Source organism: Amborella trichopoda, chromosome 2 (genome assembly GCF_054954075.1).
Source record: "Amborella trichopoda isolate Santa Cruz 75 chromosome 2, AtrichopodaSantaCruz75HAP2 v2.0, whole genome shotgun sequence".
Lineage (NCBI taxonomy): Eukaryota > Viridiplantae > Streptophyta > Magnoliopsida > Amborellales > Amborellaceae > Amborella > Amborella trichopoda.
The window spans coordinates 64393767-64465855 of record NC_142337.1 but is presented as its reverse complement, the minus strand read 5'-3'; the positions used below and the strand labels follow the sequence as shown (position 1 = coordinate 64465855).

The following is a 72089-nucleotide window of genomic DNA, read 5'->3' as shown; positions in this document are numbered from 1 at the left end:
AGATGGAAAAGGTCCAGAAGGAAGTGTTTGGTCATAATCATGTGGTAGTGGTACCCAGAACTGTATGGAGGCGCACTTCAAGGCAAATTAAAGTAGTACCCTCAGAGGAAGAGCCCCCAGACCAAGAGAGAACTGACTTAGATCAAGAAGGGCAAACTAAGAACTACAAATCAATCTAAAAATCTAAAAACCAGTTTTTTTACAGAACTACCATTGTTGTAATAAAAAATACCACACACCCAGTAACTATGTATCCTGGGCTATAGTGATCCATTCAACAACAAAAAAACAGAAATAACAAAAAGAGAAGAACACCATTACAGTTCTGCTGCTGTGATATTAAAATATACTTCCATTTTTCAAAACAGACTCCAACAACTCTAGCAATCACCAGGATGGTATCATGATTCTCATTCCACCAACAGCGACAGCCTAAATGTTGACATTGATTCCTATTAGCTCACCATCCTTCAAACTTCTGTATTTGCTCAAAGTCTTGAACCCCAACCAGAACATTGCACATAGCACATCCCCAACATTCTATTCCTTTCTGGCATTAGCCTTCTAAAACCATGCAGCTTTGAAGATGGTCCTCCCACGCCCCTCAAACCCCACCCCCATTCTCGAGCCCATTCTCAAGGCTTTCCCACACCATCAAGCTTAGCATTAATTTGAACTAGGGTTTTTTCAAAAACAGATCGGTGATCCGGATTGTCAATTCGAAAAACCAGGTCGATCGGTGATTTAGATCGAAGAATCGGACAGAACGGTCAGATTCAGCATTAAAAAAATTCAAAAAATACTAAAAATCCCTAGAACTAGTGCTTTTTATGTTCCCACAAAATGGGGGCTGGTGCATTATGTACCTCCATTATTTTGCAAAAATACGTGAATATTGAAATGGCATTTCCTTGTCTGGATGTTTGTTGACCATTACATTCACATCAAAGGAAAAAGAGAGCTTACAATCATCATGGATATGAATATATGGTCCACAATGGAGCAGGCAATTATTGAAATACAAACTAATACCAAAATGAAAGACGGGGTTGTTCTTCCTCTTTATTGCACTTAAGACATTAGAATGTGACTTTGGGCCTCTTTGTTATCAGCCATATTACCAACAAAATTTAGGAAAGAAATAAATCCATTGATCACCTTGCCAAACAATGATGAATATAAGTACTTTGTAAGGGAGAAACATGAACATGCATAATCAATTCAACTCAATGAGTAACTGACATGTAGGTCGGAAAATTGATTCCATAGAGCAAGGAATCGCAATACATCTACGTAGAGATCTCGATTCCATTTTGGTCAAATCTGAATTCCTATGAAATATGAATCTCGTTTCCCACTATTCGTCTTGTACGGTGTCAATTCTCAAAACGAGAATTTTCTAGTTGGCCGTGATTCCACGATTCCGATTCCTAAAACGATTCGGATTCGGAATTGTTTTCAACAACTATAGTATAATATAGCAGTGTGGTATAGTATGGTAGTATAGTAAAGCAATATAATGTAATCTAGCAATGTGGTATAGTATAGTAGTGTATGCTATAAATATTATGTCATTGTACATAAAAAAAATTTCAAAACAATAGCATATAGTATGGTAAAAATAGTATATAGCATAGTACTGCAATATAGTAAAGCATTATATTAATGTATAGCAATGTGGTATGATATAGTAGTATATACCACGCTACTATATAATTAAGTGCTCTCTGAGCCTCAATTTTTAAACAGATAGAGCATGGTCCTGTATAATGTATCACCCACTCCCAATTAAGTTGGGATCGAGCACCCCCACATATTGGGATAGAAATCCCCAAATTCAGGGTGTATGGACCTCGATCCCTACCAATGGGAGATTCCTACCTGTTATGATCCCACCCTTCCTGATCCAGGATCTAATTCGAACCTGATCCTGGTGCTATGGTTTGACCCTCAAGTAGCCCAACCATCAACAGCATAATCAACCAAGTTTAAAGTTTAAACATGACACACCTTAAACCTAGGCACCCCATTAATCAGGATAAACCACCAAAACCTCAATCATGTCATATAACAGAAGAACCCCAGAACTGCAATGTATGGAGAACAACAAGAAGCCATTTATAAATTAATCATGGAACAGGTTTCGCATTCCATAAAGCAAATACCTTGTGTCACTAACGATGGGAACATGGTCAAGTTAGACCAACCTCATGGCTGTGCCTATACAGCCTGTTAGGTATGGGATTACCGAATGCTGCAAAGGTAGTGCCAATGCCATTCATCGGAGTTGTGTGTCTAATGAACGATTCAGCCCCGGTCTGATGCAGGACTCTCACTCTAAAGTCTAATCCATCATGAAAACAATGGGTTACCACACTCTGAACCTACCACCATTACCAAGGTGTCTTGTATTTGTTGAGCATCATTCTTTTGCATGCGATATCAAACATGATGACTTAATGGAACTCAACAGGCGCAACAAAATATCAGCCTCATAGACATGATCCTCGTCAGATACTCAAGAATCTACAAACAACACTCCCCAAGTAATTTAAGGATACACGCATCCAAGTTATACATATATATATATATATATATAGAGAGAGAGAGAGAGAGAGAGAGAGAATATGGATGAAAAATTCATATAAGGTTGACACCTTAAAATGTAGAATTAAAGTACACCTCTAAAATACTTTGAAAACGGTTGTTTTGGTGTAGGAAAAACATCTAATTGATCATCTTAACATCAATATGAATATATATAGAGAAGAAAAAACATTTCAAGTCCTAAAAATAGTACATCTTGCAACACATTATGCAGACCGTCTATTTTCATGCATTTATAGATCTGCTTGATTTCAACCATTTCTAAAGTTTAACATTTTATAATTAGAGATAATAGATTCTCGCACCATCCTAAGAATTTTTTACATCAAAATTGCATCTCATGACAAAGTTTGGAGGTGCACCTTACTTTGATTGTTTAAGGTTGCAACCTTAAGCAAACCATACACTATATATATATATATATATATATATATATATATATATATAGAGAGAGAGAGAGAGAGAGAGACACACACACACACACACACAATTGTGTCATAATGCATTAAGTCATTTCCTCTAAGATTTTCATATGCGTCAGCGTTGCCCAAAATCCCTGGAATTTTACATGCCTACAACAATATCAGCCAAAAAATAGTACGACATAAAATCCAACAATAAATTAACATAATGTACAGCAGAAAGAATACTGACCTCCTTTCACTGAGAAGATCATAGAGTTTACCACCATAAATCTCAAAGAAGCTGAGCCATAGCCGAAACTTCTGGTTACGGTATACTGGCTGATGCAACAACCTAACAATATCCTCAGCAGCTTTAAGTGGCAAAGGTTGCATAGTGTATGTCTTTCCACTGCCTGAAAAAGAAAACACATCCAAAGCTCAAAAATGGCCCAAAGCAGTGACATCAATACCAGCTCACTTCTGGAACCATATATCATCATCTGATATTTGAAATAGAAATAGAATATACATACCGCCACCATCAAAAAACCAATAAATTCATAAAGAGGAATTCTATGGTTCTACCACAAGTTTGCACATGCTATATGAGGCAACTGCATAAAACTCAAAATATTTAAGACATCATAAAAATCAACAGGCCATTTGGAGTTTCACCCATCAAAAGAATTCACCGCAAGTATTATTCACTGTAAAGGATTTATGTGTTCAAATCAACAATAATACTGATACCTCTCTTAAAAGCCGATATAGAAAACTCATTCCCTTCAATGCTTAAACATGAAACTTATATTAACCCTCCTCGGATAGAAAAAACACGCATATACTTAACAATAAGTAAAATAGCTGTGTTCAATTGATACTGCATCGTTGCTCAAAACCAGATGATTGATCAGAAGATATTATGTAGTTGTCTTGTAGATAGTACTGACTGAGTAATAGAAAGAAAACAACGCAGACATATCTAAATCCATATCCTTCTAGCAAGGAAATAAATTCTGCACCCATTTTCAGTATGTTTTATATTGAAATAAACAGAAGGCCAAACCTCCAGAGTGCATATGAGGCCTTCCCCAGTTCAACATGAATAAAAATATTGTTTAATTCGCCACGCACCAGTTTGACCATATGCGAAGCAGGTTGCCTTAGTTCGCTGAAAAATAGTAGGGATGATGGGCTCCACAGTAACACGATAAACCTGTTCAAATTTATGAGATGTAAAACATTATATGGCTATTGATGCAAGGAAAAACGAAGGCTAGTATAATAAAATCCAGAGGTCACTATTAAAAAGCACAAGATCAATAAACACTAAACTAGCAAAACTCTTCTAAAAAACTGGGAAAAAACAATAAAACTAAATTGCAGAAGTGGGAAGAATAATAACGATATCATGATAAAGACCTCAAAGAAAGGCAAACAAAGGACAATATTAACCCTAACTGTTCACCATGCCCACAAGAATCCTGTTGCAAAATAAACCATACCTCGTCATTTGTTACATGCTCATCCAAAACAGCATCAAAACAAAACTCATGCTTCTCCACATATGCAGTCAGATCCACCTTCCAAAATGAAAAGCCACAATCAGTGATTCCAGACAAGTCCCCAAAGGAAAAAGAAAAAGACAAGTTACATGAATAGAAAAAGAGATAAACAGGAGTTCTGTACCCCAAGGCAGAAGCAGCATGGGCAATGCATTTAAACTAAATGAAATTTTTATACTTTCATTTGTCAGTCTAATGATGAAAAAGTAAGACACCAATAATTAGTCCTAAATTAAACAAAGGACAGAAATTCAAAGTATAGGGAGGATAGGAACAAAAGGAAACATATGATCTGGAACACACATAAACCCAATATGGAACTTATCTGATCATGAAGCTCAAGATTATGAGTTTAAATTCAATATGTGTGTCTTCCTCTGGGAATAGAACTTCAATGACAGAAATCGTATCCTATATAATTTTTTGTCCCACAAATATTAAAGATATGAAGTTGGTGTGCATGCAGCAATGCTTGAATGACAATCTATACATTGTATATATTCCATAAGAACCAAAGAAACCACTTCCACATTGTCTTGGTTTATAGTCATCCAACAAAAAAAAAATGTGTAAATACTGCGTAGGAAGCAAACCCCGAAAACTACATTCAGATGACAAAAATAATATTCAGATTTCAGGGAGTTTTATCAGTTGCCTTCTAGAACCATCCGTCTCTACCAGCTAGACTAGTTATTAACCAATAGAAGGCAAATCAGAAGCAGAGACCAAGTTGACCATCATATACTCATATGGGGGCTATAGCAAGCATTTGTGCTCCATCCAAATATACTGTTGAGCCTTATATATTAAGATCCATCAGTGAATTGAGGTCTCACTCAGATGTTGACAAGTGGATAGTCAACCCAAAAATGAACAGTACAGGCCACTTAGCTCCCCCATGTAAGACTGACACACTCAAAGGTCCACAAATACCACCAAGGAAGTGTGTAATGAGATATACCCAATTAACTTCACAAATCTGGTACATACCCGATTAACTTCACAAATCTGGTACATACCCGATAACTTCACAAATCTGGTACATACCCGATTAACTTCACAAGTCTGGTACATGCCTTTTACGCTATACAAACCCAATCGACATGAGATCCTCTTTAGAACTTTCAAACGAGGCACTAAGGAACTACTTGAGCATGTCTTCCTTCAATCTACAAAACCACGCCACTTTCTATCATTTACTAGGAACACCAATACTAACCAATTCTTTGAAAGTAACAATAAGTTTAACACATCCCTTTCAGATAAAAGCACACTTTGGTTCTCAATAACACTAAGACAGCCGGGATTAGTAACTTGGCACATTTCTGACCCCAGAGCTACCTTGGATTGTTGATCCTATCATGCTGACAGGGTCAAGGAACAGAATGATATTCAAGTTTAGACCCCATGTTGTATTAAGATAGCCTAGATGACCTTAAGCAAGTCTACTACTACACTTTTCCAGGATGACTTGCAATTGCTAACATTGATACCTCGAAAGACCTCCAAGCATAACATTCTCCACATTGATCATTAAATGTCTCATGTCATGATAGGAGAAAACCACTGCACCCGAAGGCCAAGATCACAGTGACTACATATATGTTTGATCATATAGAAAACTCTTAAGGCGCCATTTGGACAGCAGAACAACTCCAACAAATAAGGGAGCTATTTCTAAATGTGGGAAAAACAGGTTTTTTTTTCCAGGCTAATTGAAACTTTCGTGGCGCTTTGTTAAATTGCAGGGTGACAAAAGTTCATCAACTGAGAGTTTTTGATTGGACCAAGGTGCACTATTTTTCACCGCTAAGTTGGTGGAGGGAAAAAAATGGCCTGTTCCCAATTTTTGGTCCTTACTTTAGTCCTAAGTTATCCATATTCTCCGAAACACTCACCAAATGGTGATCAAATCGTGAATGCAGTGAGTGTATTTCTGTCACATCATAACCCAACATTATTAGCAACAGGAGGGACCCACAGGCACCAAAAGTTAAATAAACTTCAAGAATGTCAAACAAGAGTGAGATAAAAAAAACCCACCAGACAAGTCACAACATTAAAGTATTTCCTTTTCAGAAACTATCACAACATCAAAGGGTGTGTTCGTGCAAAACAGCAAGTCTGCTACATGCACTATTTTACTTTACGAATAGGTAAAAGAGGGTTTCACATTTAACATTAGCACTAGTAACAGAAGATGCCTGTACAAATGAGCCGAGGAAAAGGCCTCACTCAAAACCAATGTTCAAGAAGACAGGGATGGCTCCCGACAGAGCGGCCAGGCAGCCACCCAGTGACAAGGTGCCATTGTGTAAAAGGCTGGGAGAAATATATTATAAATTTTCAATTTTGCATTAAATTAAAAAATATGCAAACATAGCCAAAAATATATTATAATTATTCTAATTTGTATTGTAAATTAAAAACATAGCCAAAATATTTTATAATCACAAAGATAGAAAACCCTAGAAAAACGTAACACTCATGAAGTTTCATCATAAATGTAAAGCCAAACTTAAGAAATAAACACAAGAAAATGCTAAAACAACATAACACAATATTCACAAAATTATAAAATATAGTTTTGGAGGCACAAATAAAGTTCTCTAGGGTTTTGAGAGGGCCAAAATGTTATTAAAAGGGGAAAGTTACATTTTTTTCCCTTTGAGGGCAATTTCCGCCTTCGCAAAAGGGCTCTAGACAGGCACGTGTTGGGTGCCCACCTAGGCAGGGCCCTGGGCGATTAGTTGGCTGCCAAGGGTCACCGCCCTGCACATAGGGGCAGTGCAGTGCTGTGAGGACTCCTAGCCGCCTGGGCAGGCGACTTTTTAATTATGCTCCAAAATAGTGAAAGCATACCAAAAGCCTTGCATTTTTCGCTTCCGAATGAAATAACCAACTACGGGACTTACTTGGAGTAAGTAGTCCACGCAAGCAGGCACTAAAACGGTAACATTATATGAAAAAAACTGGAAAAGATAAAGAAAGGACGAAAGTGACATCCTGGACCAACATAGCATGTAAATTATGTACAATGAATTTCCATACAAACACATATTCAGCATTCACACACGTTGCTCAGATCAACACTGACTACAATCAGAACATATTAGAATTGACCTCCATATTTCCATAGCTAAGCAAAACAACACATCGCAACCAAAAAGAGGACCTTTAGCTTGGGCTCATGGACAGCTAAGTAGGAATTGTCAAACACTGTTACAATGTCATCTTCTTTACGGGACACCTCCTTCCTGTTTAATGGTCTCTTGCGAACCTGTCATCCAGAGTTTGAATAAAATCAACTAAGGTGACCCAGTATATTAAAGAAGACATCATGAAGATAAACAAATCCAAACACCCACTTCATTTGCATGAAGAAATAACATTCAACTTTTAAAAAGCTGATTCAAAAGAAAACACAGAACCAATTTACTGAAGTCCCATTGATCAGCAACGCCATTTCAAGCTCTCCAATTTGGACATCTAATCTAAGTGATCAAAATGACAAAGGAAAAAACATACCACAACTTTAATCTTGGCAAGGTTGCTCTCCTTCCCAGTTGTCTCTTTTTCATTTGTTGATGATTTGAAGGAAGCATCAGCTTGTGACCTTTGCTGTCTGCTAGTCACTGTATCAAAATCATTTTCAAATCCCCGGGTAACAGAGGGCATGAAAGGGGATGCATCAAAAGGTTCTGAAATAGCATGCTGCCAGGAGAAAAAAGAGTTGTATCATCATAAACAAAAGCAGCAATATGAACAACGTTATGGTATACATTAACACCACTGACATATAAACAGAAAAAAAATTGTATCATGCAAAACACATAATTAGGAGGGGAAAAACCACTGAGACAACTGAGCACAAGTGGGCATTATACCAGGCCATCTGATCTCAATACATAAGCATTGAACAATTTCGAAAGGATTTCTTTTGCAACAAAACAATGCTTTATTAGGCGAAGATATAAGTCTATCCAGGTCCCTATGCCTATTTGTGCAATGTGAAACTTACATGTTTCAGCTCCTTAAGTTCTTTCCTGCAGGAATTCATAATACAAAAGTCTTGTAATGAATATGCATATTGCATATCACACAAGAAGTCGTCCAGGTGTGGTGTGATTAGATTCACTGAGTTTTCCGACAGCAAAATGAGCATAGGACAATTTTTGGGAGATCTATCCAAAACAATGCTTAATCGGGTGAAGGTAATATGCGTATCCATTATTTAACTATGACTAATTGTGATTTTGTGCAATTTAAATCCTAAATATTTCAGCTCCTCAGGTCCCAGGTCTGAGTAGATAAGGGCATCCATTCTTTATAGACCCATGCTACCCAGGATTAGTTATGCTTTCCCCTTGCTGAGCTTATGGGAAAAGAGATAAGACTTACACCTCTTGCCTCCATCAGTCCAGGAGAACCTAATGTTGCCGTATTAACCACATCATCATGACTTCTCCTATTTGTGTTTCTCTCAAGGCCACCACAAACACCTGTGTAAGGAGACATGTTGAATGCTCCTTATAGCTAGGTACTAGCACTAGATATGTGTTTGGACACAATACACATGCTTCTTATGTGAAGAGGAAGAAGAATGCCACTCGAGTCCAACAATACTAATGCGCACTGTGATTCCAACCATTGTTAGACATCACTTCCATTGTGGATATACATGCATGGGTATGGTGTTTGGGAAGTAAAAGAGAAGTTCGATTATGTGTTCAAATTTAAAAGCAATATCAAAATTTTCATTTGCAACAGCTCAAATCAAATGTTGGAGCATTAAATGAACCTCAAATCAGCAATAAGAAAAAGTAAGATCCTACAATGCCTTATTAGGAACCAATGGTTTATGTATTCCATGTGGAATACAAGTAGCTTCCTTAGTTTTTCTAACAAATTACTTTGCATTGATCCCGATTCCTGTGTGATTCTTTATATTCCACGTTTTTCAACAGTTTGTTTCCTCAAATTTGAACCATATAATAATGCTCAAACAACTGCATGCCATTTTAACAAGAATTATAGCCCAAAAATAGTTGCCAAGGGCATACCTCTGAAAGAAGCTCTGTGTCATCCATGGCATGCAGATCCAAAAGCCCTGCTCCAAAGTCCCCTCGTAGTTCAGTAGAGTAAAAGCTGTCGGCAGCAGCAGCTCCTCCAGAGCTTTGGGCAAGCGGGGTGTAGGGTTCAGACTCCCCGCTCAGATTCAAGTTCCTAAGAAATCTATGGAGTTTCTGTTTCTCCTCAGCTGACTGGGCTCCATAACCCTGAAGATTCAAAAATTCTGCTAAGGCAAACTAATTCTCATCCACAACCCAGTCACACATTTTCAATAATCAAAAGAGGTGGGTTGCAAAAGAAAACAATCAAAGCAGAATAAATCTTACCTAAGCATAGGAAAAAGGGGTTAAAAAATAAAAAATACAGGGGAATAATAAAGTGGCTTCAATTCAAGAAGAAGCTCTCATGTCATAAAACAGTGGGGCCAATTTATATAAAAATTTACATTGCGCGTTTGACAATTTAAGTACAAGAACATCCAAATTAAGGGAGTAGCATGTTTTTATCATGTATTTGTACGCATGCATTAGATGCAGCTTCGCAAAAACAAAATAAAATTAATGCAATACATAATTCAAACACTGCAAAGTTGCTGAAAATTAATAATTAAGTTTAAGCCTTCTTTTTCCTTGGATGATGTGCGTTTGGGCTTTCATTACAGTGACAATCCAGAAGGCCTCAAACATATGTCAAGAACATAATTAAAGAGAAAAATGAAAAGAAAAGAAATAAATTGTAGTCATAGGATTTCCCTCACAGTTCCTTAACCAAAATTCATCATGCAATCATGAGACAGACACTTCGAAGTGGGCGACTGTAAAACAAATCATATCAGGTGGGTGACTGTAGAACAAATCGAAGAATGTTTACCTGCATGAGGAGGTTCGGGAGGAGGCGGTGATCAATGCCCGTAGACGCCAATGGGGAGGCCAGATGCTGCAAGCCTGCGGACTGGAGCCAGCGCGCCATAACAGCATCGCCGGCATCACTTGCAGGGCCGCTGTGGTCATAGAGAGCCGCTGCCGCAGCATTGCTCTGCTGCATCTGCCCGCCCATGTGGCGCTGGGCCCGGCGTTGTGGCGCCAATGTCGTAAAGTATGAAGCCCACTACCAAGGATGGAAAAGATACAACACTATTAGTTGTAAGACAACAAGAGAGAGAGAGGCAAAAAGGAAAGATATCTGTTTGTATACTCTTATTGATTTTCATAACTACATATCAGAGGAAAAGGAAAGAAATCTGAATTGCTATCAAAACCTACAAAACCCATGTAAAATTTTAATTTTCAAAATTTAATCACTTCTCAGAGAACACCTAGCACAAAATATTGCCCAAAGGCCAAACCAAAGGAAATAACATGAAATTTTTATTTTTCTTGGTATATACATGAATATCTTCAAGCTAGCTTCACGTGAGGTTCATCTATGACTGTTTAAGATCACCAAAATACTTGATTCTCAACTACAATTGCCTTTAAAAGGTAATTAGTACTGAAGCTCCAAAAGACTTTAATTCCTCTTCAATAGGAATTATGTGGCACATAAAAACAAGGCAGGACTCCAAGGAAAACAAGAGGAGACTTGTCTCTGGTAACAAATCACTCAACAAGCAACTTCCCCCTTTTAACTGTTTTCAGGCCACTGAAAATGCCGGAAAAGGTACAACAGACAACCTACCAAATAATGCATAGATAGTACAGTAACAAGAAATAACCAATCATTGTCATCTGAACAGTGATGGAGAAACTAAATTTTCAATAATGTAATCATTACAGTATCACACATATTTACTTAAAGAATCAACAATTTCCAAACATAAACTGCAAATGAAAGCAAAAAATGTTCTATGGATCAAAATAAATCTGAAGGGCACAAAAAGGATCAAAAGTTTGTTGTGCTAACCCAGAGTCCATAAAAACAATAGTAAATAATAATAAACGTTAATAGAAGACAGAAAAAAAAAAGTGCCTTGAATATAATTCAGGAAAAAGTAGGAAAGCATATTGAAAGACTTTGAATCCAAGGCTGACTCGATATTGTATAAAAAGAGACTAAGTACATTAAAGGTTTTGGACAATTTCACTGAACTAATGGACAAAAAGTTTGCTCATGGGCGTAAAAAGCAGTTCCTTTCAAACCAAATAAACATCAGAAAGTTAGATCTCCATGAAAGGAAGCAAAACATCCACACAACTTGAAGAAATCCAGGGGCTATCAGTAAACTCTGAGGGAGCAGGTAACATAAACTAGGATATGCACATGAACTAAGAAAATATAAAAATCCCACCGAAAGTCACACCCAGGAAAAATACCATTCCCCCAAGTCGTGATGAAGATTACCTCAAAACAAGACACGTCAAAAACATGTGTTTTGAAAATCAAAATCCATGGCAAATGTGGGGAGAATATCACAATGTGTTTTGAATCGAGACAAAAATAAACAATAGATTTTCGAAATTTATTATCCAAACAAACATAGATTAATAATGCACCACATCGCTACCTGAAAATTCAGGGAAAGACCAATACCCGGTACTATGATCCAAAATCAGGCCAAAAAGAGTCTGAAATTCGAAAGTACTGAAATCATAAGATAAAATCCCTGATATTACAATTCAACAGATTCCTCAACAGAGAGAAATCAAGATGTAGATTCATGAAACAATCCCTACTCATTTTTCAAAAAACTGCGTTTTAACCAACAAATCTAAACGGAATTACAAAGACAACATAAAACATCAAGAACAAATGCTAATTGTCTAAATATAGCACAGATGCAGCAGATTACGCCATTGTCAAGATTTCAACCCCATGTACTTTAATTTCAAGAAAAAGCGCCAAAATACCTGAAAATCCGTTCAAATCCAGGCCCCTCTGAGCATCAGGAAGAGAAACACGGGAAAAACCTAAATTTAATCAAATCCATTCAACTTATGGCAAAACCTATACCGATTTGAGCCAGATTTGGCTCAAATCGAAGCTAATCAGGACAAGAAATAACAAATTACAGTGCGACTCCTCGACTATGGATCTTATGCAATAGATCGAGGCAAACAGTTGCAGGTTTGATTAGGGTTTCAAAAAGAATTTAGGGCTTGAGAAGACCCTTTTCGTCGTCTGTGTAAAATGCTTTCTTTCGATAATGGCAGAGCCAGCACGCGGGAGTACATGACCGATACTTTGATATATGCAAATATTAAATAAACAATTCTTACGGAAAAACAAAAACATTCACACTGAAAAAAGACATAAAAAATATAATGACAAATTCAAACGATGACACCAACCTCATCTTTGGTAGGAATCACAAATACCCCCTTGTTTGGAAAAAATGACGAAAATGCCATGAATTTGGGTGAAACCTATATATCGCCCTTTTCACAAAAATAAAATAATGTGTTGCCCTTTTTGTCCCCACACATTTAGCTTTTCAATGTTATGGGTTCCCTTTTTTATTTTCAAAAGGACTCTTTCTTTCCTCCCATGGGCAATTTGACACAAAGAGAGACTAATAGTGTTTGAAAAAACGCCTATCGAAATTGAAATTTGCCGATCTAGATCAAGTTCAATGGGTGATCTAAGTTCCCCTTTGAAATTAGTGATATCATTTTTTGAGAAATTTATCAAAATATGAATGAAATATCAACTATTTAATATTTCATCTAATGGCAACTATTATGGGTCATGTGTATTTTGATGAGTATTCTATAATTAAATCCAAAAACATTGGTAAAATATCAAGTAGTTCATCCCTCATAATTATTTAAATATTTTTTTATTATTTTTAACTATTAATTTGATACAGATCATCGATTCAGCCGATTACTGTTATAGTGGGATTGACACGGTCGGCCCAATCCACATTTTAAAACATGAAAAGTGGGATGGGGACTTTTTTGATATTTTCAATCCTTTAGCTCAGTTTTGGTCATTTTAAATGCAATTATTATTAAAAATATATAATCAGCGTTTATTCAAATATGTGGCAACTTTTATAAGGAGCCGAACGTGCGAGATCTTCCTTGCTTTCGAAGTTCAATGATTTAATGTTTGTAATTTTCCTAAAATTGGGATTAATAATGGTAAAAATTTCAAACGCAACGGTAAAGACAATTATAGCCGTATAACCTCACTTTCCCAATCTAAAAATGACATGAGAACCCAAAATTAAAAAAAACACAACAAAACAATGGGCTGACCAAATCCCACTTTTAATTTGAAATTGTTTGATCCACTTTAGCATTAAATATATTTTCAAAAAATAAAAAATTGATTTTAAATTTGTTTAACACTAATATATGATCTCCGGAAAAACGGGAGAGTTATCACTATCAATGAATTTATCAAAATACCCATGAAAGATGCACCATTTAACAATGTACATATTTGTTACATTATCTTCTTTATGGATATTTATTTTGATAAATTTCCCATAAAGATATCATTTATTTCAAGCGAAAAATTTATATAAGGATGCAACCTTATAATGTAGAACTACGGATGCACCTCAAAAATCCATTTGAAAATGTTTGATTGATCATCTCAACATCGACATGTATGACCTTGAAATATAAAAAGATTTTAAGTCTCATAAATAGTGCATTTTACAACATATTATCTATACCATCCATTTTCAAGTTTTTCATATGTTTATAGATCTACTTGATTTTAAATATTTTTAAAATTTAAAATTTTATAATTAGATATAAAATTAGATTTTGAAATAATCGTAAGAACATTTTACATCAAAATTATATACCATGATAAAATTTGAAGGTGCACCTTACCTCTACCGCAAAATTTGTGGGATCTTAAAAATACTCCAGAGTAGAGCTTTACCCATGGGAGTAAACATGGGAATCTTTGGCCTTTATAGAAAGGAAAAAATGATATCAACCACCTTAAAATGTATAATTAAGGTGTAATTAAAAATTCCATTGCAAGTTTGTCAAAAAAAAAAAATCATTGTAAAATACTACTTTGAAGTTGGAAAATCATCTGATTAGTCATCTCAACACCAAGATGTATGAATATGAGAAAAATAAAAATAAAAATTGAGTCTAAAAAATATTGCATCTTGCAATACATTATCTAAACGGTTAATTTCCAATATTTTCATATGTTTATATAACTACTTAATTTGAACCACTTTTGAAGTCTAATTTTATAATTAAATGTGAAAATGGATTCTCAGACCATCCCAATAATGTTTTACACCAAACCACTTTTGAAGTCTAAAATTTTATAACCACTTTTGAAGGCTAAAATTTTATAATTAAATATAAAAATGGATTCGCAAACCATCTTAATAATGTTTTACACCAAAATTACATCTTATGCTGAAATTTGGTGGTGCATGGGTGCGTCAATGGGGAGTGGGGAGTGGACCCCTACCCTTGATAGGAATTGAGCCTAAGACATAGCATTGCAGATTGTCATGAAACCAATTAAGTGCTACCCTTGGCGCAACTTACTTTGATCATTTAATATTGCAACCTTCTGCAAACCACACCCTTACAGAAATATCACTTATTCATGGAATGTCATTTTCTTTTCGAATATTAGCTTAGGACTCAGTGAGAATAGAACTCAATACCTCATGTTGTACCTACCCTGCTCACCTTTGCCTAGGTCCATTTTCAATTAATTGAATACCATTTTCTTGTTGTGAACTGGTGTTTCAAAACCAGCAACTGCAGTTGTTCTGAAGCTTCTTGGATACCAAAAAATTTGAAAATTATGTGTATGTGGTTTCGTGCAAAACATTAGCAGCCATAAATGGGTTATATTTATGTGTTTGATTTGTTCTAACTTTTGACTGCAATATCTTTCTCATCATATAAGTGAAAATAACACCCCTACAAAGAGTCTCTTTGTTCCATTAAACTTGATATTTGTCGCGTATTTTGGTCTGATACATAGGGGTGGTCCGGGTCTCCAACTGTGGATAATCAGATTGTTTAAGCCACCATTGCAGCCTGCCTCTTTTCTCTCCCTCTCAAGGTTTTCTTCAAAGGGATTACTGGTTCAATTTTTGAATTCGTTTTAGAGACACAATTTGTTAATCAAAGGAGAAAGTTTGTGTGTAAGGAGTAAACTTTATTATGTGAAAGTAGAGTGCACTTCGAGAGCTCAACGCAAGAGTTATTTATGATATCGATGAAACTCTGCAATTGATCATCTTGATCATGAGATGTATAGATATGAAAAGAAAAATGAATTCAAATTTTAATGTTAATCCTCCTTGAAACGCATTATTTGGACCATTTCAAGTGTTTACAAATACACTTAATTTGTACTATGTTTTAAGCTTTAAATTTCATAATTAAAGGCATAATCGGGCATAGCAATATAATATTAGAATTCCATCTCGTGACAAGATTCTAAGGTACTTTGATTACTTAAGATTGAAGCCTTGTAAACCCCCATCTAATAACAAATCAGGCTGATGATTGTATATATTCAATATTATTTGATGGGCAAATAAATAGATAAAATTACAAGGTAATAAGTCTATACTGCAATATAGGACCTCTGGTTTTAATGCATGGCTAGAAATACTCATGAATTAAAATTTTGTGCAACATATTTGATACAAAAAATAAACAATTGTAATAAGTGTATTTGAGCTGTTGCAGGCTTCATATCAATTGAGTAGGCTATTTTCATAAAAAATGTTACATACTCTTCTTCTTTTTTTTTCCCAAATCTGAACAAGTTTTCATTCAGTAAATGAAATGTACGATATAGTACTTTTTTCAAAATTTGTACAAATTACACAAAACTATATTTTTCTTGATTTTGATTGCCCACAAATGTCACAAGCATGCGTACAAAAATTCATATCAAATCTTCTAACCATACTGAGCATCATCATTGTCATCATGGAAACGTTTTCCTAACTATTCTACATGAATTAGGGTCAGTCATTGTGCTTTACTCTATCAAAAGTTATACTTCATGAGATTGTAAGTCGGGCTGGCAATGGGTCGAGTCGAGTCTGAGTCCAACCAGACCGTACTAAAAAAATTAAATATCTATGTATTTAATTATATTTAAATATATTTTACATATTCAGACCGGAAAAATATTACCAAACCTGATATCAGACCCGACCTGTTGGGTCCAATTTTTTGACCTATACCGAACCTACCCTCGGGTCTCAGGTCATATCCATGTCGTCCATATTTTTTCCTCCCTACTTCCAATCATATATTATGTTATTTTTTATTTTTATTTATTTATTTATTTTTTAGCATTTCACTTGAACACATTCATCCCATGAGGGATACATTTCGGATATTTGTGCAATGTCTGAGGGCAATTCCGAACAAACCATCAAAAAGGAAATTGCGTCCCGTCCGGCCATCGACTGTCACTGGACCCATCTGCAATTAAACCTCTGAATTTCAAACTGAATGTTTTCCCTTCCTATTGCTTAAATGACAAAGCACTCCTCCGTTCAAAATTGAACCACTGTCCTTTCCATTTCCTTAAATTACATATGTACCCTCAGCTGCCATTTTTCAATTAGATGAAGTTTTCTTTCTTTACACCCCTATGTTTGACCTTGTCCCTCCTGCAATTCCCAGTTTCAAAATCGTAAAGCCAAACTGGGCCCCACTGTCCTGATTCAAATTCAAATTGAGGGCATTATTGTCATTTTCTTGTTGTAAGCCGAAAGTTGAAGCCATGGAATTACAAAAGAAGATTTAGGCCCGCTTCAAAAACCTATGGTAAAATGACGAAAAGCTAGGTTTTATTTATAAAAATTTATCAAAATACACGTAAAAGATCAATAGTTTAACATTTTTTTATATTATTTAATTTGATTTTAAAATACTCACCAACATACACTTCACTAATGTTTAAAAACCTAGACCGATTGGACGAATTCTTCACCCACAAATCCATATATCGGATTGTTGGATCGATGATAATAATCAGGGCTGGATCGGTCTAAATTACTGATCTAAAAAATATTAAAAAATAAATGAAATAAAATAAAAATAAAAATATATGTTTACCTTTTAAAGATTTAGAAGGGACTAATACCATATTGGATCCGGTTTGGTTTCGACCATTTTCCATCTCGATCTAGATTGAAAATCGACAAGTTTTAAAACACTGCACGTGACTAGGAAAAGTTGAAAAAATAAAAATGTCAATTTGTTGAAAAGTTTCGTGTATTCTAGTAATTTTTTTTTTGTTTATCTCTAAAACTCAAGTCTAAAAGTTTTTTTTTATATATAATAATGGTACCAACGTCAATATTTAATGGAAAAGTTTATATAAGGTTGCAACCTTAAAATGTAGAATTAAAAGTGCACATAAAAAATCTATCGGAAAATATTGTTTTAATATTGAAAATCTATCTAATTGATCGTATCGACATTGAGATATATGAATGTAAGGAAAAAAAAAAGGTTTTGAGTCTCATAAATAGTGCATCTTGCATTTTATAATCTAAACTGTCCATTTTTAAGATTTTTCGTATTATGTATAGATCTACTTGATTTTAACGATTTTTGGAGTTTAAAATTTTATAAGTATATATAGATAATCCCAATAATTTTTTACACCAAAATTATATTTTATGATAAAATTTGGAGGTGCGCCTTAATTTTTATTGTTTAAGGTTGCAACCTCATAGAAACCACACACATATTTAATATGTTAAAAAATTTAATAGACAATTACATTTTTCATATATTTGAAAAACAAATTATCAAATTTCACATGAAATATTGACAAAGCATCGAAAACACAAGCTAAGACTAGTGAGAAGTCTTTCTCCTTGTCAGGTTTAGGTGAACCCTAATTGGAATAGTATTCGGATCAAAGTTTTGGACCCAAATCCGGCCTTTCGAGTCTAAATTTTAGACCCACAGCTAGATCTGAGGTTGGATCTACCTATCGAGTCTTGAGTCTGGTCGGGGTCCATTGCCACTCCTCTGTTTATGTGAGACACATGGGCTATGACTATGAGCTTCTTTGTTTTATATATTTTTTTATTTTTTTACCGTCATATACCTATATTATTGGCAATATTTATAGTATTGCATAACATTTATGAATAGCACATTCCTTACTATTTTATTGAAAATTCTTAAGAAATAAATGTATTGGCACCCATATTATTTGGGTCGGATTTGGCTGGATGGGTCTAGGTTTTGGACCCATGCCCATACCCGAGGTTGGGTCTACGTGTCGGGTCCCAAGTTTGGATGGATCCATTACCACCCCTATCCTTTACAACAACCAAAAAAAAAAAAAAAAAGCAAAGTTTTTTTCCCCAAAACCCAAACTCACACAAATGATGTCAAAATTTAAAAGTTCTAATTTGGATGGGGCACAAAATAACGTGTAACCCTAAATTATGAGGGTATGTTTTATTTTAAAGAGAAAATAAAAGGGTGGGGAGAATTGTGCTTAACCTAATGCCATTGGCCTCTCATTCACATTGGGCTTCTCAGGCTTGTTTTTAGCTTTCATTCCTATAGGAGCTTGGCCTCTCTTGGTGGGACGGCTCAAAAAAAGAGGACACTTGAAATAGAATTCAAGTGGGGGTCCCATCAATAACTTGAATCAATCTTTGCTTAGCTGAAAAGCTTGTACCTTGAGGTCCATCAAAATTCATGATTTTGAAATTGAAAATTCCTGGGCTCTATTTTTAAAGTTGCCTGATGAACGACAGATGACTGAAATATTTCGATAGTTTATTTGTTCACACATTCGGCAAAATAAATATGGCAATTTGTAGTCCCTAAAATTACGAATTCATGCAGGAGCATTCGTACTTACATAAATAAAAAGTGTGTTAATGCTCCAACAGGAGCATGTTGTACACTTGAAGATCTACTTGAGATATGTTTTATATTTAAAATTTTTAGGACCCACAAATACCATATACGTATTTTTAGACAAGGAATTTGGATTTTGACCTTCTAAATATTTAAAGGATGAGCTTTCTATAGACTATGATTGGGTGGGTTGGGACATGCTTTTAGAAGTTATGAGATGCATGGGATTTAGTGATAGGTGGTGTAAATGGATAAGGGGATGTCTGGCAAGCACCCACTTTTCGATTTTAGTTGAAAGATCACCGAAATAGTTTTTTAGAGCTACGAGGGGATTGAGGCAAGGTGACCCTTTATCTCCATTTCTATTTACACTTATGGGAGAGGTCTTTAGCCGTTGCATTGGGAATGTGGTGAATATGGGCCGGTTTAAGGGTTTTAAGGTTTCAACTGACAGTCAACCGATCTCTCACCTTCAGTGCGCTGATGATACATTACTTTTTTTTTTATGCTTTGGTGGATCAAATTTTGAATATTAGAAGAATGCTTATTTGCTGTGTAGTGGGGTTGGATCTCAAGGTAAACTTTGCAAAGACCTCCATTATTGGAGTGCCTTATAGCAATGACATTTTAAACCCTCTCGCTGATATTTTAGGGTGCAAGGTGGACGAATTTCCTATAAAATATCTGGAGTTGCCTATTTCTGATTGTATACTACCCAAGGTGGTATGGGACCTGGTGATTGAAATAATACATTCTAAGTTGGACTTGTGGAATTCTAAAATCCTGTCACTTGGGTGAAGGACAACTCTAATCGAGTCTTCTCTTTCTAATCTACATGTATGTTAAATGTCTCTTCTTATGATGCCTGCCTCGGTTTTAAAATTATAGAGAGACTTATGAGAAGTTTTATATGGGGGTATGGAGAGTTTGGCAAGAAGCATCATTTTGTGTGCTGGGATAGAGTGTGTACACCAGTTTCTGAAGGTGGTTTGGCATTAGGAGAGTAAAATATGCCAAACATACTTTATTAGCAAAGTGGTGGTGGAGGTTGATGGATAGTGAGCAGGTTATTTGAAAAGATACCACAAAGCATAAGTATAGGGAGGATAGATATAGCTTGTGGATGGGTAAATCAAGTTCTAGATCTCAGTCGATGGTGTAGAGAGGGATAGTGCAAAATATAAAGTTTGTCATCAGTTGTTCTAGATGCGAGGTGGAGGATGGTTCACTTATTTCTCTTTGGCATTATAGACAGATAGGAGATGCTCCGTTAAGGTATTTGTTTCCTTTAATATTTGATGTTTCTACTAACCCTAAGGCTAAAATTAGTGATATCTATTGCAGAGAAAGTGGGGTATGAAACATTAATTGTTTTTATAATAGGGTCAGTGACGAATTTATAATGCAGATGACGAAACTTTTGAGAATAAGGTGAAGTTATTTCAGAATGAATTGATATGGGAGGCCGAAAGCGTTGGGTTATTTTCAGTGAAATCAACATATAACTTTCATTTTCATGACAATATTAGGTGAAATCAGCATATAACCTTTATTTTCATGACAATATTAGGTGGAATCGAGTTTCATCAAGGAGAATGTGGTATTGGAGGATACCCCAAAAGGTTAAGGTGTTTCTTTGGGTGTTGTTTCAAGAGAATAGTTTGACGGTGGATAAGCTTGTGAAGAGATGAATGATCATTAGTAATGTATATATGCTTTGTAAGGAGTGTGATGAAAGCAGTGATCATTTATTTTTACATTGCCCATCCACTTATGGTATTTGGTGTTGGTATCTTAGTAAGTTGGATATAGCTTGCCCGTTACCCATGAGCCATGCTAATATTATAGAGAGTTTGTCATTTGATGGGCTACCTAATGTGGGAAAAAAAAAGGAGACTTCAGGTAGGATGCGTGGTGGAATGTGATTCTTTGAACATAGTAAATTGGTGTAATTATGTTTCGAGGCCACCTTGGAAATTGAGATTAGAATGGATGGAATTGCGTCGTGGTATGAATATGTCTTTTTGACATGTTTACAAAGAAGGGAATGATATTGCAGATGTTATGGCCAAGAAAGGAGGAGGTTTGCAGAATTTGGTTACTTCTGATGTTCTTTTCTGATTTTATTTTTTTCATAGCACTGTAATTTTATTTTAATCAATAAAGTTATGGAACACTGTCAAAAAAATAATAATTTTATTGTCGGTCTTGAAAATTAATTCTAGAGTCATCATGAAGATTTCCGAAAGTACTTTGTAGATGAGGATTTGAGGTGAACCTTTATTGTGTTTTCATAAAGCCTATGCGCTATAGAAACTTCATCCATCAAAAAATGGGGTTTTATTTACGGAAAATCGTTTCATGCGGGTTGGACCGCATGACTACACATATGGTCAAAAAATTGTAAAGCATCCATCTTAAGGATGGATGCAAGTAGGTGTTCCATCTAAAAACAACAGAGACTAACGTCCAAATGTGTTCTTATTAGAATTATTATTTATAATTTTTAAAAATTACTTATTTTTCCATATTCATGATCCCCATATTAGAGATTACATGTCTTTAAAAATTACGTCAAAAAATCCATCTAAAAAAAAAGCTTATTACTAGGCCCATATTACTACATATGCGGGCTTGGCCGCATAGAATCAGGGTCATTTATTTAATCAAGGGGGTGGTGAATGAAGACAATGTTTTTAGCCGAGGTAATAATGGAGTACATGGTCCCGCTGGAGCATATAATGTTGTCGCAATATATGATTTGAATTTCGCTTTGCCTAACAAGAAGTCCGATTTATTTTCGAGGTCAAATGTTTAAGAGGAAATGAGATCATCATAGATATTTCAAAGTTAAGAAACAATCATTAACTTTAAGAAGAAGTTTGGCAGTAGTTTTATAATTAATGCTATGTTCTCCTCTACTTAAATCATTTTATGGAGGTCAGAAAAAAAGAAAAGGAAAAACAATGTGAAACCTTACACTTCATCCCCGGGCCTTTTTTTCCTTTTTATTTGTAATTGGAGAGATTTTCAGCTGCCACTTCCTTTTACATAATTATAATAACTTAGTAAAGTTGAGAGGACCTAATCTGTGTAGATACGATGGGGCTGTCGTGATTGCAAATTATTCCTACTAAATTTATGTCTTTGAGATGCTTGTCCAACATTTTATTTCCAATTATTTCAATATGCGGAAAGGGAAAAGTATTTTGGGTACCATGACTTTATATAATCAAAGGTCAAATGTGGTCGGGGAATGCACTTCCAATATTGAATAATTTACAAACTGATCATATCGACTTCGACAATCATGGATATAAGAGAAAAAATTGCCTCAAAACCTAAAATTGTTTACCTTGGGGTATTTTTTTTTATTTTTTATGGACCATCCATTTCAAGTAAACAAAAATTCATCACAGCTGCACTAATTTTGGAACTCCAAAATGCACAATGAAGGGTAGAAAGTGGAGATAGGATCATCGATCTTTTTGACAAGAATTTGAAGGTGGGTTTACCAAATTTTGTAAAGCCACATCAATACAAAACCTCATTTTACAATGGAAAAGTTTGTATAAGGTTGCAACCTTATATTGTAGAAATAAGGTGCATAGTAGAAAAGGTATTTCGAAATTGTAAAACCTTCCAATTGATCATCTCAATTTCGATATCTATGGATATAAAAAAAAAGAATTTCAAGCTTTAAAAATAATATATCTTGTAACAAGTTATTTCAACTGTCTACTTTCAAGATTTTCAAACGGTTATAGATCTGCTCGATGTATAGATCTAGAAAAATGTAAAGATAGATGCAAGTAGGTGTTCCATCTAAAAATAATCGAAACTAACGTCTAAATACTTTTTTGACCGTTAGTTTCCATAGATATCGAAGTCGATGTGTAGAATCTAATGTTTTTTTGACCGTTAGTTTCCATTATTTTTAGATTTGCTCGATGTGTAGTTTTTTTAAACGGTCAAAAAATGCGTAAGAATTAAAAAATATTCTACTTTAAGATTGTAACCTTATATAAACTTTTTCCTTTTTTGACGTCCATTGTTTTAGAATAAATAAGAAAGGGGGCAGTTTGCATAGAGCCGAGGCTCCAAACAATTAAAGCAAAACGCACATTCAAATAGCATCGAGAAATATAATTTCAACATTGAAATTTTTTGTGATAGCCTAAAAATATAATTTTATATTTAATTATAAAATTTAAAACTGAAAAAATAATGCAGATCGAACAGATCTACGAAAACTTGAAAATAAGTAAAAAAAATACGTTACAAGATGCACTATTTCCAAAACTTGAAATCTATTTTTTTTTTTCATGTCCATGCATCTGATCTTGAGGATATTTAGGTATAAAAAACAACTTCGTCTAGTGAAATTTTTGAGGTGGGCTCTAATTTGATTGTTTAGAGCCAGGCTCCATATAAACTTTATAATAGCAGGGAGCTCAGAGCAGATGACTAACGAATCCTTGCCCCACCCATCCACCACACCACTTACGGTGGCGTTGTAAGAAGAAGATTGTAAGGTGAGAGGGGCCCGGAAAATTTCATTTCAAAACCTTAGGTTTCCCACCATTTCTTTCGCCACATTTTTACAGTGGTTCATTCCTTCCTCCCCTTTGTGTTTCTAGGGTTTTGCAGAGAAAGGGGGCACCATGTCGGGTTGATGGTGCATGGTTTGCTGGCTTTCCGCCTCTCTTTCCAAAATGACGTCCCAAATCAGCAGCTCCAATTCTGGATCCAGGTCTTCCTCGCGAGTCCGCGTTGCCAAGGACATTGAAATGAATTATGGCCCTGAGGAAGCCAGTCAAATCGCTGGTAACACTTTAATTGTAATTGAGTCCTTGGAAAACAAAGTTGCAGCTGATAGAATTATGCAGGTAAAGCGAAAAATTGACGAAAATAAGCAGAAGCTGAAAGGTTTCACTGATCACATTCACAACTTGTCAAAATCTAGAAAATTGCCTATGGCAAATACGGATTTCTTGATCAAGAGACTAGAAGATGCAACGTGTATGATAAGTGGCTTAGATTTATCTGCTGGGGAGAGGGAACAGAGTCTTTGTACTGAAGAGTGTCCAAATGCCTCTCCAGCTATTGTTTTTGGTAGCAATTCCAGTGGAAAAAATGTCGTTCGTCCGATTAAGTTGCCTGAAGAACAGAGAATTCCACCTAACACAGCATGGCTGTTTTTGGACAGAAATCAAAGAATGACTGAAGACCAATCTGTTTTGGGGCGGAGGCGGATTTACTATGATCGAAGTGGCGGTGAGGCTCTTATTTGTAGCGACAGTGAAGAAGACCCTGTAGATGATGAAGATGACAAGAAAGAGTTCGGTGATTGTGAAGATTATATTCTGCAAAAAACCATTGAAGAAGTTGGATTATCCGATACTGTGCTGGATATCCTTGCTCAGCAGTTTCAGACAAGTGCTTGTGAAATAAAGGCAAGATATGAATTACTATTAAATCAAGACAAAAGTAAACAATGCACCAGTGAGGAACTCAATGCGAAACGTGAGCACGCCCTTGCTGGAAAAGATCTGGATGCTGCTCTTGACTCTTTTGATAACCTATTTTGTCGCCGTTGTCTGGTTTTTGATTGCAGATTGCATGGATGTTCTCAGGACCTAGTTCTTCCGGCTGAGAAGCATCCACCTTGGAGCAACACCAATGATGATGAACCTTGTTGCACACATTGCTATCGCCTGGCATTAAAACCTGGAACTAATGGTACTGCCAGTGCATCTGTGGTCCCTTCATTCTTTGATGCTGATGGTCAGATGTCCTTCCCAAAAAAATCTGGTGGTTCTAGTACTGCTAGGAGGTTAAAGTCACGGCAGACTGATATTGCTTCTTCCACTGCAAAGCATTTCTTAGCAAGCAGTGGCTCGGAAGCATGCTCTTCTGCATCTCCTCTAAAAGCTAACCAGGTTGGAAAATATGGAGGGAGGGCTGCTGAGCGAGTTCTCGTTAGCATCCGTAAGAAACAAAAGAAAATGGTGGTGTCGGACTCAAACACTGGTGTAAGTGGCTCTCTTTGGCCGAGGGATATGAAACTCCGATCTAACGCTCGGACGGAAATTTCAGACGCAACATCGTCCACTCAAAGATTATTTTCGAAGTCTGGAAAATCCAGAAAATCTCGAAAGCAATCTTCCCCAGTCCTTGGTGATGACAATTTGGTGGACGAGAATGTTGATGATGAAGTAAAGGACTCAATGGATAAGAAATCAAATATGCATTGCGGACTAGAGATGTCCAGAGATGACAGTTGTGCTAATGCAAATGTCCTTCAATGTGAAGTAAGCAAGGACAATGCTTGGAAGACCATTGAGAAGTCTTTGTTTGCCACAGGTGTTGAGATCTTTGGTCGGAATAGCTGTCTCATTGCTAGAAATGTGCTCAATGGCATGAAGACATGTGCTGAAATTGCCCAATACATGAATTTTAACGAAATGAAACCCTACCTCGGAGCAGGAGAGGGTGCAAATTGTCACAATGATGCATGCGGAATGGCTGATTGTGATGATATCCTGGGGACCAAACTACGGAGACGATCAAGATTTTTGCGGAGAAGGGGTAGGGCACGTCGGTTGAAGTATACTTGGAAATCTGCGGGTCATTCAGCAATTAGGAAAAGAATCACTGATCGGAAGGACCAGCCATGTCGCCAATTCACCCCTTGTAGTTGTCAATCTTCTTGTGGAAAACAGTGCAGCTGCCTACAACATGGAACATGCTGCGAAAAGTATTGTGGGTGTCCTAAAACTTGCAAGAATCGTTTTAGGGGATGCCATTGTTCTAAGAGTCAATGCCGAAGTCGGCAATGCCCTTGCTTTGCTGCTGACAGAGAATGTGATCCTGATGTTTGTAGAAATTGCTGGGCTGGCTGTGGGGATGGGACAATGGGCGGCCCCAGTCAACGAGGTGATAACTACGAGTGTAGAAATATGAAGCTCCTCCTCAAACAGCAACAGAGGGTGTTACTTGGAAGATCAGATGTTTCTGGCTGGGGTGCTTTCCTGAAGAATAGTGTGAACAAGCACGAATATATCGGAGAGTACACTGGAGAGTTGATTTCACACCGTGAAGCTGATAAGCGTGGAAAGATCTATGACCGTGAGAACTCATCCTTCCTTTTCAACTTGAATGATCAGTTTGTCCTTGATGCTTACAGGAAAGGTGACAAATTAAAATTTGCAAACCACTCCCCAGATCCAAATTGCTATGCCAAGGTTATCATGGTAGCTGGTGATCACAGAGTAGGTATATTTGCCAAGGAACGGATATGTGCTGGTGAGGAGCTTTTCTATGATTACCGTTATGAGCCGGACTGTGCTCCTGCATGGGCGAGAGGGCCTGAAGCTTCTAGTTCAAGAAAGGATGAACCGCCTAGTACTCACAGGCGAGCTAAGAAGCTTGCCTAGGTTTCAAGATGTAGAAATTATAACCATTGTTCTTGATGAGTTACATTCATTTTCTCATTTATTCATTTAATAGCCATGCCACTCTACGAGAGGTAGTGGTGATTTTCTCATTTTGGTCAGGTCCTCAAAAAGAAATTGTTTTTATTCTCTAATTTTTTATTACCGTTATGAGCCGGACTGTGCTCCTGCATGGGTGAGAGAGCCTGAAGCTTCTAGTTCAAGAAAGGATGAACCACCTAGTACTCACAGGCAAGCTAAGAAGCTTGCCTAGGTTTCAAGATGTAGAAATTATAACCATTGTTCTTGCTGAGTTACATTCATTTTCTCATTCATTCATTTAATAGCCATGCCACTCTATGAGAGGTAGTGGTGATTTTCTCATTTTGGTCAGGTCCTCAAAAAAAATAAATGTTTTTTTTCTCTAATTTTTTATTGGCCGGTTCCATCATTCGGATAGCCGAACTAGACCACTGATCCACCAAACTGGACAAGTTTTATGGATGGGTGATTTGGGTCACCGATTTGTTTTTCTAGAACTTGGTTTGAACCAACACTTATTCAACAATCAATCTATTTTCTTTTAGTATCACACCATAAAAATGGTGAAAATGAATTCCACCATAACAGTGAACTGTCCATTTAATGGAGTTTTTTTTTTTTTTGGGTAATTCCATGGGGAAGACAGGCTCCTACCCGTTTTCTCAAATAGGTTAGGAGTTAGTTTTTTGAAGGTGTTAGTAGCTTTTTGAAAGTGTTAGTGGAGTGGTATCTGTGTAAGCATCGTATCTAAGTTTTCAAAACTCAGAACCTTCTTTTTCTTTTAACAATGAAATTACTCCTATAGCGAATTATACTGCAAAGAGGCAACCCATTGAGAGAGAGAGAGAGACAGACAGAGAGAGAGAGGACTTCTAGCCTAAGATCAGCGTTACTTGGAAACTGATATGTCTTGTTTGTCAGCCAAAACATATAACATCGACTGCTAGGCCCCAAGAGCTACCATATAAGGGAACTTATGCTGGAAAACCTCCCCTTGCTTTTCTCCTCAATTGCCTTAGAGAGGCCTTGCATTATGGGATGTTGAAAAAGTTGTCCCACCAAGGTAACAGAGAGACTTTTGACTTGAAAAAACTGGGAAATGGGAAGGAGGGGGAGGAAGGAGAACAAGATAAGGGAAAGGGTAGACAGGAGATTCAAAAGAACTCGAGCTAGAGGCAGGGAAGGTGAAACCTTTTATAGTCTTTTTCGAGGATTCGGGTTGAGCTTGGAAGGGTGATCGAGTGGGTAGTGGTGGTTTTCTTCGGCGGATAGACTCGGGAAATAGGGAGGAGGGGGATGAAGGAAAAGGATTTCCCCTTCCTTTTTACCCTAGTGTCAGAATCTTTCAGTGTGATGTTGAATGTGGTGATTGAAGAAGTTCTTTGAAAGGGCTTCATGATATGCTACTTGTCCCACTCATGGTCTCTTATCTTCAATGTACAAATGATGCCATAATTTTTTGTGGGGTGGAGTCCTTAGAAGTTAAACTTCTATGGCTAATCTTGAAGTGTTATGAAGTCCAGAATTAAAGATGATACAATGGAAATTAGACACTTGAAAAATCAAGGTTTTTATCGTCTAGGGGACGAATATCCCTTATCAAAGCTACTCTTTCCAAGTTATACATGTACTATTTATCACTATTATTTAAAGTTCCTATCAATGCGAGCAACACAATCGAATTGATGATTAAAAATTTCTATATAGTGGATCCAACGAGGAACTATCAAATTGGCTAATATGGCATTGTTGATTAAGTGGTGGTAGAGAGTGGCAAATGGATCCAATGATCTAAGGAAAGAAGCGTTAGAGCTAAGCTAACTATGGAGTAGATAACCACAATTTATTAATCATGAGTCTTGGTAAAATGTCTGCTAAAGGCTTCATATATATGGACCCAATGCTCTAACAGTCCCCTTTTGAACGAAAATGATATTGTGGCTAAATGCTAGAGGTCAGAACCTGATTATTGACTAATTGAAGAAGAGGATTGCAAGTCCTAATAGGATGGGAGTAGGTTAACGTGGTTTAGGTTAATCACATATGTGTTAAGAGTCCTAAGGATTAGATGTAGAGTTAATTGTTATGTTGGGATTAAACTCACGCAGGACTTAAATGTAGTAGTATTGAGGGACTACCTAAAATATTGAGATTGGTATGAGAATAGGTCTGTCTCATCAATTAGTGTTTTTGTTGTGTGCGTAATTGTGCTTATGTGTTTCCGATAGTGTGTGGGTGCTTCTTGTGTGCGTTAATTTCGGCTTTGTAACTCAACAAATGGTGTTAGAGCAAGGTTTGCGAATAAAATTTATAGGTGCTTTAACCGGTGGGACCACGTGTACAACTTAGTCCCACAGAACCACCATATATGCAGCACTTTTTGTATCATGTATGTGTCATGTAGGTCCCAAACCCTTATTCTTTGCAGCCTGTTGAGAAATGCTAGCAACAAGCCGTTGAGAAATGTTATTCTTTGCAGAATTTCCTACTGTTTTAAAACCCGTCTATTTTTCGATGGGAGTTGTCGATTTGAATGCAAAATTGCTCGAGACACAATCAATTTTGGGGTAGTATGGGTCCCAACCTGATTCCCCCCTAAAATCCCTCTTTTCATTTTTTTCGTTTTCTTTTTTAAAACTTATCTAATGTTTTACTTGGTTGCTCCTAATCTCTACCCCCACAAACTCTATTCAATTTTAACTTTAATTTAATTTTATTTATTTTTAAATTTTTTTTAGATCACCAATCCAGATGAACTGAAAATGATCCAAATGAGATTGGGAGTGGACGATCCGCCCCACCTATCTATTTTTTAAAACATCGCCGAAAACACATTCTTTCTAGTACCCCTTCAACATGCAGAAACCACAAAAAAGATCCAAGAAAGGACCAAGCTCTCTCTTATTCATCACTTAGCAAATCATAGTCCTTTCCCACTCACATATTAGATTAACTACCAATTCTTCTGATACCATTGTAAATTGAAATCCAATATTTCTAACATAAGATTGAGTTAAATTTCCCCTGAGCAATTCATAGTTAGAAAATTACACTGAAACAAGGTAACAAACCAAAGTAAAGGTCATCCACAGAGAGAGAGAGAGAGAGAGAGAGAGAGAGAGAGAGAGAGAGAGAGAGAGAGAGAGAGAGAGAGAGAGAGAGAGAGAGAGAGAGAGAGAGAGAGAGAGAGAGAGAGAGAGAGAGATTCATGAATGCAAAAGGGGAAAAGAAGGATCAGAGTAGAACAATAAATCATAAATTTTTTATTCTTTTTACAAAACTCCAAGCACACATATGCTACAATGAAATCGGAAACTATTACATAACAGAAGCTATAGAAAAGCTTATTTCAAATACCCATGAAAGCTCGACATTGAGTTTCCCAGTGCTCCTTTGCCTTCTGAAGACGTTCCCCTCTCTCTCTCTGAAGCCTCTCCTCCCAATATTCTTGGAATCTGTAGCAAGAGATGAACAAACACACAACTCTCAGTGCTTTTGCTATTTTTTGCTGCAAACTATTTAGAATTTATACAATTTATATAAGAGAGAGAGAGAGAGAGAGGGGCCCTGTGCGTGGCTTAAGCATACCTTCGATGCAATAACATGTTCAGCTCCTCTAGATGAACAGCTCCCTGGTAGACTCCTTCCTGGACAAGAAAATAGTAAGGGACAGTAACACATGAGAGAGAGAGAGAGAGAGAGAGAGAGAGAGAGAGAAATCATACCTGCCTACAGAGAGGGCACCTTGATTTCTTCCTGGCAGTCTTTAGGCCATCAACGACGTTCACTGATGCGGCTGAACAGGCACACATGTAACAGAAGATGTGGCCACATTTAAGGGACACAGGGTCAAAAACAGTCTCCTGCAATTACAAAGAAAATATACCCCTTCAACATTTGCTATAGAGATTAAGTCTCCTTTGTATAATGTGAATTGTGAAATATATCAAGTTCATAGCAATTTGGCTAGTAAGAGTTACCACATATCAAGCAATTGAGAGTTCAAAACACACACGCACAAAAAAAAGAAGAAGATCCATAATCTCTCTGTTTTTTTTGGGTAAGTAATCCATTATCTCTCTTCTGTATAATGAGATTATAGTTGTCATGCTCTCTCTCTCACACACACACAAAAACAAACTTACATTTATGTATCATTAAATGCATTTATCTGTCGAAAGAGTTTCTGAATTTCACAATTGCACTCACTGCCGTTAGATCACATTTACCAAGTAGACCAAAATTCAAAAATTAAGGAACTCAATTCTCAAACAATCCTGCAAATTCATGAAATCCTCAATTTTATAAGGCAATTAGAAATAGCATCAATAAAACTTGACAAAAGCAAAATGATGGTAATCGAAGTTGATAAGGACCTGAACCATAAGTAGGCAGGCTTACCAAGCATATAGAACAAGTTAGATCGATTTCAATCTTGATTGAATAAAAAAGCACGCATGACAGAGATGGTTTATCCCCATCAACTTGGAGCAAGCAATTGTCAAACACACTTCTCGGAATACCAGTCTCTCTATTGTAGGTGTCCCCCAAATTAATGTGGAAAGCAATAAGCTCATTAAGCCAGGGAGACTGAAGAATGGCTATATGCATTGCTTGCGCTTGTGATTGAAAGGCCTGCCCTTGCTTTGAATAATGAATCTGCCAAATGTGATAGCTAAGGATCAAGGCAAAAGTCACAACAGATGACAATATATCAGTAGATCTTGCTCTCTCCCTCTCTCTCTCTCTCTCTCTCAAACTAAAGCTCACCTTATCATATTTTTTGAGGATTTTTCTAATGGCAACTGCATTGATGGTGGCATAGGTAACCAACTCTTTTCCTTCTTGAACCAGAGCCACATGATTACCTTGGAGCTTGCTCCTAAACCATATGATATACTTCTGGACACCTGAAGTTAAGTGCAACTCAAGTAACTTTTTGGCACGGGCATTGAAGCAGCAGACTATTGCAGACATCTCCTCGATGAGAGAAGGGAAGAAAGTGGCATCACACACTGCAAGGTCAAAATTTTAAATTTTAGGATGGAGAGAGAAAAAGAGTCTTCAAGATAAGGCATTCTCAAACTGCAATGGATCCTAGATTCCTTGATTATACAGATAAATGGACAGAAAATCAGAAACTGCAAGGAACATGACAACTATAGCAGGCGATCTTGCCCGAAGCAAGTATAACCCATTCTAATCAAGAATTCCAAATCAATGAAATATAAGAATTCCAAATCAGACTTCATTGAGACCGTGTTTGAGGACTCGGATGAGTAGACTTGGAGGCAATTATCCTCACCAACATCGGGGGGGATTGCATAGTTACAGTACTCAGGATAATATTATAGAGACTCGCCCGAGTACTATAGAATTTAGGGGCAACTCAGGCTGATGCACAGGTTTACAGTACTTGGGTGATTCACTACAGTACTTGCTGAGTGCTCTTCAATGTTGCAGAAAATAAATGGGGGCGGGGTGGAATCTTCTGCACACCCCCCCACCCCTGCCCCCCTTCTTCTTTTCCACTTCTTTCATATTTATCAGGTGCTACTGTACATGAGACATATGCAAATCAATTTTGAAGTTATAACCCTTTGTAATTAAGCTCAAATGAGGAAAATCTTAAATTAATATCTTCAAATAAACCAGCTAGAATTTCCAAATAATGTTAAGTATTCTTAGTGATCTTAGACTCTCTATTCTGGAAAACAATATCATTACATATCCAGATATAATGGGAATCTCTATTCATAATAATGTTCTTCCATTGTTTGATTAACTCAACTCAAAGAGTGGCTTTTAAAGGGGTCTGAGTTCTTCAGGGGGGGTGGTTTGGTTTGCTTTTGGGTTGTGCGGTGTTGGCATTTTATTGATGATTGAAGTGGTCGGTAAAAACAAAACACTAATAAAGAATGACAGATAAATGTGGGAGGAACAATAAATGATGAACAGTATTTTTTAAGCTACAGAAAATGACAGCAATATATTACTTTTGAGAATAAACATAAACAATCCACAATTCATGAGATTGAAATGAAGCAGTCACTATAAGGAAAGTAAAGAAAATAGTACTACTTTATTACAAAATGTTGTAGGGGTCTCAATAGATGCAATAGATATTCAAAATCAAAAGAAATAGTGAATACAACTCTGACCATTCATAGAAGATTAAAAAACAAAAAGAAGGCGTCATGGGTAGCTCAATCTTAAACTAAAGAAACCCAAGGGGAAAAATTGCAAAAAAATCTACAATATGAAGTTATGACAAAATTTCATAAGTGTTCAATTAACCACCAAAAATACAATAAGCTGAAAATAAAAGAATATGAAAGAAAACCAATAAGCATGGTCATTTAAAATACAGAAAAGAGAATAGAGAGTGCTGAAAATAAAAGAAATTGAAAGAAAATAGATACGCATGGTAACTAAAAGTCTAAAACATAGAAAAAAGAATAGAGAAAACTGAGTTATATGAACAGGGGAGTTGTCATCTTATAAACCAGAGGTTATTGCTTCAACAAGGAAGAAGCCTCACCGCTATGCCTTGAAGAAATTCAGAATGATCTAAAGTATTTGAAGTTCTCCAAAAATAAACCCGAACTACAAAACTGAAGAAATCAAAGTTTTGGCGTTTCTGTTTTTCTTTAACTAACACTGAGGACAACAATACATACCATAGAATCAAGAAAAACATGGTTTATTTTGTAATCATTCCAGTGATTGAGACTGAGAACCATAATATACACTGCAAATCAAATTTAAGAGTTATATCGTGATTTATCATATGATCAAGGCTTTGGAATGATGCAAAAGACTCATCTCAATCCAACTCAAGTAAACATCAACTCCTAAGCAAGAATAAGTAACAGACAATCGTTATAATATATTACATCACCTTGGGTGTCTTAATAATTACAAGCGATTCAACAAGAAAAAAGCAAAGCCTGACTTTTGCACCCGAAAAAAGACAGTAAAATTTAGAAAATAAAGAGCTGAAAAATAAAAACAATAATGTAAAAGAATCATGGGTGCTTGCCAGTTATCCAAAGATAAATAACAGAAAAAATATGCAACATGGCAGAATTACACTTCAATTCCCATTCGAGCCATTTCTCGCATATTCAAAGTAAACAGAGGATCTTCAAAATACAAAAAATAGAACAAATTAGGAAATGAAACGGCACCGTTCACTTCAGTCATCATTCTTGCAATTTTTCTCTCATAATTAAAAATACTGTACTAAATACAAAGAATTAAAAAACTCAGTGTTGTAGTGAGTGATCAATAAACATTGCAATTACAATGCAAGGTACAAAGCCATGAGCATTTACCTGAGCATGAATCAGGGCAAGCTGAGGTTGAGTGTTCAAATCCATCTTTGAGCATTTCCTTTTTTCTGCATTTCTTCAAAACCTTCTTCAATTTCTTAAAACCCACTCTAGGCAGCTGCTTCTCCTGCCCTTCCATGTATTCTTGATATTTCTTGCAAAACTTCATCTCCCCAAAATTAAAAAACCAAACAAAACTACCAAAAAAAGAAAAAAAAAGTGGTTCTTGAAACTGATAAATATTATGATCACTGTTGATAATTTTTTTTTTTAAAAAAAGAGTTGAAGGGTTTCTTTTATGATCAGCAGTGGATCATTTCTATTATGATCAGCAGGGAAATGTTAGTTTTCTGATATTGCTTCAATAATTTCTATCTCCCCAAAATATAAAAACCAATAAACAAACTGAAGAAAAATAAGAAGTCCGCGTTTTCTTTTATGAATTGCAGAGAATTCTATGTGAATCCTGTGAATTCTTGCTGAATTTATCTCCCAAAAGAAAAAAAAACCAAAAAATAATAAAATGAAAATGTCAGAAGCTTTCTACTTTGATTTGCAGGGGAATCTCTCCCCACAAGAAACAAAAAAAATAAACTACAAAGAAAATTTCTGGGCTATTCAGATGATTTGCAGAGGAATCTTATTTACAGAGAAGAATGCTTAACTAACTACGTTCTCTGTTGCAATTTATATATCAGAATTGTCAGGGTCAAATCAATAAAATGAATATAAAAATTTTAATTTTTAACAGGGTTCGAGAAATGAGTAAATAGAAGTTACAAATAGGGAATGTAATGAAAAAAAAAAAGAAGAAAAACTATTAATTCTTAAAGATTTGATTCGACAATGGAGCGGCATTGCAGATATATTATGAGCGGACGGCCATGACATTTGCCTAAATATCGATAATGCCCCCTTTGCATTTTGAATACGAAGTAGGTTGCCTTTTGGTCGCGAAATGATTTAAATACCTATAGTTTTTTTTTTTAATTTATTTATTTATTTATTTTAATTCTCACATTTTTATGAAAAAAATGATTTATCATAGCTGCAGCCCTATCAAAATAAGTAAACCTCACCTCATAACTCATTGAAACTTATAATTCAAGTGTTGGAAACTTTTACATCAATCATCTCACCTTGTATATCATGGTTTATAAAAGAAATTTGGATTTCAAACTCTAAAAATTGTACACATTGTAACAAATTATCTAGACCGTTTATTTTGCCTTGAAAATAAATGTTCATATATCCGCATTGTCGGTATATTTTTTTAGTTTTAAATTTTATTATTGGTGTTGGAAATTGATTTTAAAACCATCATGGACATTTCTGTTGCTTAAAGTGCTTTACAATCTAAGATTTGATGTGATGCATTATTTTGTTTTCATAAAGCTTGGGTCTTATAGAAACTTTATCTTTTCTGAATTATATTTAAAAAGGGAAGAGATCACAATTGCTAGTAGCCCCTAGATATTAAATTGGATGGCTTGGTGTCACACAAAATTTGAAAAATCCAATTTTGAACTTTAAGTCTAACTAATGCCACACTCAAAACCACTTAATTTAAAATTTAACCTGTATTAAAAGTAAATAACATCTTTATATACTTTTCTTTAACAAATCTGCTCTTTCAAAACCAATAAAAGTGCCCCCAGCATTAAATCCATATCTTTTGCTATGGAGTTTGGGAGAAAAATAATCGACATCAGGGGTCCCCTAAAGCACTAAGCCAATATCTATTGATATCAATAGAGTGGGAGAAAAATAATCTTTATCGGGGGTATTTTGGTCACTTAGGTGTTTTTTTTTTTAATGTAGTTAAATTTTCGATTATTTATAAATCAGAATGGAAAAGATTTTGTGAAAGACAGAGGAAAGAGGTTAGAACTTTGGCAAAAGAAATAATAAAATAATTTGTTTCTTTAATGTGATGATGGTTTCTTTGGCTAGTTGGAACATTTTAGAAAGCAAGAATAATATTGTCTCCCTATAATGAAAAGAAGAAGACCACTTCTTGTCAAACACTACCTTACAAATTACAACTTTAATTCCCTCTCTCTTTCTCTTTTTTTTTTTTTTTCTCTCTCTCTAGTTTTCTACCTCTCTCTTTCTCTCTCTAGTTTTCTACCTCTCTCTTTCTCGCTCTCATGGCTTTCTCACTTCTAAGACAGACAAACAGTCTCTTGATTTATCTCTCCTTTTTTATCTCTCTCTTACGATTTTTCTTTTTTATCTTTCTCTCTCTTATGATTTTTTCTTTTTTATCGTTCTCTCTCTAACCGTTTATGATCTTTTCCTTTTGGATGAAGTTTGCATAGGGCTTAAGCTTTTTGAAAACAAAATAAAACCGCACTTTAAATCCCCATTTATAAAGCACTTTCGACAACGAAAATCTCCATGATGATTCTAAAATCAATTGCCATCACTTATAATACATTTAATCGTAAAAAAATATACAGATCTTGTGGATATGAACGCTTAATTTTAAGGTGAATTGGACAGTTTATGTAATTTGTTACACCACACATTTTTTAGATGTCAAAATCTTAATTTGTTTTCACAAATAATATCTTCAGGCCGAGATGACCCTTGTAAAGGTTTTTCAATACTTGAATTATAATTTTGATGAATTATAAGGTGGGTTTTATTTATCTTGATAGGGCTGCAGCCCTTTCAAACCATTTCCCTTTTCTTTTTGATCTCTCTTGGTTTCTTTTTCTTTTAGTTGGGGTGGCTCACCCAATTTTCCTCATTGGCCGCGTGAACTTATCTTAAAAGCAATGGACTTTTTGATGCTTTTTATTTATTATTATTACTATTTCACAACTTTTTGATGCTTCAATTTATTATTATTACTTTTTCACCCATGAACAAAGAAAAAGACGGGTGGTAATGCCCAATCCTATATTTTAAATTGAATGGCATCGGCAATGCTAATCGACATGCTTTAGGTTTGAAGGTTTAACACGGTAGATATTCATGTAGGAAAAAGTTTTTTTTAAGGTATGACATCTTAAAATGTAGAATTAAGATGAATATCTATAATCTTTTGATGTTGGAAAAACATCTAAATGATCATCTTGATATCAAGATATATTGACGTGGAAAAAAAATAGATTTCAAGTTTTAAAAATAATATATGTTGCAACACATTATTTGGACGGTCCATTTTTTAAATTTTATTGTGTTTGTAGATTTGCTTGATTAGAACTATTTTTGGAGTTCAAAATTTTATAATTTGATATAAACATAGATTCTTGTACCATCCTAAAGATTTTTGACTCTAAAATTACTTCTCATGGCAAAGTTTGGAAGTGCATTTTAATTTGATTGTTTAAGGTTGCAACCTTATGCAAACCACATCCATACATGTACATATTGTTTATAAAAAGGTACTACAAAAAAACTATTTATTTTTAATACAAAGAGGTTACAATCACTATTATTCATCATATTTTAAATCGGGTAGTTATAAGTGTGTTACTACCGACTACACTCAAAATGAAATTTTTTTTTTTAACTTCGTGACACATTCTAAGCCATCCAATTTGATATTTAATGACTAAGAGTGAGTGTGACCTCCTTATAACAATGATCTATGATTTCATAGTATGCATTTCTAGTATGTCAAAAAAATTTATGCTCCCATGAGAGTTTAGAAGTATTTTAGGAGCTTGAATTTTGGGATGTTCATTCCAAGTCATCCAATTTGATATCTACTAACTAGGATTGAGTGTGATCACCTTATAACAATGGTATATGATCTCATAATATGCATTTCTAGTATGTCAAAAAATTTTATATTCCCGTGGGAGTCTAGATGTATTTTAAGAGCTTGAATTTTTGAGATGTTCATTCCAAGCCATCCAATTTGATTTCTAATGGCTAGAAGTGAGTGTGACCTCCTTATAACAATGATATATGATATCATAATCTGCATTTCTAGTATATCAAAAAAAATTATGTTCTTGTGGGAGTCTAGAAGTATTTTAGGAGCTTGAATTTTGGGATGTTATTTGTTCAACCTAGTCAAGCTAGCAACCAAAATCTCACAAAAAAAAAAAAAAAATTGTTATCTGCCACATCCCAAAATTGAATACAGACCATTCAATTTACAGAGTGAGAGATCCAGTTGTTGGATCTCATAACTCAAATCTTAAACTTTATTTGAAAATGTTCATAAAACGATATCATATAGACTCCAAAATTTCAAATAAAAAAAATGCCTCTAAATAACTAATTTTCTAACAAAGCAAGTGTACAGTGTGCTTCTTAAAGAGCATAGCATAACCCCAATAAAATATACACTCAAACTAAGGAGAAAATGAAAAATAAATGTGTCTATTTTTGTCGCTTTTCGTCGTTGTCATTAAACTCAACTAATCAGAGTCAGCTACACAAATCCTGGTCTGTCATTTTGCTCTGTTAAGGATCATACCCTCAGTGAAGCCATAATCTCTATATCTTTTCTCACAACTTTCATATATCGCTTTCTAATCTATTTAAATTTGAAATGAATATTAATTAAGAGAACACTGTACGTAGAGATCGCACTCGTGAGATGCACAACTGTAACCGAACTGTATGCTTTACTTTTTGTTGGATTGGTGTGGGGTTTGAATTTATAGCATGAAAGGGTTTGTGGATTAGTTTAGCAACTCTAAATATTTTTTTTAATTCTAATTTCTTTTGTTTCATAAAAAGCATGGCTTTAGATGTTAATTCAATATTATCACAACTATAACATCTTCTTCCTCGACCTAGAATTAGAAAGGAATTTATACCATACCACACATAACGAGTTGTGTGTAATAGAGGCATCCACTATGGCATGTGGAAACAATTCAGTGTGCATATCACGTGAATATAGTGTATATGTCATATACTTTTCCAACCGAAAAAACTCTCTCCTCCCCCTTTCTAACCTAAAATATTTCTCTCTCCTCCTCGCTCTAACCTAAAATCTCCTACCAGGGTTGGCAATGGACTAGACCTAACTCAGATCCGGATATGGGTTCAAAAATTGAACCCTGTTGAATCGGTTTGTGTCCAAATTTTAGAGCTGAACACTATTTAGGTATGTGTTCAGGTCTCACATTATATAAGGTCTCAATTTATAAAATATACATTCAAATATATTTAAGGATATAGATATTATGATTTTTTAGTCAGATCCAATCGGGTCCAGTCCCAGCCCTAGCCCTGCCTGTTTCCAGCACTACTCATAACCACATGATCATAGATTATCCGGCTAGCCAATTTCAGTATATTTTCTCCTTGCATGGAACCAACTCTCTCTCACTCACACAGTGTTATGTCATGACAAGAGCTCCTAAATGCTATAAATATTGGAGCTCCTAAATGCTAACCGAGTTATAAATATTTGGAAAATGGTTTGATAGGGCTCCTGCCCTATCAAAATAAGTAAAGCGTTACCTTATAACTCATCCAGAATTACAATTCAAGTATTGGAAAACCTCTACACCTATCATCTTGACTTGAACATTATGGTTGTAAAAAAACTTAAGATTTTCAACTCTAAAAATAGTGTATATTCTAACAAATTATCTAGACCATCCATTTTGCCCTAAAAATAAATGTTCACATATCTGCAAAATCTATACCAATTTTTTTAGTTTTAATTTTTTTTTTGGTGTTGAAAATTGATTTTAGAGCCATCATAGAGATTTTTTTTGTCAAAAGTGTTTTTCAAATGAAAATTTGAAGTAACGTGTTATTTTGTTTTCATAAAACCTAGGCCTCATAGAAACCTAGGCCTAAATATGGTTGGCGTGCTATTATAACGGCCCTAAACTATTATCGAATATTCAAATACAACCACATGGAATGGAAAAGCCTCTATACAGAGTCCACGTGACGTGGACCCTCAAACGTGCACAAGCACATTTTGTGGTTCATAATTAGATAAAGTGTATAGCCACAATTGCATTATTTTACTTTTAATTTTAAAAAAAGTGTATGTAAGGTTGTAACTTTGAAATGTAGAATTAAGGTGTACTTCAAAAATCCATTGGAAAAGGCTGTTTGGATGTTGGAAAACGTTTTGATTAATTATCTCATTGTCGAGATACATGAATATAAAAAAAAAAAAAGATTTTGAACCTTAAAAATAGTACATTTTGCAATACACTATCTGGACCATCAATTTTCAAGATTTTCATGTGTTTGTAAATCTACTTGATTTGAATTATGTTTGTACTTTAAAATTTTATAATTAGAGATGAAAATGGATTATAAGCCTATCTTAAGATTTGTTGATTTCAAAATTACATCTTATGATAATGAAGGTGCACCATTGTTTAAGGTTGCAGCAAACCACACCCTTTAATTTTTAACATAAATTAGATTTATATGAAATTTTACAGATGCATGCATTATATCCATGGTCTTCTAAATTATGTCAACCACCCATCACAGTCCAAAGATGATCATGATGGTCTTATGACTTGATCGAATCAATCATGGATCGTGATGGTGTATAACTTTTGGAAACCACCCATCATGGGCCTAAGTTTTTAACTTAGGGCAACTCTAATTTAACTGATGGTTGGTAACGTGATGGTTGGTTCCTCTTACTTGTACAACCATCACAATTTTAAGAGGACCATGATGGTTCTCGTGAGTTAAATTTTTTAAATTTCAACATCATAGTTGAACTTCACGGTCTTAGTAGGACCCTGAAGGATATTTTAGGCAAAAAATACAAATTATTGAAAAAAAAAAAAAAAAAGGAAAAGAAAAGAAAAGAAAGGGGCTATGAATGAGGTTTTCAAAAAAATAAGATTTTTTTTATATAATTTTTTTAAAATAATATTTTTTATAATTTCCCTTGTTATTATATCCCTTAGGCAAATTGTCAACAATGAACAGGCTCCAACAACCCAAAGCTACTATACATACTAGTGGGATGCATGGGATGCAAGTGCTTTCTTATGTGTCATAAAAGCAAGAGAACTATAATACCCACTCAATTCCAATCTCTAAATTTAAATAAATAACTCAATAAAACAAAGTGAAAACAAATATCATAGAGCCCGGCCCTACTACCCAAAGGGCTGGCCCAGACCTTACCAGGCCCAAAAGGCCCAGGCCCAGTCCTGGCCTTAGCCCTATCAAGGGTGGGCTAAGCTAGGTGCGGCCAAATAAGACAAAATTAAAACAAAAGGAAATACACAAAAAAAAGTGGCAAGGCCCAGTTGGCCTTAGCCTAGGCCTAGCTCGGCTGGCCTTGGCGCACGCCTTACCCTCAGCCCGTGGTTACCCGACTGTAGCTCTAATGCCACATTTTGTGGTCCAGGCCCTAATTTTTAAGTATAGGCTGACCTTACCGGTCTGGGCCACTTGTGTGACAACCTAGATTTTTTGCCGGCTACTTAGAGTGCATGGCGGGATAAGGAGGGAGGAGGGATAGTAGAGCACACGACAATGAAGAGCGCAACACTACGAGTGATCGAGAGGTAACGCCGCGCTCATCAAGAGAAGGAGCGCCGGCTGTGTTGTTGCCGCTTGTACTATCGCCGACTGTGAAATAAGGGAAGTGACTATGCGCGCGTCAGAAGAATAAGACAGAGCACGTGGTGATGTGCACACAGCTATAGGAGAAAGAAGAACAAGAGAGAGAGTGCGCGACAATGTGCGCATGGTGATAGGAGAAAGAAGAAGAAGAGAGAGAGAGAGCGCGGCAATGTGCATGTGGCGATAGGAAAAAGAAGGAGCGCTGCGTGTGAACTGTGCTTTTGCCGGCTGTGTCGCTGCCGCCTGTGCTTCCGCCGGCTGTGATGTTGCCGCCTGTGCTTCTGCCGATTGTGTTTCGCCATGTGTGCACAACCGGCTGTGTCGTTGGCGTGCATATGTTGATGGTGCCACTTGTTGAGTGCATGCTATTTGAGTGCCACTTGTCCAGATTTTGAAGTCTTTTGGTGCTACTTGGACAGCCACCCCACTCTCATGAGTACTTAAGCCTTCTCTCTCACCCCCGTCACTCACTCTTCCCTCATATCTTCTCTCTCTCTAAGGCAAAGGTTTGAAGACGTGATGTTGGAGGGCAGCCATTATTGGGAGGGTGAGAGCTGTGAAAGGAAGATTGGAGAAGACACTATTATTGTTCAAGTAGGTGGATCCCTCACCATTGCATTGTAGTTATAAGGATGCATGGAATTTTATACATATGATATGATAAATGAAAGTGTATGTGATGTAGAAAAAGTTTGTCTTGTTCACTAAAATTTGGGGCTTTTATTCTATGATAATGGTGGACCCTATGAAAGAATGTATGATTATGACATTATGCAAAAAATGCATGTTTATGTGTGTACATTGTGAGAAAATAGTTGTTATCATGTTCTTCACCATGAAATGAAAGTTATGGAATGCGTGCTTGAGACATGTCTTATGCCACTGTGAAATTCCAAAAATATGTATGTTCTTAAAAGAGGTTTTTGAATAGTCAAATAATATCCGATTGACCCCAAATCATCTTCATTGGAAAGATATGTGAGTCTAGCAAAATGTTCGTTTTTACCCAATGTCAAATTCTTTATAAATGAAGTTATGATTCAAAATGTATGGATAGGTCACTATTGACTGTTTTCCAGAATTTTCACTAGTATTGTTGTAGTCACTGGTTTTAACTAGCCAAACGAGGTCCATTTTTAATCAAACTACTGCCATTTGAAAGGTCTTTGAGTGGGCTAAAACTTGCATGCATAAATTATTTTGAACTTCTTCTTAGATTGGAAGTTATACACCATTTTATGAAGATATGTCACTGTAGACAGTATCGATAAAATTTAGAACTATCGCCTTATTTGGCATGAATCTTTGAACTACCAAATAGAGTCCAAGTACTTTCAAATTTACCTTGTTAGAAAGATATATGTCTTGGCTTAAACTTTGATTTTGAAACCATCTCAAGTTGCTTTACGGTTTGAGAGTTATAGTGATATGAAGCAGGGTATATTGCTATCCCCTGTATACAGCAGGATGCAGCTAGTAAACCCTTACCTCTTTGAATCTTTAAGAGGTCAAACGAGGTCCAATTGTCTTTAAACCACCCCCATTTGAAAGATTGATGTGTTTAGTACAAAATGGGTTTTGAAACCGTTTTCAAACTCTAAACAGTCCAAAACATGGTGAGCGCATGTTATTGCCCTCGATGCATGAACTGAGCGGTAAGACTTAAATGGAATAATGTTATTATTATTGTGGTACTGTCATTGTGATACTGTTAAAATTTGATATGCTATTAGCAGATGTAATACTGATATTGTGTTACTATGATATGTAAATGGGCACCTATTGTGTGAATAATGGTACAATACTACTTATGTGAAATGTAAATGGGCACCTACTGGGTGAATAATGGTGACGTGCTGATTATGTGATATGTGAATGGGCACCTACTGTGTGAATAATGGTACGGTGCTACTTATGTGATATATCAATAGGCATCTCCTGTGTGAATAATAGTGTCGTGCTACTTATGTGATATGTGAATGGGCACCTACTGTGTGAATAATGATGTCGACAACTGTGATCTTTCCCTAACTCCCCATGATAGGACGAGAGTTGGGATGTGAATGTGAATATTTGGGAGGGTCTCCCAGATCTATATGAGCACTACATATTGGGTCACCAAATGGTAGTGTAATACTCTCTTGCCATAAGGGCATAAGGAGAGGATCGAATCTGGCAAGGCCACACTGCCTATCGAAAACCCCAAAGCGCGATGGGGATGTGTGTTTGAGTGAGGGCAATACGAAGTGGGGCACCCACTTGTCATTGTCCTCCATCCTGAATGAGGGTAGAGGTTTCAAGCAACAGGATTGGCTTAGCCTGAGTGATAAAACTTCTACTTCAGGAGTAGGCCTTACTAGTTTTGTAACTGTGATATGTTGTCCTTACTGTTCTGCTTTAAATAGGGTGAATGTGACTTATGCATTGCATATTAAGCTGCTTTTATCATATTATTGTTAGAGTGTTGAGAAGCATGTTGGGTGAATATGTGTACGTTGCATATTGTTATCACTGTTATACTAGTCGAAATGCAATGCTGTAGTCATGCTTACTGGGCTTTTAGCTCATTCCATCTTATTTACATAACTGTAGAGTGAAGGGAGTTGGCATTTGTGCTAAAGGTGGGTAGCCGTTTGGGGGTTTGAAGCTCGAAGTTAAGAAGTTTGAAAAGCGGCCTTCTAAAGACTTTTATAGTATGTTTTGGTGGTCTCAACGATATGATGTATATTTTATTTTATGTACTTTTTGGACCAGTAGTGCCTTGAAGGAATTGTAAGAACTTTTGGATATTGAATGAATGAGATGGTTGTACTTTTGAATTGATATTTGTATGTTTAATAGATCTATTTGAGTTTTCTTTCATGGTTTGCTCTTGATCCCATGTTTTTATGTGTTGAGCCACTCATACCTGAGTGACGTTCGCGACCTCCGGTCGCGATCCCACGCTCTATCACCTTCCAGCAGGGGTCAGAGGGCAGGGTTGTGACAACCTGGCACATTGCCACCCCTATAAATATGTTGTTTTCTTTTAGTAAATGAAAGAATAGTTATTTTTCTAGGGACAATTTTTTTTTCAAAAAGAAACAATATAATATAAAGAGGATTAGGAAGAGACGAGATGTTTTTTATTAGTGGCACTCCCTTTTTAAATTAATTTTGAGACATTAAATTAGATTATGGACTACGGTACCCTACATTGGTCTCCTACAATAGGTACCCTACCATATAGTATCTTTATATTTGTACGGTCTACCCCTTAGGGGACACAATAACACCTACCAAATGTGGATGGAATGTCTAATGCAGTTATCAGTCACTTCAAAAAAAAATTTACCACTAAGATAAAGATCACACCTTGGTTATCTAGAGTGGGTTTTAGATGTCTTTCGGCTGATTTGATATTATTGCTTGAAAGGGATGTTTATTTGGAAGAATTGAAAAACTAGTTTTTGGGCTTCCCAAGGATAAGGCACCTAGATCTAAAAGTTTTCCACTATTATTTTTCCACAAATTTTGGAGTTTGGTATCTTTGGAGTTGTTGGAAATTGTATGTTGTTTTTTGCATAGTGGTGAACTCTTTAAAGGTGTTAACTCCACTTTTATCGCCTTTATTCCCAAAAAGTCAGTTATTGGGAGCTTTAGTGATATGAGGCTGTAACAATCCTAAACTTTTGAAAAAAAAAAAAAAAGAAGAAGAAGAAGAAAATAAACTTTTAATACATGATGATTCGTTTGAACATGATGGTCCTTAGGGACCATCTCTACTTTTCAAAGCTTTTGCTTTGGATTAACTTTTGCTTTGCCTTTACTTTTTTTCCTTTGGCTGCTTTTGCCTCCTGCTGCTTGCAGCTGGCAGCGTCCTTTAGCGGACGTGGTTTTCGTACGATAAAAGTCTGCTTTTAACGCGACACCTCAGGTATGAGGTAGAGCGTAATAAAACAATATAATAATACGTTATAAGAATTTAAATAGGGGATGTGAGCACTCCCACCCTAAAACAAAATTTTGAGATCTCTCTCTGGTCGAAACACAGTGAACTTCTCTCTCGAACCGAATTTTTTATCAGAAGCTCCCTCTCAAATAATTGTGGGTAAGTGACATCGTCTTTCTGAAAAATAGTCTATTTTTAATAAATAGTGATATTTCCGTCTAGGATCTTTATTTTATCAGTTTTATGAGTAAGTGACATCGTCTTTTTGAAAAATTGTCTATTTTTAATAAATAGTGATATTTTCGTCTAGGATCTTTATTTTATCAGTTTTATGAGTAAGTGACATCGTCTTTCTGAAAAATAGTCTATTTTTAATAAATAGTGATATTTCCGTCTAGGATCTTTATTTTATCAGTTTTATGAGTAAGTGACATCGTCTTTTTGAAAAATAGTCGGTTTTAAATAAATAGTGATATTTCCGTCCAGGATCTTTATTTTATAAGTTTTATGTGTAAGTGACATCGTCTTCCTGAAAAATAGTCTGTTTTTAATAAATAGTGATATTTCCTTCCAGGATTTTTATTTTATAAGTTTTATGTGTAAGTGCACGTCTTTCTGAAAAATAGTCTATTTTTAATAAATAGTGATATTTCCTTCCAAGACCTTTATTTTATAAGTTTTATGTGTAAGTGACATCGTCTTTATGAAAAATAGTCTATTTTTAATAAATAGTGATATTTCCGTCTAGGATCTTTATTTTATCAGTTTTGTGTGTAAGTGACATCGTCTTCCTGAAAAATAGTCTGTTTTTAATAAATAGTGATATTTTCGTTCAAGATATTTATTTTATAAGTTTTGTGTGTAAGTGACATCGTCTTCTTGAAAAATAGTCTGTTTTCAAAAAATAGTGATATTTCCGTCCAGAATCTTTATTTTATAAGTTTTGTGTGTAAGTGATATCGTCTTCCTGAAAAATAGTATATTTTTTATAAATAGTGATATTTCCGTCTAAGATCTTTATTTTATAAGTTTTGTGTGTAAGTGACATCGTCTTTCTGAAAAATAGTCTGTTTTTAATAAATAGTGATGTTTCCGTCTAGGATCTTTATTTTATCAGTTTTGTGTGTAAGTGACCTCATTGTCTCGAAAAATAATCCATTCTTTTTAAAAATGAAATGAAATAATTATTTCTGCTTATTATTATGAATTTTAGGCGCGATAAATTTTATGCGCACGTGACCTCATTATCTTGAAAAATAATCTTTTTAATAAAAATTGTGATATTTTATCTATGTTAGAAATTTTGAATGCTGTAAATTAGAAAAATAAATTTATTTATTTTTCTTGTCTATTGTTAGAAATAAATGTGATATTTTTGCTTTTAGTAAAATTGTGATATTTCTTTCTACTGTTTTGAATATTTAGACATTGTAAAACTCCTGTGCAAATGACTACCTTATTATTTAAAAATTGATATTTTTGCAATTGATTATAGTATTGTGGTGAAATGTTTATTTGCAAATTAACATCCCATAAATTGTGATAATTCTGTATTCTTGAATTTTTATAAGAGTTTTTCTATACATATTAAAATGGCAATTATGCTAGAATGCCTTTACAAACTGCTACCTTTCTAAATTTGAGCCCAAAATATTTGATTGGTTATTTTTGAAACGTTATTAAAAGTGACCATTATTAATGGTTTTAGTGAAATTCATATTAGTGATTTCAGTGACATGTTGAGTACATGATATTTGCTGCTTTCGAATGTTTAAAGAGATTTAGAAATAATTTAAGTATGCAAGTGGACTCATCCGGTTCGCCGGTGAGGTATAAGTGGACTTATCCGGGACGCCGGTAGGGATTAAGTGGACTCATCCGGTACGCCGGTGAGGTATAAGTGGACCTGCAGGGATTAAGTGGACCTATCTGGGACGCCGATAGGGATTAAGTGGACCTATCAGGACGCTGATGGGGTATATAGGTGACCTACTTGGGACGCCAGTAGGGTATTTTTTGAAATCTTTTGAATTATGCATTGACGCGTTAAAGTGTTATGTGCATTTCAATTATTCGGATTATACTTAATTATGCATTTATTGAAAGTAAAACTGTTGATGCATTTCTGTTAATAGATCTTCTTTTTGAAAATATTGATATCTTTCAACCATGATTATTTTTAGGACTATGATGATCACTTACTGAGTAGCCAAACTCATCAAACTATGGTAAACATTTTTCAGGATAACTGCGGTTTCATTTGTGTCCTCGTCAAGATCAACTTTGGAAAGATATTGTAGTTTTGCTTAAACTTTTTTTTTTTGTTACTTTGTAAGACCTCGCCACTGTAAATTTGTCCTATCAATAGATGTATATATGTTTTGTCTGTCACATCTCAGGAATAACAGTACTGTAAATTCTTGGGGTGTGACAGAGGCCCATTAGCTTTCTCTCGAGGATTTATAAAATTATCGCTAAGGTTATGACTGAAAGACTTAAAATGGTATTACCGTCGAAGGTTATCACGGGCTGCAGTTTGCTTTCATCAAGGATATGATGATTACCGACAGTGTTTTAGTTGCACATGGGTGGATTCATTCGAGAGCTCTAAGTGGTTGTGCATGGGTCGTAATCAAATTGGATATGAAAAAAGCTTATGATAGGGTTGAATGTAATATTCTTTTAGAAATTATGAAGTATATGGGATTTAGGGAAAAATGGAGAAGTTGGATGTATGAGTGTTTATCCTCTAGACATTTTTCTATTCTTTTCAAAGGTTACCCTATCCATTTCTTTTGAGCCTCGTCAAGGTAATGATTTGTCCCCTTTCCTATACGCCATTTATGCTGAGTACTTTAGTTGTTTTGTTCGAAATGTTAAAGCAAAAGGGTGTTTTAGAGGATTTATTATGCCTAATAATGGTCCATGTATATGGCACTTACAATATGCTGATGATACACTCCTTTTTGTGAAGCTAATTGTGACCAAATCGAAAATATTGCTACATTTTTTCAATGTTGTGAAGTAGCTTTGGAGATTAAAGTTAATTTTGAAAAGTCTGCAATAATTGGTATGAATTGTAATGACTCTATGGTCCGTGACATTGCAGGGGTGCTGAGTTGTAAGGTGGAAGTTTTCCCTATTTTGTATTTGGGGATGTCAATTTTAGATGGTCGCCTACCTATGGCCATTTGGAACAAAGTGATTTAGATGATACAAGTTAAGCTTGATTTATGGAAGTATAAATACTTATTTTTTGTTGTAGGATTACCTTGGTTAAAGCTTGTCTGTCAAACTTGCCAATCTATCAGATGTCTTTACTGCATATTCCTTCTCGGGTTGCCAAGAAAATTGAATCCTTAATGTGAAACTTTCTTTGGGGGTTTTTTTTAACTCCAAAAAATATCATCTTCTAAGATGAGACAGAGTGTGTACTCCTAGAAAAGAAGGTGGTTTGGGTATTAGGAAAATTAGATTGGTTAATCAGGCCTTGCTGCATAAATGGTGGTGGAGAAGCTTAAACTTCAAATACTAATTATGGTATCAAGTTATTTCTGCTAAATATGAAGACGATAGATTTAAAATGTGGGCTGAGAAATGATACAAGAGAGATGTCTTACTGCTGGAGATCCATTAACTCGTATAAACCATTGATCCATAGGGATATTAGGTGGAATCTTGGGGATGGCTATAATATCACCTTTTGGTACCATAAATGGTTAGGTGATTCCCCTTTGAAATATATATTCCGTTTGATTTTTTAGCGCATGGATAATACCAATGCCGTTATCTCTGATATTTTTGAAATCAGAGGCAATTAAGTTCTTTGGAATTTAGTCCTCCCCTATAATAGAATTTCATACCATAATTTTCAGGAATATGTTCGCTTATTAGCACTTCTACAAGAGGTGTATATTTCGCAAAATGCAGTTGATGAAGTTGTTTAGGAGCTTGATTCATATGGACTATTTTCGGTGAAGTCAATGTATAATCTACTTTTCCATGATCACTGGAGGTGGTCTATGCCAAAAATTGCAGTTGTCTGAAAGTGGCCCTTGCCGCTTAAGATTCAAGCATTCTTGTGGCTAGCAGTGCAAGATAAGGTTCTCACTGTTGATAACCTTATCCACAGAGGGAAGATCTTGCCAAATATTTGCTTATTATACAAAAATGATGTTGAATCAGGTGCTCATCTATTTTTACATTATTCTTTTATGCTTAAAATTTGGCATTGGTTCTTTGACCAGCTTGGGTGCTATGGTTATGCTTACGGCAATTAAAGGGATTATTTCGAATTTAGGAGTTTCTTGGCTTCCACAAACTGGTGTGGTAATTTGGCAAATTGCAAGAGGGCTGATTCTTTGGGAAGTTTGGAATGAGAGAAATCGAAGAGTGTTTGAAGGGATTTGTTTGCCTATGGAAAGTATTTTCGATAAAATTTTACATTCTATTTGGCTTTCATGTTCAATCACAAAAGAAGGCAAAGATATCCTTGAAGTGGACGTTAGGAGAAATTTAACAAATCTTTTCCATTTAAGATCTTTTAAGTATAGGCCTCAAGGGAGAAAGATACTCCTTACCGTTGAGGTTTTTAAACTTAATTTTGATGGGAGCTCTTTAGGAAATCCGGGTCCTGCTGGCTTCGGAGGAATGGTGAGGGATTGGAGTGGATTTGTTGTCTTTTCTTATACAGACCCATTGGGACACAAAACTGCAAATGGTTCGGAATTATTGGCTCTCTTCTATGGTTTAAAATTCTTTATGGCAAGGAATTTAGGGTCTCATTGTGTGGTGGAAGGTGATTTTTTGAATGTCGTAAAGTGATGTAATAAGGAGCAAAAACCACCTTGGGAACTTCGGTCCATCTTGTTACAAATTTGGGATATGTCTTGACCTTTCCTTTTCTCCTTTGTGTATGCCTTCCGTGAGGCCAATGTTTTAGCAAACTTCCTTGCCAAAAGAGGAACCTCTTTAATTGAGACTGTCGTCTCATATTCTGTAATTTCTTTCAATCGTTGATTAATAAAGTTATGAATTTCTATCAAAAAAAATTTACACCTACCAAATTATCCATGATGCTATATTTTTCATCTCAACAAAGGCGGTTAGGATTCAGGTGCACCTCAAAAATCCCTTGAAAAAGGCTGTTTTAATGTTGGAAAACAATCTAATCGATCATCTTGAATTGAGACTTATAGATATAGAGAAAAGAAAGATTTTAAATCTCAAAAATAGTACATCTTGCAACACATTATTTGGACCGTCCATTTTTAAGATTTTCATAGATCTACTTGATTTGAATCATTTTTAGAATTACAATTTTTATAATTAGAGATGAAAATGGACCCTTCCTAAGAATTTCCGATACCAAAATTGTATTTTATAACAAAGTTTGCATGTGCATTTTTTAACCTTTCAACCTTATGTAAATCAAAAGTATTAAAGAACTTGAAAATCCAAAATCGCTTCTGAACATACTCATATATGGTGATTATAAAGTGGATCCTAGAATTAAAGTTTGAGAAAGTCCTCTTAAGTGGGTGTTTTGCGGAAGGGAACGAATCTTCTGTAGGTTATTTGTTTACGAAACAATGAACAAGAGCTAGTTTTTTCACAGGAATCTTATGCAGGTTCTCTGTTTATGAAACAATAGTCAAGCTCAACTTTTATATTTTTTCCTGCATTTTCTACTCTTTTTTTATTTATGGTTTCTGTTTTATGTTGGATCATTGATGTGATTGATACATGTCAATATAAGACACCCGCATTGATCGACTTGGATCAATACAATGGAAGATCCAACACCCGATTTCGAGTTTCATAAAATAGACCAAAATCATGATTAATCAAGAATAAAAAAAGAGTTGACGCACATTATTTATTTATGGCTGTAGTTTGTAAGGTACATAAGCGTAAACAATTAAAGTAAGGCACACCTATTGTCCCAAAAGATGTGGTTCAAGTGCCAAAAACCTTGAAATGGCCAGTAGTGTTATATGGATCAATGTCTATAAGTGTCTAGTGTGTCGGTCTAAAAAGTATGTGTAAATAGATACATCATTATGTTTATTGTTATAAATAAAATATTTTAACTAATATATAATAATACTTTCCAATTTATGAACAACAATTGCTTGAAAAGAGAGGTAGCAATAGTTTGAATATTTAATTATGCTTTTAACAACTAATAATATTAATATATACTGTACTTTTCCTTTTTATAAAAAAGGACAACAAAAAATAACAACACCCTCATTTAAGTGTCGATACTGCATTAATGATCAATGACATCATCCAACACAATCACTCAAATTTTGATATATCTAAAGAAAAATTGTTTCATGCGGGCTGGACTGTACGACTACATATGCAGTCCAAAAAGTGTAAAACATCCGTCTTAAAGATAGATACAAGAAGGTGTTACATCTAAAAAAAATGAGAACCAACAGTCCAAATGTTTTCTTACTAAAAGTATTATTTCTATTTCTAAAAATTTACTTATTTTTTCATATTCATGATAATCCATTTCAAAAATATATTTATTTATAGGTCTGCATTTCTACAAAATGCGGGCTTGGCCGCATAGAAACCAAGTCCATACTTAAATGTCGACGCATGACAAGAAGTGGTGTCCAACATGGCATCTACTGACCAAAAACTTGCATATATATATTCTTTCCTTTTGATTATTGGAATGTTTGATGATAAATACATGTGTGGCTCAAATTCATCATACACCTCCTGATGAGAGCGACATTGAAACTTGCAATGAACGTTTCTAAAATATGGAGCCCCACCTCTAAGAACCATAACTCCTTAATTTCTCGAATTCCCCAATACCTAATTAATATTAGAAAATTGTAATTAATCCCTATGGTCAACATAAGCACATGATTACTGATAATAGGGAATCAAGTCTCCACTATTGATTATAAAGTCAATTGTGCTCTATAAAATTTTAACATGGGTACTGTACCTCTCACTATTTATCACACGTAATTAAGAAATAAAAACCCAAGAGGGCATATACAATAATGCATATTATCATGGAAATATATTATAAAAATTGATCAGGTCATCAAACCAGGATTTGATAGAGAGAAAACCGGTATAACTATCGGTTGAACTAGTTGGATTAGATTTCAAAAAGAAATAAAAATGAGAATAATAGTTTAAAGATGTAGCATGTATTACAAACAATTTATCCAACTTAGCATAACCAGTTTAACCAACCAATATTGGTTGGTCTGACTGGCAAAAAATGGTCACATATTAATCTTGATTGATTTTTACTAACTTTGATTTTTGGTTTCGACTAAATTAGCCAAAACATTAGTTTGCAATCCAACTCGTCAGACCAAGGTGATCCAATCTGATATTGATAAATATGGATGGAGAAGCTATGGTCATGTGCTCTAGCCATCCAATGAACCAAAGCAAGTCCATCATTCTATTGAACGATAATATCAGGTGTAGCACGGTTCTCGTATAATCCTATGCACCATAGTTTGGATTCCTAAAGCAAGAAAAAATAGGAAAAGTATTGCTCATTATGAGAAAGGTGCGGTTTATATAAGGTTGCAACATTGTTTGTAGAAGTAAAGTTATGATGCTCTATGCCATCCATTTTAGTTGGGCGATATAGATTAGGCAAAGTTTCTAATATAGTTTCAAAAAGGGGCACATCTCTTGAGTATCCAACTAAGAGTACAACATTATATGAACTTCTCAAGTAAGGTTACAACATTATATTAATCTGAGAAAAGTTGGATACATTTTAAAGAAGAGTGAGGCCCCTTTTACTATCGAAGTAAGGGGCACCTCTAAATTTTGTGCGGGAATGTAGTTCCGATGTAAGAAAACTTATGATGGTATGAAAATATATTCTAATCCGTAGTTATAAAGTAAAATTTCAAATACGATATAAATCATGCAGATATATAAACATTTAAAATATTGCAAATAAACAGTCGAGATAACTTACTACAATATTAATATGTATACTATTTTCAAGACTAATTCTTTTCTTTTTTTTTTCATATCCCTACATCGCAGGGTTGGATAATCAAATAGAGGGTTTTCGAATATCGAAACAATCTCTTCTAGAGGATTTCTAAAGTTCACCTTACTTTAAATTGTCAATAATTTAAAGTTGACACCATATGTAAATTTTTTCCTTTTTTTGAATTTTAAGAAGGAAAAAGTTTATATTGGGTGTCAATCGTATACTGTATTCTATTCAAGTAAGCGACACCTCAAAAACACATCAGAGAAAATTGTCTGATATTAGAAAACCCTCAAATTGATAATCTCAGTCTGTGTTCAAAAGACATATCGTTGGGACGGATAATCCACCCCCAATTCCAATCTAGATCTATTGGATAGGTGCTCTAGATCATTCTCGGATCCAGATTGGTGATCCAAAAAAGTTAAAAGTAAATGAAATAAAAAAAAAGAAACTAAAATGGCAGTGGGGCCTTAGGGAGACCAAGGACAACATTAGATAAGCTCAAATAAAAAACAAAAAAGAAAAGAAAGGAAGGTTTTAGAGGGGAAGCAGTATGGGACCCATATAATTTCAAAACTAGTTTGGTCTTTGACTAATTGTGCATCCCGAATTAGCGATCCGAATCGACAATAATTAGGTTTTAAAACAAAGAAGAAGTTTATATAAAATTGAGGTTTTAAACAATCAAATTAGAGCCCACCTCAAAAATTTTACTAGAAGAGGTTGTTTTGAGGCCCAAATATCGTGAAATCGATCAACTCGACATCTAGATGCATAGACATGAGGAAAAAAATGGATTTCAAGTTTTTGAAATAATACATCTTGTAACATATTTTTGGATTATCAATTTTAAAGATTTTCAAGTTGTCATAGATCTGCGTGATCTACACTATTTTTAAAGCTTTAAATTTTATAACTAAAGATAAAAATATATTTTAAGGCTATCACAAATATTTTCAGTATTAAAACTATATTTCTCAATACTATTTGAAGGTGTGCTTTTACTTTGATTGTTTTTAGAGTCTCGGCTCTATACAAACCGCACCCTTAAAAATAACATCTTTCTATGTATGAAAAAATAGCATAAAAAAATCTATACATACTAAAAAGAAGAGCTCTGAGTCGCGGTGATATCTCCACAGCGTGGTATCCATTTCTACCGTTGACACCCTTCAAAATGTAACTTACCGATCCATTTAAAACCTGATTTCCCCACTTCACTTAATTACTGAAAAAAAAAAAAGAACAGCCTTAAGAAAATTGGTGGCGTGTTTGTTGCCAGTCCGAAATCCGAATGACTCGTGCCGCCTACATTTTCTTCATCACAGCCGAGAGGAACGTAGAGAGGGCTGCAGAGAGAGAAAGGTAGAGAGAGAAAGAGAAAGGTCGAGAAGACTGTTTGGATTCTCGAGAGAGAGGGCATCGTGCCGTCTACATTCTTCTTAATGACTACAAAACGGTAGAGAGAGAAAACACCGTCACAGTCGAGATAGAGCGGACCACCACTATAGTAACTTCAGAAAGAGGAGGGGTGTGAGAGAGAGAAAGGCTAAGCTCTTGAGAGAAGTATAGAGAGAGAAAGGGAATAATGGAGAGTGAAGCTTGTGCCAAATCGGTTTTGGTGGTGGGATTAGATGAGAGCCCAGAGAGTTTTCACGCATTGGAATGGACACTGGATCATATAATGTGTCCCCTTGCTGGAAATTCCCCCTTCAAGCTTGTAATTGTTCATGCAAAGCCCCCTGTAACTTCATATCTTGCCATGCCAGGACCTGGTATTCCTCGTTTCCCCCAAAAGAAATCATCCAAGTTTCTTCTTTTGTGATGACTCATGGTGTATGATTTTTCTGGAAAAAAAACCCATTTGAAATTGGTGGTTTCTTTCTGCTGTTTTTTACTCTCTTTTTCTATATATTGGGTGAGTGGAAATTCTGGTTTAAGAACTTCGGACAGAGAGAAAAGAGGAAATATCTGATTCTGGATCGATTATTCAGGGTGATCTGATAGGAGGAGGTTTCATTTCTGGATCAATTATTCAGGGTCATTATTTCAAAGAACAAGAAGACTTGTTTCTGGCTTTTCTGATTTCCTAGTGCTAAGATTATTATTTTTTAAGTAGTATTAAGTTTTTAGTATCCAAAAACCTATTCAATAGATCTGGATGCTCATGTGTGTGTGTGAGAGAGAGAGAAACTGTGTGTGTTTGTTTTGAGATTTTAGCAGCACCCCATAATTTTTCTTTCAATTTTTTATTCCAAGCACTTCATATACGAGAGTGCACCAAATCATTTTTTTGGTTTTCCTTTGTTTTGATTTTGTACGGTTGGTTTTCTTTGTTTGTATTGATATTGAATGGTCGAGTGGTAGGAGCAATTGAGGTTTTGCCACTTGTGGAGGCTGGTCTAAAGAAGTCTGCTGAGAGGATTGTGCAACGAGCATCTGATATTTGCAAGGCCAAATCTGTGAGGGTCTCTGTATCATCTCTATCAATTCCAATAAGAAAAATTAGTCTATGTTTTATTAAGAAATTAATGGATGACAGTTTAAATGTAGAGAAAAGGAATTTATTAGCAAAATTTATTATGAATTTTCTATCGGATAATTCGGCTGTCCGAATTAAACTTGGGAAATGGTGTGGCAATTATCGATGACTGACCAGTCAAGCCTGCCCGATCCCGATTCCTACAAAAGGGTAGGTCAGCTTGTTTAGGGTTTTGGGGCAAACTTTAAGCTTTCGAAGCCGTGACCTTCCTTGCCGAAACTGTTAATTGGTGATGTTCACAACAATTATGCAATTAAATCGTTGAATTCCTATCCTTTTGGGCATTGGTAACTATTAAGTGGTGTCCTAGTAGAAAATATTTAATGTATGTGGAGATCATTTGTTTGGTCTTTAGACTTTTCAGTCTAATTCAATTGATCTTCGTTCCAATTGATAAATAATGCAAGATCTGTTATTCTTTTCAATATTTAGTTGTTCTATTGACATCATGCTTCAATTCCTGAATCTTTACAATGTTCCTAGTTTCACAATGGTTTTCATTAGACAATTAGTTCATTAATTTTACCTTCTCTTATTTGTTCATGATGCTTGCTACATTTAGGACCTTCCAATTGGGGCAGTGATTTGGATTGTCCATAAATTATGTTATGTTTAGACTTTAGCCTATCTTATGGACCTTTCCGAATCTTCTTGTGGTACTTTATGAAATTTTAAAGATTGCATCTTTGCCTTTGGATGCTTAGGAAAACTGTTAGTTCTTGTATTTGTTTCCCTGCACAGTACTGTTGAATTTTCATGTCGTTCATTATGATTTATGGGGTTCGTCCGCGTTTTATACTGAAGTAAGATAACTTTGCTTGGTTATTTATAATGATGCTATGGCTAAGGTGTGCATGTATACACTCATTCAAATCCTAAAAAACATCATTAAGGTATGATACTTTTTCCTTGCTCATCATAATAGGATTGCTTAATTTCAAAGATCTGTAAAGATATAAGGATGTGGTTTCGGGGTTAGTATATTATATTTTTAGGAAGTTTGAACAACATGCAAGATACCATGGAATTATTCATCAACGATCTTGGCCTTTTTTCAATCAAGTGTGGTTTCAAATTTTGGGCAGATAAAATTTCCTACCATTGTCTCTCAATTAGGAATCCTTCATTAAATCATGATAGTATTGTGTTTCGGGAAGGTACCCATCCTGTAAAACTCAGGGTGTATGTAAAATCACCCAACAATTTCATTTCTATAGCCTGGTTCTAATTATCTCGAAACCAATATATATTAATCTTTGTTCTGTTGAAATTTTTGAATCCTCAGCAAAAGCTTATAAAAAAGGTTCAGGCATTAGTGGCATGATAATTTTGCAACCTGGGATGAATCTTTTTTCCTTTTTTTAAAAAAAATCAGCTATTATTCAATGCTTAGTTGCGAAATGGAGTTTTTGGTCTCTAAACCATTGGAAATCGTGACAGGTAAATGACTTTACAACTGAGGTGGTGGAAGGTGATGCAAGGAATGTTCTCTGTGAGGCTGTCGAGAAACACCAAGCAACCATGTTGGCAGTGGGTAGCCATGGTTATGGAGCCATTAAAAGGTACGTAAACATGATTCTTACTTTGTCATATTTAATGGATGTAATTAGCTTGCTTCTTAATGGAGAAACAAGATTCATGAAGGCGACCCACACACACACAAAGGCATAACACATGCTCTGTTACTTGGTGGATTTTAACCCCATGTTTTTAATTTCTGAAATATCAGGGCGGTGCTGGGCAGTGTAAGCGACTACTGTTCTCACCACGCTCACTGCACCGTCATGATCGTGAAGAAGCCCAAGCATAAGCACTGATAGTTTCAAGTACTTCCATGTTCAAACTTCGAACTCTGGAGATGGTTGTGTTTTAGCCTTATAAATTGTATAAGTTTGGAGTGTGGTGTCTCCAAAAATAAATTGCCTTGCCTGCCAATCATGTAATGTAACTTGCAAATTTAAAGTGTGGGGAACTACATGCCTAGTAAAAAATTACGATTTGAAAAAGTACTCAAAGAGACTATTTACTTCTAATACAAGGACGTCACAACCACTATTCTTCGTCAAATTTTAAATCGGGGCAGTCATGAGTGGGTCATTCATTAAACAAAGTTTAGAAGAAAAAAAAATCTCAAATTTTTGTGACTTACTTCTAGTCATCTAATTTGACATCTAATGATTAAGAGCAATTGTGACCCATTTATATTGTGACCTCCTTGTTACAAATATAAATAATCTCATAATATACAATCCCTTATAATTTTTACGAAGTTGCAAAGAAAGTTTGGTATTAGTTGATGGAAAGCAGCTATTTTGCCCATTATCTTTAGGGATTGTCTATAAAGATATCATTTATCTTTTGTATATGGGATCACAATCATTCGTGTAAGAGTGGTTGTAAGAGTGACGGTATTAGTTGATGCAAAGCTACTATTTTGCTATTTATCTTTAAGGATTGTCTACAAAAAAATCATTTATTTTTTGTACATGGGGTTATAATCATTCTTGTAAGAGGATTGTAAGAGTCACTAAATAGACACAGAATTCAAAAAAAACAAATTCTTGGACTTTGTGATTCACCTTCAATCCATCCAATTTGACATTTAAGTGGAAAGAGTTGTAACCACCGTGTATAAAAAATAAATGGTCTTTTAATAGATAATTCTTTATCTTTAAACCCAATCCCATCCACGTTTTGTCAGCTAATTGAGTGAAGATTGTCCTAGCATGGCTTCGGCCACCCCAGGACCCTAGATGCACAGACCAAGCTAGAAGGCCTCGGCTTAGGCCCGGCCCGAGTTTATCTGTTTTACGGGACATTCTAAAGGACAAAAAATCTATTAAGGAACTTGAAAAAGATATCGTTAAGTAGAGCCCCCACTCGTTTCTTATGTATTATATTACTTTTAAAACCCGTTCTCTTTCTCCCAAGAAACAAATAAGTTCCTTTTTCTCATTAACCTAGAAATCAACCCCCCTCTCTCTCTCTCTGCACAAAGTCGAATCTTACTAATTCTTTTCTTTCTGCATACGGACAATTGACACTTCGTATATCTATATACTCCCCCCTTCATCCAGCCGTCCAATTCAAATCAAGTGTATCCAGCCGTCCAATTCAAATTAAGTGAGGCACTGACTGATTTAAATTTGATACTTCATAATATTTAATTTTTGAAAAAAATGTACAATAAGACCATTTATCTTTGACACAAAAGGTCTCAATTAATCTTGACCATTGGATGTGAAATTGAGTGGCTACATTTATTGTATTGACCACGCTCAAAGTTCAAAAAAAAAAAATTTGAATTTTGTTAGACATCCAAGTATGGTTATAGGTAATTATGATACAATCCCTTAATTTTTAGCTATGAATATGAAATGTGGTACATACCATCATCTCAATGGGGCATAACTATAATGATCAAAATATCTCATAAAACTTTCAAAGGTATTTGGGTTATTTTATTGGGAGTATATTGTTTTTGCCAAAAATTTGATGTCAATATAGGTTGTAAATAAAAAAAAAAAATTGTAAATACATGACAATTGGGGCAGCTTAACTGGACAGGCAGAACTTTCAAAGGTATTTGGGTTGTTTTATTGAGAATATTTTTTTTTATATTTTTTACGCCAAAAATTTTGATGTCGATATAGGTTGTAAAAAAAAAAAAAAGTGTAAATACGTGACATTGTGATTGGGGGCGACTTAACTGGACAGGCGGATAGGGAGAAACATATATGTTTCATGTGGTAGCTTAACTGGACAGGCGGATAGGGAGAAACAGGCGGATAAGGAGAAATATATATGTTTTATGCGGTAGCTTAACTGTACAGGTGGATAGAGAGAAACATATATGTTTTATGTAGTAGAGAAAGCTTACTAGAGAAAGCATAGAAAGCTTGCCCTCTTTTTCTATTTCTAATGTTTCTTCCTCACTACACAATCAATCCTAGTCTCTGTTTCTTCCGATCTAGACCTGCACAAGGTCAATCCTATTAGTTTCTCTTTCCTCTACCCCTAACCCACAAGCCTTTCTCAATTAAGCACAGGCTCATTGCAATGCCCGAGCCTCAAAAACCATTCTAAACTTTTAACCGCATTGCACATTCTCTACACAGGCCAGTGAGAACATGCTTTCAAGCCATCCCGTCAGCATTAGGGAGTGGAAATGGATCAGGTCACTACATGTTCCAGACAAGTACTATCGGGGTATGGAACTAAACAATGGACCCGATGGGTCAAGTAGACCTGACTTGGGTGAGCCTGGACCCTAACGAGTTAGGTCTGCATCAAGATCAACCCAACCCAACCCAACCCTTTATGTATAAAAAGTAAACATAAATATAATATCATGTATTATAAAAAAGATTGTCAACCGAGAGATATTAATCTTTTACACATAGAAATCACAATCATTTTTACTCATTAAATGTCAAATTGGATGACTTAAGATAAATCATAAATCCGAGAATTTGGATCTATTCAATGACACTCTTACAACCAACCATTTTTTTAATTTAAAAAAAAAAAAAATTATAACCTCAATGTACAAAAGATAAATAGTTTCTTAATAGAGAATACTACTACAAAACATATAATATATGGTTCCAAGGTTATCAAAACGCATCTGTTATTTTGTTTTTAAGATTTAACCCGCAATGACCCAACACTCCAAATTTAATAAAACGAACATATTAATCTTAAATCACAAATTAAACTCTAGACCATCCTTAAGAAATATTCATCCACCCACCCAATCAATCAGACGAATTAAGAGACCTGTTACCGTAACCTTATTTTCATCACCCCAAACATATCAAAATTATCCAAATACCATCTAAATTCTCTCCCAGACGAAAACCAAATCAAAGAGAAGAACAAATCCTTTTGGCACTCCACACCGTTATTTCTCTCTTTGGAATTATTTGGCGTATAGATCATTGATATCATGCTAGGCACTCCACATTCTGTTATTTCTCTCTTTGGAATTATTTGGCGTATAGATCATTGATATCATGCTAGACATTCCACATACTGTTATTTCTCTCTTTGGAATTATTCGGGGTATAGAACATTGATATCAATGCTAGGCACTCCACATACTGTTATTTCTCTCTTTTGGAATTATTTGGAGTATAGATCATTGATATCATGCTAGCAAAGACCAGATCATTCATTTCAAGAGATTTTCTCTTGCTCATAATCACTAAAACACAATACTTTCGGCACTCCACATACTATTATTTCTCTCTTTGGAATTATTTGGAGTATAGATCATTGCTATCATGCTAGCTAGCAAAGACAAGATCATTCATTTCAAGAGATTTTCTCTTGCTCATAATCACTAAAACATAATATAATGAATCCCAAATTGACATCATTCTAGCAAAGAATGATCATTCATTTCAAAAGATTTTCTCTGGCTCATAGATCATAATCACTAAAACACAATATAATGAATCCCAAATTGACATCATGCTAGCAAAGACAAGATCATTCATTTCAAGAGATTTTCTCTTGAAAATAATCACTAAAACACATTACTTTCGGCACTCCACATACTGTTATTTCTCTCTTTGGAATTATACTGTTATTTCTCTCTTTGAAATTATTTGGAGTATAGATCATTGATATCATGCTAGCAAAAGACGAGATTTTCTCTTGCTCATAATCACTAAAACACAATATAATCAATCCCAAATTGACATCATTCTAGCAAAGACAAGATCAATCATTTCAAGATATTTTCTCTTGCTCATAGATCATAATCACTTAAACACAATATAATGAATCCCATATTGACATTAGACAAAATCATTCATTTCGAGAGATTTTCTCCCGCTCATAGCTCATAATCACTAAAACACAATATAATGAATCCCAAATTATCCCAAATTTGTGACAGGAAAGAAAAACATAGACGCATAAACTCATAAACTACATAGAAAAACACGCATAAACTCATAAACTCATAAACTACATAGACAAGCATAACTACATAGACAAAGCATAAGGTGTCCCGTCTTATTCGTCTCAGATAAATATCAAACTCATAAACATCACAAAGGAATCAAAAACCAAACCCATAAACATCACAAAGGAATCGAAAACCAAACTGCTACCTCTCTAAAAAAACCTTTAAAAAAAAAGGAAGAAAAATATAAATTATCTCCCCTCATCATTAACACTTGACCTCCTTCAATCCGTAAGCAAAATACAAGAATGTAGGATCAGTTGCACCTTCCTTATAGTATGCAAATACAAGGCTAGAATCATCGTGCATGCTCTCTCCAACGAAACTGTGGAACCATCATGAGAAAATATTATGATTCATCAGTAATGAAAATATTATGATTCATAAGGAATATAAACACATTTCACAAAATGGCACCAGTCTTGAATCAAGAATTAAAAGGATTTTTTTAGTAAAGTCCACTGTATTTCACAACCCAATCAACAATTAGAAGAGTTTTTTTTAAAATCCACTGCACTTCACAACCCAATCAACTAGAAGAGTTTTTTTTAGTAAAGTCCACTGTATTTCACAACCCAAATATATTTCACTGAATCAACAATTAGAAGACTTAGGACATCATAAAATGGAAATAGAACAATTGTATACAAAATGACTAAACTAAGCTCATCTCCAAGCTTAAGTACATATACAACCAGCTTAAGTACATATGCAACCATCGACTACCTTACTGTCACCACCACACTATCTCAGGAAGAGGGGAGACGAAACAACTCTTGGTCTAGGAGAGATGGGCATCGAGGAGGGATACTTTGGTGAAGGACCAGGTTTGGGTCCAAAGGGCAATTATGTCATATGTTTAAACTTTAGGCTTACTTTGGTGAAGGACCAGGTTAGGGTCCAAAGGGCAATTACGTCAGATGTTCATATGATTGCCAAGTGAATAATATACAACACAATATACCTTTGAGGCAGTAAAGGCATATGAAAACGCAAATATAAGTGGAACAACAGTTATATAAGAAAAAACAAGCAATATTTTGATTACAAACATACGTAGGGTATAGATCACCAATCAACCAATCAAAAAAAATGAAGATCTAAAGGCCATTGAATGGCAATATGCCCTCCATAACAAAAGCATAGGCCCACTAGTATTTCCTGATATCCAAGCCAATATGCCCCCCCCCCCAGACTATGGATGGCAATAACAAAAGCATAGGTCCAATAGTATTTCCTGATATCTAAGCCAATATGCCTCCCCAACTACTGACTATGGATGGCAATAACAAAAGCGTAGGTCGAGTAATATTTCCTGATATCTAGCCCTAAGTTAAGGGCATAACTAGAAAAATATACTCAATGTCAGATTCTCTAGTTCTTCCTCTTTTTACTCATGCCCAAAAACTTCTTTAGTGGTCAGAGAAATCCATGACCTTGTCCATAATTTGATATTTTAACTCTTGATATTTTAACTCAGCAAATAAAGGCTACGACAAATGCAAAACACTGAAAAAACCACTCCATTAGGAACTTCTTTAGTGGTCAGAGAAATCCATGACCTTGTCCATAATTTGATATTTTTACTCAGCAAATAGAGGCTACGACAAATGCGAAACACTGAAAAAACCACTCCATTAGGAAGCGGTAGGAGAGGAACTCCATATATAAGTGAAGTATGGGGGGATTTTCTAGATAAAAGTATAAGTAAAGCATGGGGGGATTTTCTAGATAAAAGTGCCGGTCATATCAGGTTCACAATCCTAATGTCCTAGGGACAAATACAGTCCTACAAACAAATACAAAAAGAAAAGAAGTGCCGGTTATATCAGGTGCACAATCTTAATGTCCTAGGGACAAATACAAAAAGAAGTGCCGGGTGCACAATCCTAATGTCCTAGGGACAAATACAAAAAGAAGTGCCGGTTATATCAGGTGCACAATCCTAATGTCCTAGGGACAAAAACAAAAAGAAGGGCCAGTTATATCAGGTGCACAATCCTAATGTCCTAGGGACAATTCCTAGGGACAAATACAAAAAGAAGGGCCGGTTATATCAGGTGCACAATCCTAATGTCCTAGGGACATATACAAAAAGAAGGGCCGGTTATATCAGGTTATATCAGGTGCACAATCCTAATGTCCTGGGGTCAGGTGCACAATCCTAATGTGCTAGGGTCGATCTAGGAGTCACGCAAGAAAGCTACAGGCCAAACACTAAAGAAGACAAAGCGGTGGTGTAATTAGTCCTTAGTAATGAATTAGTCATGTAACGATCAATCTATGAGAAAGAACTAGTGTGCTTGAGTATAAGCCTGGCCTATTTGAATTTCACACAATCCTAATGTCCTAGGAACAAATAAAGTCCTACAAACAAATAATACTAAGATTCTCCAAATACTCCTAATGTCCTACTATAAACAAATACAGTCCTACAAACAAATACAAAAAGAAAATACTCCTAATGTCCTACAAACAAATACAGCCCTACAAATCCTACAAACAAATACAAAAAGAAGACCAAGATTCTCCAAATACTCCTAATGTCTTACAAACAAATACAAACAAACAAATACAAAAAGAAGACTAAGATTCTCCAAATATTCCTAATGTCCTACAAACAAATACAATCCTACAAACAAATACAAAAAGAATATACTCCAAATGTCCTACAAACAAATGCAGTCCTACAAACAAATACAAAAAGAAAATACTTCCTACAAACAAATACTGTCCTACATATCCCACGAACAAATACAAAAAAAAGATTCTCCAAATACTTACAATTGTCTTACAAATCCTACAAACAAATACAAAAAGAAGACTAAGATTCTCCAAATACTCCAAATGTCCTACAAACAAATACAGTCCTACAAACAAATGCAAAAAGAAAATACTCCTAATGTCCTACAAACAAATATGGTCCTACAAATCCTACAAACAAATCCAAAAAGAACAAACAAATACAAAAAGAAGATTCTTCAAATACTTACAATTGAAGGTCCTTCAATTTTCCCAGTAAATATTTAGTTGCCCCCTCAATATGCTTCTTAAAAATTTCTTGTTGCTCCGTATCCAACTTGGGGGTGAGCAACTTAATGTACTTCTTGATGTAACTGACAAACATTTTCTTGTCAAAAGGAGGTTGCTCCTGAAACAATTGCATGTACCAGTACATGTTATCACTCTGATCTCAACACAAAAAATAAAAAATATAGAGATGATGATGATAAATTGGAAAGGGATTTTTTTTATCTTTTAGGGGAGGGGGAGAAGAGAGAGAGCCAACCTGAAGCCTAAATGTGTCAACAATATCAACTACTTTCACAGCCTGGTCATCAACACCTTCACCTTCATCGGCGCCCTCAGCAGATGGGTTTGCACCAATGTCAACATCAATTGCTCCTTGAACAACCCACTATTGAATAATTGAAGAAAAAAGCAGAACACCAGGCTAACTTTTCAGATAGATACTTCAATTATGGTGTTAGAAAAAAAAAGGCAGCTGGAATTAGAAAGGAATGTAACAAAGCAATACAGAAATTCACCAACCTTTCCGTCAACTTCCCAGAGCATCCCATTCTCCATTTCCTTGTATGGAAAAGAGTCAGACAGAAGCTCATCTCCTGCATTCATAGAGAGGAAGCAACATGTCAATAAAACTCAAAAACCTCATGTGTATCACAAAATATGAAATATGTGTATGCCAAGAATTGATTAAAAATCACTTTTTTTTTCTTCCTTAAGAATTCACACAGCTATAAAAACGAAGAAAGAGAATGCCCAAAAATAGAAACACTATTACCACAGAAAGAAAGGTGGATGGACGACATCAAAGATAACAGATAATATTGATGATCTTTTTGGTACAAAGCATGTAGCAGCTACCAATCAAGAATTAAGATCTTCCCAAAAACTCAGAAACCAAAGCATTTGTCAATCCCAAATTTGTATAAGACTTGACAAGTACCGAACCCTATACAAATGCTATTAATACAAATATACACTCTATCTTGGACTCCAGCCTTATAGTTCTGTATCTTTGACATGTTTGGCCCTCCTTTAGACTTGGAAATTAGACACCAATTAAAAAAATGACGATTAATAAATAGTTGGCTGTCCTTTAGAGACATAATTGAGCTGATGCTATCGATGGAAATCAACTATTCATTGGGGCTCATTACGTGTGTTCTTTGTTAACTCAATATGTCCTCTAAAATTGCACAAAGCTAATCTGGACTCAACTTTTACCCTTCCCTTGCAGGGCGAGAAAACCAGAAGCTATACAACAAATCTAAAAAGATAAAAGAAGAAAAGGAAAAAATTTTCTTCTTCTATTTGCACTCCTAAAAATTCAGCTCGCAGCAAACAACACCACATCGTGCTATAATAGAGGGAATTCCACTCAAAACAGAACAGAATTTCCTAACAACTACATCTAACCCTCACATCTCAGTAGAACCTAATACATAGCGGTCACCGTCTCTAGCAAAATTGGATCTCATCATATGAGACAAGTCAGCTTACCAAGAATGATCAGCAGTTACAAACATGGTAGTATGAGGACGTACAAAACTCTAACAATACAAAACACTAGCAATTTGAAAACGAAAACAGTAGAAAAAATAAATTATACCTATACAAGTTGCATCCTATATGAGTTCAATCATAGTTCAATATCGTAAACCCCATCTAGCAAATACAAGAATGTGAATCAAAGGTAAACAATTCAATTCATATTTGGGATCGCAATCAAGCTCCTCCGTAAGAAGAAGAAAAAAACCCAAATTTTCTAAGGCGAGAGACTCAGATTAGAAGTGGAAACAATATTCAGCATGCTCCATAACAAACAACATTCCACATGCTATGTAGCAACAAAGCATATATAGCACTTTAGTCTATCTGCAAAAAAGCTGCAAAGGCAACAATTCCCGAAACATTATGGGCAATAAGAAATAAATTCATGAACGAGTGCGAGACATAAAATTAAGGGAAAAAAGAGAGAGAGAGAGAGAGAGCGTGCGTCTCATAAAAAAGCAGCGTATTCAACATCAACCGCAAAAATAAAAGCATAACAATAAAAACCCTAATACAACATGGATTTCCTTGAAATCCCCAACTAAAAAACATAAAATCCAGAAAATCCCAAAAACATAAAATCCAGACATTCCCGATCCATGAGAAGGTACTACGTAAACAAACAAACGTAAGTTCCAGTAAACCCTAGATCTGTTGCTTTCTCAAAATCAATCCAATTCTAAAGACCAAAGACCAAAAGATACGAATAAGATTTACAAAAAAAAAAAAAAAATTAGACCAAAAGATACCAATAAGATTTGCGAAAAAAAAAAAAATTAAATCATGTATTAGAGAGAAGGAAGAAACATGTAGAAAGAGAACGAATCTAGAGAGAGAAACATGTAGAAAGAGAGAATCTAAAGAGCGAAAGTAACCTGTGAGGAAAGAATCTAGAGAGAGAGAAACATGTACTAAGAGAAAAAATCTAGAGAGAGAAAGTAACCTGTGAGCAGATCCTGGTACACCAACATGATTTATGGCGGGCGATATATTGAAGGTGTTCTGAAACCACCCTGGCTAGAAGAGAGAGAAAACGAAGAGAGAGAAAGATAACCAGGGACAGAGAGCTTTCATGAAGGACTCAATGCCCATATATAGGGCAAGGGTTTAGTCAGGATATTACTAGATGACGATAATATCCTTATTCGGTGCAAGTGCTTCCCCGAAATGCCACTGCTTTCAATCTAGAATTTCAACTTTGTCCGCGATAAGATTTTCCCGGTTGGTCGAGAAATATATGGTTTGGCGACCTCGTATCAGTATAAAATGGAGCATGATGACTTTGAAATTTACAAGCACCTTTTTAATGGCTCAGATTAGATCAAGCAATATCCAATGGTCATATTCATGGCCATATCCAATCATCAGAACAAGTATCATGATTTGTATGAAACTCAAGATAAATATTAATTTTATATAGGGAAATTAAATAACATAATAATATAATATTTTAAATAAAAATAACAAAATATTTCTATTTGTGTTTCGACCATTTTTTTTGTTAGAAGTATTTTTATACTATCTTTATTTGGTTTTTCTTTATAAAAAATCAACTTACAGCTTAACATTCGTATAAATATAAATTTAAAATAAAAAAAATAAAACACAAAATTATTTTGTATCATCCATATGAAGCTAGGTTCAATTTAAACTGTCCATTCCTTTTTGTTTGCATTCATTTAATTTAAAACATATTTATAAATATTAAAAAATAAAAAATGGACGGTTCAAATGATGTATCGCCAAAACATTAAGACTTTAAATCTATTTTTTTTCATATCTATAAGAAGGATATTCCTATTGCCAAAAGACTTCATGGATTAGTTTCTTTTTTTTAGCCTTATAAAATTCTTTTTTTAGCCTTATACAATTCTTACCAATTTAGAGGTTCAAGGGGCAACAAGAACTTCAATATCCAAGTCCGAACTTTCCGCGATAAAATTTCATTGTTTTCGTAACTGATAATGACATAATATCCAATGTCAAAAGATTATATGCTCCCACGGGAGCATATTGTCCATTCTTTCTCTCAGTTAAAAACTCATAGTAATAAGAGAACTCCAAATTGTTAGATATAATTTCTCTATATCAACATTCGACGAAAATAAACATTCAAACTTTGCGGAACTTCTTAAAATTATTAACTTGTAGCAATTTCATTAATCCAATAAGCAATAGAGAGCATAAAGAGATTAAATGGCAAATAGAAGCATTAGGGTCTAACAGCCGAGAGGAAGGAAGCACCATGTTTTTTTTATCTTGAAATTCAATTGGATCTCAAAAAAAATTATCGAAATTTTTCTTTTAAGTAATGTTTTATTGAAATTTTTTGTTTTTGTTTTGTTTTTTTTTGAGAAATTATCACATATATACCTTAATTCTCGTCTATTTAAAAAAAACACTTTTAACTTTCATGAACCTCGTCCACACATTTTTTTTTCAATTTTGGACATTTTTTTTACCAAAATAATTTTTGCGAAAGTTGTATTACCGTAAAACTTTTAACTTTTATAAACCTCTCCCACACCTTTTGTCTTCAATTTTGGATTTTTTTTTTTATCGAAATAACCTTTACAGCAGTCATATTACTGTAAAGCACAATTACGGTGCTTAAATACCTTTGTCTTCAATTTTGGACTTTTTTTTACCAAAATAACCTTTACGGCAGTCGTATTACCGTAAAGCACAATTACGGTACTTAAATACCACCTTTGTCTTTAATTTTGGACTTTTTTTTTTACCAAAATAACCTCTACGACAGTTGTATTACCGTGAAACACAATTACAGTACTTAAATACTGTAAAAACTAAAATGTTATACGGCATTTTAAGTATGGTAAAAACTAACCCATGTTATATGGCATTTAAATACCGTACAAACTAACCCGTGTAATACGGCATTTTAAGTACAGTAAAACTAACCCATGTTATACGGCACTCGAAATGCGATCAACATTTTCTAGTGTTTATATTTATCTGTTTCATTCTGTTTATATTTATCTATTTCATCTCTCTATTTTTTAAAAAATTTATCTCTCTAATTCTTTTTAATATTTATCTCATATTTTTCTCTCTAATTTTTTATTCTCTTCTTTCTCTCTCTAACTCTCCTTCTCTCGTATAACAAGCTATGTGTACCTTACCATCCCCTATAAAAAACCCCTTCAACTCTATCCCCTATGAAATTAGATAGAGTCAGATTTGTATCGTGTTGAAATCGTATTTGTTGACTTGATGAGGTAAGTAAAGAGAGAAGAGAGTTATTGAGTGAAAAGATTTAGAAAGAGAAAGATAAGATAAAAAAAATTAGAGAGAAAAAATAAAAGATAAATATTGAAAAGAATTAGAGAGACAAATAAGTGATAAATATAAAAAGAATTAGAGAGATGAAAGAGATAAATATGAACAAGAGAAAAAGGTTTACGGCATTTTGAGTGTGGTATAACATGGGTTAGTTTTTATAATAGTTAAAATGCGGTATAATATGTGGTCATTTTTACAATACTTAAAATACCGTATAATACCGTAATTGGCTTGGTATAATAACATAATTGGCTTCACAGTAATATGAATACCGTGAAGGTTATTTTGGTATAAAAAAAAACCCAAAATTGAAGAAAAGCGGTTTTGGCGAGGTTTATGAAAGTTGTTAGTTTTTTCTAAATAGACAAAAATTAAGATATATTTGTAATAATTTCCCTTTTTTTTACCATAGCACATTTACTTCATTAATGATTCAATAGTATTACAAAGATACAGGAAAAAACAAAAAAATCATAGAAAATGTTCTTCGAAAATCAGTAAATCCCCTATGTAGACTCCCATACTACCTCAGACCATCCGCAATTGTATTAGCCTCCCTATAAATATGATGAAAATACATTTTCATTTGCATAGTAATATCTATGACTTCCATCTATTTGCTCTTCAATATCCACGGTGAACGAGGCCAAGGCTGGCCTGATCCAGGCCCGGCCTGTTGCGACCCTTAAGACTAATAGGGAAAGAAGTAATGTACCCTGTTTTCTTTATCTTAAAAATTTGTATTGAAAATATTTATTTTAAGGGATTGTTTGGTTTAAACAATCAAAGTAGAGTATACTCCGCAGGACTACAGTATACCCCCACTGAAGTAGTAATTTACATTGCACGCCGTTAACCCCTATGCCTTAAATGACTAAACTACCCCTGCTTATTCATATACGCACTTCTAATGGAGACTATGAGAAGGTAAGCATTTTCCACAATAAAAACTTTATTGAAAGGTTAAAAGGAAATTATATCAGAAGAAACGATAAGATAATCAAGCCCAACACCCCTTTTAGCCAAAGCATCAGCAACCCCATTAGCCTTTCAAAAAAAAATATTGTTTTCGAAAATAATATTGTTTTTCGAAAATTCGAAGTTGCCAAACCAATTGGGTTACTCAATGAGCTACCATCAAAATTAATCTTAAGGCAGTCGAAAGGGGAAGCACACCACAATGCCTTGGGCCGAAACTTTCTTACTCCGAGTGAAAAAAGACTAGAAAGATTGGCCATGACATCCACTTTTGTAATTTCCCATCCCTCTTTAGTCACAGAAAGACATGACCAAATTGACTGTTGAATTAATAGAATGACCTTTTGGCATGGTAAAGCAACACCTTCAAATGTTCTTATATTAATTTCTTTTCAGATTTCTCACAACAGTATACCTACTGCAATCTCCCAAACAACTCTCTCTGTCTTAGGGAAGAAAGGCCAGAGAGGGCTAAGAGGGCATTTCACATACCTTCTGCGACATTACCATAGAAACACCAACTAAGCATTACCATAGAAACACCAACCAAGCTAAACAACCAGTGCCAGATCCGAGAGGAAAAAAGGTGATGCATCATCTAGTGTGCAACAGATTCACCATCTTGTTTGCAAAGTAAGTAAACATTACGCAGAATTTCACCCCACTTCATAAGGTTGTCAATAGTAAAAATCTTATGATGTCCCGATGAAGAGCATAACTTTATGGGGAATAGGCCATTTCCAGATATAAACAATCTCAATAATGGACCACCTATAGCGATCATTAAAAAATATTCTAGTGATAAAATAATATTTTTCAATAGATTTTTTAAGTGCACCTTACCTCTACAGTATAAAGTTAGATCTTATATATTTTTTTCTTAAACAAAAGCCATGCGCTGCATCAGCTTCAAAATTCAACCTAAATCCAATCCAGCACGCCACGAGTCAAGTAGATCTATAAACACTCAAT

The 72089-nt window shown here is 35.0% G+C and overlaps 5 protein-coding genes across 5 annotated transcripts in view; 2 read left to right on the top strand and 3 right to left on the bottom strand.

The window, feature by feature from the left end:
• Positions 1–12807, bottom strand: part of LOC18430340 (kinesin-like protein KIN-13A) — a 24780-nt gene extending 11973 nt beyond the window's left edge. The window contains exons 1-8 of the mRNA XM_006840498.4: positions 12496–12807; positions 10520–10756; positions 9640–9855; positions 8105–8290; positions 7752–7856; positions 4517–4594; positions 4146–4227; positions 3262–3424 (exon numbers count right to left, since the gene is read on the bottom strand). Of these exons, the coding sequence (XP_006840561.1) occupies positions 3262–3424; positions 4146–4227; positions 4517–4594; positions 7752–7856; positions 8105–8290; positions 9640–9855; positions 10520–10705 (1016 nt within the window). The 5' untranslated portion in view covers positions 10706–10756; positions 12496–12807. The remainder of the gene's footprint in view (positions 1–3261; positions 3425–4145; positions 4228–4516; positions 4595–7751; positions 7857–8104; positions 8291–9639; positions 9856–10519; positions 10757–12495) is intronic.
• Positions 12808–23714: 10907 nt separating this feature from the next.
• Positions 23715–27272, top strand: LOC18430341 (histone-lysine N-methyltransferase CLF). The gene is made up of 2 exons (XM_006840499.3): positions 23715–23987; positions 24093–27272. Exon 2 carries the CDS (start codon positions 24135–24137, stop codon positions 26889–26891), a length of 2757 nt encoding a protein of 918 aa, XP_006840562.2. The 5' UTR covers positions 23715–23987; positions 24093–24134; the 3' UTR covers positions 26892–27272.
• Positions 27273–30172: 2900 nt separating this feature from the next.
• NLA (SPX (SYG1/Pho81/XPR1) domain-containing protein) lies at positions 30173–34590 on the bottom strand. The gene is made up of 6 exons (XM_088859452.1): positions 34268–34590; positions 31701–31945; positions 31332–31589; positions 30656–30793; positions 30519–30577; positions 30173–30385 (listed from the first exon to the last, which is right to left on the bottom strand). The coding sequence occupies exons 1-6, from the start codon at positions 34431–34433 to the stop codon at positions 30280–30282; spliced, it is 972 nt and encodes a 323-aa protein (XP_088715578.1). The 5' UTR covers positions 34434–34590; the 3' UTR covers positions 30173–30279.
• A 20679-nt stretch (positions 34591–55269) lies between these two features.
• Positions 55270–58290, top strand: LOC18430343 (Adenine nucleotide alpha hydrolases-like superfamily protein). Its single transcript, XM_006840501.4, has 4 exons — positions 55270–55517; positions 56110–56204; positions 57725–57846; positions 58014–58290. Exons 1-4 carry the CDS (start codon positions 55331–55333, stop codon positions 58099–58101), a joined length of 492 nt encoding a protein of 163 aa, XP_006840564.1. The 5' UTR covers positions 55270–55330; the 3' UTR covers positions 58102–58290.
• Positions 58291–62242: 3952 nt separating this feature from the next.
• Positions 62243–67904, bottom strand: LOC18430344 (translationally-controlled tumor protein homolog). The gene is made up of 5 exons (XM_006840502.4): positions 67780–67904; positions 65811–65884; positions 65548–65676; positions 65252–65409; positions 62243–62583 (listed from the first exon to the last, which is right to left on the bottom strand). The coding sequence occupies exons 1-5, from the start codon at positions 67805–67807 to the stop codon at positions 62466–62468; spliced, it is 507 nt and encodes a 168-aa protein (XP_006840565.1). The 5' UTR covers positions 67808–67904; the 3' UTR covers positions 62243–62465.
• Between the last annotated feature and the right edge of the window lie 4185 nt (positions 67905–72089).

Bases quoted from the DNA above. Each gene is read 5' to 3' on its own strand.
- LOC18430344 (XM_006840502.4), bottom strand. From the start codon at position 67,807: ATGTTGGTGTACCAGGATCTGCTCACAG. The intron at 65,885-67,779 runs GTTACTTTCTCT...CTATGAATGCAG, and splicing joins GTACCAGGATCTGCTCACAG to GAGATGAGCTTCTGTCTGAC. The intron at 62,584-65,251 runs GTAAGTATTTGA...ATGGTTCCACAG, and splicing joins AAATTGAAGGACCTTCAATT to TTTCGTTGGAGAGAGCATGC.
- LOC18430343 (XM_006840501.4), top strand. From the start codon at position 55,331: ATGGAGAGTGAAGCTTGTGCCAAATCGGTTTTGGTGGTGGGATTAGAT. The intron at 55,518-56,109 runs GTATTCCTCGTT...GTCGAGTGGTAG, and splicing joins TCTTGCCATGCCAGGACCTG to GAGCAATTGAGGTTTTGCCA. The intron at 57,847-58,013 runs GTACGTAAACAT...CTGAAATATCAG, and splicing joins GGTTATGGAGCCATTAAAAG to GGCGGTGCTGGGCAGTGTAA.
- LOC18430341 (XM_006840499.3), top strand. From the start codon at position 24,135: ATGGTTTGCTGGCTTTCCGCCTCTCTTTCCAAAATGACGTCCCAAATC.
- NLA (XM_088859452.1), bottom strand. From the start codon at position 34,433: ATGAAGTTTTGCAAGAAATATCAAGAATACATGGAAGGGCAGGAGAAG. The intron at 31,590-31,700 runs GTGAGCTTTAGT...CACATTTGGCAG, and splicing joins TCCTCAAAAAATATGATAAG to ATTCATTATTCAAAGCAAGG. The intron at 30,578-30,655 runs GTATGATTTCTC...TTTCTTGTCCAG, and splicing joins GGTGCCCTCTCTGTAGGCAG to GAAGGAGTCTACCAGGGAGC.